The sequence below is a fragment of the Nuphar pumila genome, chromosome 15, assembly GCF_984573655.1.
Source record: "Nuphar pumila chromosome 15, dmNupPumi1.hap1.1, whole genome shotgun sequence".
Taxonomy (NCBI): domain Eukaryota; kingdom Viridiplantae; phylum Streptophyta; class Magnoliopsida; order Nymphaeales; family Nymphaeaceae; genus Nuphar; species Nuphar pumila.
The window spans coordinates 2,522,048-2,594,136 of record NC_143263.1 but is presented as its reverse complement, the minus strand read 5'-3'; the positions used below and the strand labels follow the sequence as shown (position 1 = coordinate 2,594,136).

At 37.3% G+C, this 72,089-nt stretch overlaps 2 protein-coding genes across 2 annotated transcripts; one reads left to right on the top strand and one right to left on the bottom strand.

Moving 5' to 3' along the window:
- The first annotated feature begins 17,511 nt into the window (after positions 1 to 17,511).
- On the top strand, positions 17,512 to 22,221 carry LOC149814123 (calmodulin-7). The gene is made up of 2 exons (XM_089988273.1): positions 17,512 to 17,793; positions 21,498 to 22,221. The coding sequence occupies exons 1-2, from the start codon at positions 17,718 to 17,720 to the stop codon at positions 21,869 to 21,871; spliced, it is 450 nt and encodes a 149-aa protein (XP_089844399.1). The 5' UTR covers positions 17,512 to 17,717; the 3' UTR covers positions 21,872 to 22,221.
- A 3,240-nt stretch (positions 22,222 to 25,461) lies between these two features.
- On the bottom strand, positions 25,462 to 44,540 carry LOC149814122 (ubiquitin-conjugating enzyme E2 22-like). Its single transcript, XM_089988272.1, has 7 exons — positions 44,361 to 44,540; positions 41,773 to 41,891; positions 41,396 to 41,540; positions 41,207 to 41,284; positions 40,954 to 41,066; positions 32,230 to 32,333; positions 25,462 to 25,979 (listed from the first exon to the last, which is right to left on the bottom strand). Exons 2-7 carry the CDS (start codon positions 41,773 to 41,775, stop codon positions 25,682 to 25,684), a joined length of 741 nt encoding a protein of 246 aa, XP_089844398.1. The 5' UTR covers positions 41,776 to 41,891; positions 44,361 to 44,540; the 3' UTR covers positions 25,462 to 25,681.
- Positions 44,541 to 72,089: the final 27,549 nt, after the last annotated feature.

The following is a 72,089-nucleotide window of genomic DNA, read 5'->3' as shown; positions in this document are numbered from 1 at the left end:
AAATTATTGAAAAAGTCCAATCTCCCCGAGTTTTCCCTAATACCGAGATCTGTGACATGGTGTATCCAAAGACTCCCCTAGGGGCTGCTTGGATGCATATATTTATAAAAAAGAGTGGGATAAGTTGGGAAATTGTATTGAGGAGGACAATGCAAGTTCCTAGATTATCCGGTTTATCTTGCCAAGCAGATCATCCCAACACCTTCTTGGGGGAGGCTGGATCATGTGCAATCACATTTCACAGTTTTTATGTGCTGCTACACCTGACCGCCCTCCATCTTTCTCATGCTGTAGGGCCCAACAGCAGATGGTGGGTGCCTAAGTGCAGCAACACATTTAAAATGTGCAATCACCTGATCTTTTTCCCATCTTGGGGTGTGTGAACATCTTATGAAGAAAAAATAGATGAGTTAGGACTTGTGTGCTTCATGATGTACTACTATTCCTGGCTCATCCCAGTTCGTTTGGACAAGTTGGTGCATGGCTGATTGACTCATTTACATGTTTGAGTATTGCACCTGCCTGCCTGTGAGATCCTGTCTACATCGGTTCGTACCAGATTCAAATGTTAGTCTTACAAACCGAATTTGGGAAGGGACCAGACTCGGCATGCTCAATAAGACCGTGTTTGTCCAGAATGAACGGGAACAAAGCAGTCCCCGGAAGGAGAAGTGCTTTGTTCAGAGTTTGAATCTTGTCCCCGCTGTGCAGGATTTGTCCCGCTTATCAAACATGCCATAAGGATCCCATTTGGTTTGGACTTAGGAATCCCAATGGTATATGCAGATTTTAACTAGGTTTTAATCTTTTAGACGGGGAAATATATATTTGGTCATGGCCAGGGGTGTCAACAGGTCGGGTTTGGTTCGGACTCAGGTGAAACCAGACTTGGACCAGATTTTCGGGTATAGTATCAGGTCCGGAGTTAGGTCTAATCATATACACTATAGAAAAAACCATACCCGAAACCCGATAAGAACTACATGAACCAAACTCGGACCACAATGTACCGGTAAAACAATATTTTTTATTATTTTTACATTGAAAAAATGTGGGTCTTAATCGGTATAAATTTTCACAAACTATACCCGGGTTCATGTATTAATGGGACCTTCGGGTCTGAACTTGGGTCTTCTTATTTATCACCATGCCTGGACCCTATAGGGTTTGGTTAAGGTCGGGTCCAGGTAAACCGTGCCGGTTGACACCCTTAGCCATGGCACCATGGCTGTCCAATTAAGCTAAAAATCATGAGTGGGCTGTGTCATCTCAATAATGCCGCCTCATCAGATGGTGGGTGATCAAGTGCAGCAGAGTGTGCAATCACTATTTGAGATTTTTACTTTAAACCCAATTTAGTGTATAAAAATTACTGTTTTTATTATACGACGTGTAAATTAAAATCCCAGATCAAGTAAAATTGGATCCAACAATAGTTTTTATAAGTTCTTTAATATATATATACTTTTGCGATCGACATGTTTCTCCCTTTTTTTCTGGTCAGCATTCCAGGAAATGGCTTCCAAAAACTTTTACTAAAAAACCAATTTCAAGATAAAATGGAGTTTTGTTAACTATGAGTGAGAGTCTATTAGGGATCAATTATATCACTTCCTAACCCAATCCAACCCTGTTATGAGGGAATATTTGTAATTCTCAATATCACTAATTTCTGGTGATATCGAATATTGGCAAACACAAGTCTTTTTATGGTTCCCACCTGACCATAAGGATTAAGGAGTCCCTCTCAGGTGGGATCCCCAGGAAGGATTCGAGTATGGTGCATGTTTAATATCACCAGTTTTTGTTCATATCGAATATGACGGGGTCTGTTCTACCCATTTATTGTCTTTTGAATATAACCCCCGAATCCATGCCCTTAGGTTTTCATAAACTATTGATCATCATCGAATATCCAATCCACGACCCAGAGTCTGTCAAAGGCCAGCATCTTTAAAAAGTTTGCCCCAACTTAACAGGCTAGAAAATTGTTCAGTCCATAGTGCCAAAAGTTTAGAACAGCAGTCCATTTTTTGTGAGAAATATAAATTTTTTATATTTATTGCATTTATCAGCAACTGTGACCTAAATTAATAAACTTACAATTTAGAAAAATGTAATTAAAAGAACAAAATTAGATGTATCAAAACATACAAAAACCATTTTCTTGAGATTTTTCATGATAAAAATGCCAACAATGCCGTAAAGCATCAATACTTTCATATTCATAAAATACATTGACATTTAGTCAATTTAAAAAAATGGATGACAAAATATTGCAATATTTTCATGATTTTCAAAAATATCATGATATGCCACTATGGTTTTCAACCTTTTATTTTGCTTGGACGAAAATGAATAGAGTAACGAGATGTGGGCTTGCCTTGATTCAAGTCACTAGAGTAATGAACCCATTACTGATTTTGGGATCGAATTAGGTAGCCCGATTGTTTGGAAGCAGATCAGGTCATGTCGAACATGAGCGTTTTTTCTCATGCCGACATCGTGGCCGTCTGTTTGCATTTTGGATGACTTTTGAGGTTTTTAAAATGCAAATCGGATGGCCACGATGTAGGCATGAGCGAAAACGCTCATGTTCAGCATGACCTAATCTGCTTCCGGATTGTTTGGTCACACTATCATAACCAAGGGATCTCAGGTTCGAATCCCATGATGCGCCTTTTGAAAAAAAATGCACTTTTTTTTTAAGAAAAAAAAGAGACAAACTCATTAATGGTTTTGTTGGTTATTTTCATGATGCAGAATTAAACCAAGTTGTCAAGGATGTTTTTAGGAACAACATCATAATGAAAGGTTCAGATAAGTACCAGAGACTGGTGGCAGATGCCTATGCTAAGCCTTGTGAAGCAGCCCCAAAGGAAACCAATGGCCCTACAAGGACTCCTTATGTAAAGGCCATTGAGGATGAACTCATTGATGCATTGAAAGATAGCTCTAAGAAGGAAAAACTGGAGTTTGAAAGGATAGGACTGGCTTTGGAAGCTCACATATTTGGTGCATTAGTGGAAGAGACCATTAGTGGATTGGTATATTCTTGTAGGCTTTCTTCCTTGGTATTGTGCAAGTGTAGGAAGAGGCTGTGCTTTTAAACATCTGATCACTACCAAAGCAATCAAAGAGGGTCTTACTGGATCCGGGTCATGGAAGGCTCTCTAGGTCATGACTGGCTTGAGTTGATTCCATACGCGAACTAGTCGTGCCGAACTGAATCGGGATGCAAGTGGACCCTCCAATGGACCCAGATTTCTTTGAATTTCACTGTAATGCTTGTTGGTTTTCAAAATAGTAATACAAAACAAAGCGGTATCACGGTTGCAAATTGTGTGTTCATGGTCAAAGCTGGATATATACTTCCCGGTGGACAGGGAGAACCTCAAGAGCTTTACCAACCACACAACTGATAATGTGTGGTTTGGTGATGAAGGGTTTTTCCTTGACCTAGTCATAAATGAACCGAGCAGCTTGTGACTCCGCTCGGATCGGCTCATCACGATTTGTGATCGGTTCATATATTTGGCAAGCGGAACCATGAGCAGCTCGTTTAGCTTAAGCGAGCCGAGCCCAAACACAAGGTATTCAGCTCGATAGTGCTCGTATAGATAATACATATATATTTTTATCAATAATATATATTTTATGTAATATATAAAAGGAAGAATGCATACAATATATATAAAAAAAGGATGAATGAAAAATATATACATAAAATATGGACTATTAGGTGTCATTTATAAAAGGTTATATATATTTTCAAGTATAATATATAAAAATATATATACCATGTATAAATAACATAAAATGTTTTTACTCTTACACGAGCCAGCTCGTATTCGGGCTCGTCTCATTCAGGGATGAGCCGAGCTCAAGCTCGAATCAGCTAAACAGGAACATGAGCCAAGCCATGAGCTCAATCCACTAGTAAATGAGCTCGTACATGCCCTGTTCGGTTCGTTCGGCTTGTTTACCACAAGGCCTTTGCTGGGCTTCGGCTTGCGCAAGGAGGTGACTTCTGCATGAATGAAACCTTGATTTGTTTGGCTACTTGGTTTGACATGGCACGCAGTGTGTTAAATATCCACTTTTTATATTCAAAAAACAGTAAATTAAATATGCAATACTTTATAACCTAGCTGATAAAAACATAAATATTAGTAGAAAATCAATCTTTTATTCATTTTACTTTTCTTTTGTAAAAATTTATTGGTGATGTTTTGTTGATAAAAATGCAAAAAGAATAAAAAAATAATTCCTTGCAAGAAAAGGTTGGCTCTCTATTCTTGATTTAAGCTTTGTCATCATGCTTGAATCAAATCAATGGAAATAACAGTTATAGCCAATGGCACAAATCTCACTCTCAAAAAAAAAATTCTTGAGATATGATGAAAACGGAAAATTTTGAAAAAATATCATAATATGTAAAAAAAAACTGACTCCATCAATTTCATTTTATGTTCAGAAAATTATCTTGGATATTATTAGGAGGCGTGATGCACTAAGCTTACAGGTTTTGAAGGAAAAAGGAAGAATGGATCTGGATCTAGTTAATTGGGACCGGTGTCATCTCTGAGGGTCTAAAACAAATATCTGGATCCTACCCAGTTCTGATTAATCTGCATACATCAAAATGGAATCCGAATAGATTGGAGTTCCAACCTGGATAAGAACTGGATCCGGCCCATATTGTCAGATGTGGGTATTCTAGATCTGAATTTGGGTCGGATTCAGAACTAATATAGTTGGTTGTATCCAGATCTGGGTCAGAGTCAGGTAAACAGAAATGTTTGCAATCTGGGATAGAAATGGATCCAATCTGAACCGGAATATTTTCCATATGAAAATTCAATGTGTTTTGGAATCCAGATCCAAACGGCTAGGTCTCTGATCCTGGGGGTGGTTTCTTCGTGTACATATTAAAAACAAGATCTCAGTATATCTTAACAGTTATAATCCAAAAGATTTTCAAGGATCTTGAAAGTTTGTTTGGAAGCATGATCAAGATCTTTGTCTTGAGGATAGTTCATGACAGGGATGGAAAACAAGCCGAGCTGCTGGCTTCAAATTCTTCAAATAGGCTTGACAAGCTGAATATGAATAATAGGTACTTGGCTTGGCTTGACTCTTACGAGCTCATTAAGCAGTAAAAAATATATTTTAGATATATTTTTACATTATAGTATGTATAAAACACATGATTGAACTACTTGATTTTTAGAAAATAGGTTTAGTGATAAAATCTTATTACTTCTGGCCCTGAAACAATGCATGTTTTTATAATCCTATTTCTTCCTGATCTAAAACAAAGCATTTTTTCTGTAAACAAGCCAGCTCTAACTGTTATTCCAACCTTTTGAAAAATGGATTTCAGAAAAGTGATTTCAAGTTTAGAGGCACTATCTTTAGAACTTCAATCACTCCACTCTGGGAATTTCGAAGATGCGAAAAAGTGTTTTGTTACGACTGAGTTCCCAGGATACAACTAGGCTTGAACCTCAAGAGAGTCACTGCTTCGCAAGAACAAATGACCTCTCCCACACATGAATTCTGCAAGCCAAACCGAGAAGAAAGAAATGTGAAAATTGGAGAGTCAGAAATTTCGTTTTTCAAAAGACGAAAAATGAAGAGATTTATAGACTTGTGAGAAAAGCCAAAACGTTTTGAGATAAATAAGATTAATGGTCATAATCCAGACGATTTAAAAATAAGACAAAAAGGTCCTTTAACGGTCACCCACCTTTGACTGTCAATCAAAGGCCTTTAAAACCGTCCAACAGTCACAATGCAACATAAACTCAATATAAATGCTATTAAAACCTTTCAAACTGCCAAATATCTCAAAACCGAAAATCCAAAATAGACATTTGCACATCGCACCGCTGTCCGCAATCCACCTAAAGACTCAAGGCTTACCAAAGTAAAGAATAGATAACAAGCTCTCTATTTAAACCTCTTGAACAACTTTTCTCTCTTAGATATGGGACTAAACTTTTTCAAAACACTTTTGGTAGTAAACAAAATCATCAAGATTTAATATTTTAAAACTTTCCTAACACTAACTCGGGTTCATTATGAGCTTGAACTCAACTGTAAACAAGCTAGCTCTAGCTAAGTTTGAACACTTCAAGCTTGACTCATTCCGGCCATTTACCAGCCCTAATAGTTGATGCCCTTCACTTAACATGAACAAAAAATGCAACCGGCCTATAAGTGTTATATGTCCAATTCTAATGAAGTTGGATCAGATTGAACTTGATCCAATTTCAAATAATAAATAAATGAGTAAATAAAAGGACAAATTTTATGTGTGAGAAGAGTCAAACTCTAACATCTTCAATATGGATTAATCAATTCCATAAGATACTGAGAAAAGAAAAAAAGAACCTCTAAATCTTATGCATTTTGGTACTAAACCTGACAGAACTTATCCAGCTGGGTAGCACCTCAGACATGCCTCGTAAGTTCCAGCCTGGATAAGGTTTTTTCGATTATGCCAGATCCTAATCCATGCCACCGACAACTAACCTGGGTCCGACCCATTTAATACCAAAGTGCATTAGCAATTTAGCACCAATGCATAACCAAATACCTGAGCACGATCGGGCTGCAAATGGGTTGGACTGTGGGTCCTTCGATCCGATTCTGACATACTATTCTAAGATACGGATTCCAAATATGATCAAGATATATGTTAATAGCACATTGGGACTTACATGTTCGGACTTTCTGGAATTCAAACTGAATTCGGATCGACACTTTCTGTCAGATCTACATTGGATTCGGATCAAATCTTAAGCGAATTTTATGTTTTATGTGCAAATCCTTGTTTTTTAAGCCTTTGATCGGATTCAATACTATCATTTAAAATTTGAATCTAGGATTAACTTTACTACATCTAAACTAGTTAAGATCCAATTTCCGAATTGGATTCAAATCCAGACTTGGTGCCCAATATTTAGATTTGGACTCGATCGGATCTACCATGATCCGACTTGTTTGCAACCAAATGACAATCATCAAGCCATTTTTGATGAATCAAGCTGTCATTAATTTTTACCGTATAAAATTATTATTTTTTTACTTTAAAAGTAATTAGAAATTTTCAAAAATACTACCATTTTAACCGTGTTTTATAATTTAAGCTAATTGTTTTGTGCCATATTAATTGATGGATTGGGTACAGGCTGGACCATGATAGATCTGAATCTAAATTCAAAATGCAAACAATAGATCCTAGCCTGAAACATACTTGATCAACCAGGATTGAATCCAGAACCAAAATATATGTGATAAATCTGGACCTGCTGAGAAAAGAATAAGCATAAACTTTTCACATGTGAAAAGAATAAAGAAGAAGCAAATCATATCCTGATCTGAATCTGAATTAGATCTGACCTAAAAGATCGATCTCAACCCAATCAAATCAAAAAATAATCCGAGTAAGCAAATTTGTGTCCAATCTTGTTTTAAGGACCTGGATATTAAAATTGGATATCCGACTATATCTAATCCGTTTGCACCCCTACTGGTTGGCACAAGCATACTTACGTCAGCTTCATGTTAAACTGACATATAAGCGGGACGCAAACAACGAATCGGCCCAACTAAGGGATGTAAATGTGTTGGAGTTCTGACCCATATCCGAACATAATCCAACTCACATTGTCGGATTCGGATGGTGTGTATTTGAATCTGAGTCAGATCCAGAACAGATATACTTGGGTCAATTTTGGATCTGGGTTGAACTTGAATAACAATACAGGGTTTGGTTGGGTCATACCAAAATAGACTTTAACTCTATTTGCCTGATCCAGTACCATAGGATCCCTTCTCCTACTGGTTCCTGAACATCAATGTGAGATTCGAGTATGATCTGGATCCAAAATGAACCGACTTTTTAAATTTTGTATCCAATGTCGAGATGAATTTGACAGACCCATACCTGATCTATTTGTGTTCCTTCAAACCACGTCAGAGTGTAGGGGCATGCAACAGGCCGGGCCATTGACCGAGCCTGTCAATTGACGGGCTGGGCCAAAAGCCCGGTTCAGGCTGGTCCGTTGGGAAAACCCTGCCCACGGCCTGCCCCTTAGGCCCATGGGCCTAATTGGACCTATTATGTTATATATATACCCGGTTTGGGCCAAGCTTAGGCCTAATTTATTGACCAAAGCTTGGTCCAGGGCGGGCTGGGCCCAGCCGAGCCGCGGGCCACCCGGCCCATTTCCCACCTTTATCAGAGTGATACCTGGGATAAAAACCAAAAAAATTTAGAAAAAAAAAGAGTAAACAACTTGAGAGAAAAACTCGACTTGTCCCAGGACACCTCTGTGCCCAGTCAACAGTGTCCAGACAAAACTGTTCTACACAGCTTTGTCCGCGCAATCAAACACACCCTTAGGGTTGCATGGCCTCCTAGATGAGTACGTCCTGCTATTTGTGGACAGCACATCCTACATCAAACTTACGATGCGAGAGCCCCACCAAAGAAAGATGACATTAGGGATGACAATGGAATGGATTTTATCTAATATCCATCCTCCTCCGACTCTATTTAGATGGATTTGGTAAACCAAAACCTTATCTGATTATAATCGGATGCGGATATGGTTTTGATTTTTTACTGCTGCAGATATCCAAAGTTGACGGATATCCAGATCTAATTAGATGTAAATAACCGAATTTGGTATGAGAATTTCACTATCAGAGTCTGAATCCAATTCTAAATCCATTTAGCAAATATTCGATTAATAGGATCTGGTATTGGCCACATCTAACCCGAGTTCTAATCGTTTGCATCTCTAGATGTCATCGATGCAGTCCCCAAGGGATGAAACAATGACATTTTGGATAAGGGTCACCATCAGGCCGGCCCAATTAAGGTTTGATAAGGGCCCGACACGCTCGACCCTTATTTTGGCCCGGGCCTGGGATGACTCAGTAATACTCGATCTCGGGCTGGGCCTGCCGGGCCGTATACAAATTACACGAGGGCCAGGTTCGATTCGAACCCGATTATCTAACCGTGCCCCGATGGGCCCGACTTGAATTGGGCCTTGGCTGCATTTTGCAGCCGAAACCAATTCGTTATGGGCCCGGTACCTGTCAGACACCTAGCCGGATGGCCACCCGTAATAATGGATGAACTCGTGCAAATGACACAAATAGGACACGCCATAACAGATGACACGACCCAGACACTATAGTTATTATTCCAATATTTTTAATAGAACTATATTTCATTAAAAATTTATTTTGTATATCTATAATACCATAAAATAGTTTTTCTTAATTAAAACGATTTGTGTCCTCGTACCTTATTTTTCGAGAAAATTACGAATCGCGAACTCGTGTCACGCCATTTGAACGTACATGTAACTTTTGTGACCTAACCAACCGTGTCACTAGTTCGGATACGAATATCCGGGCACAGGCCCGTGGGCGTTTAGCCTGAATCTTGGTTCGAACTTCGACCCATGAAAGGATCGAACCGTCATTAGAAACATTGGGTGAGAGCTCTATTGTAAAACCATGGCCTTCGGCAGATGGATGACGTGTCAGTCAGCGCTGATGGAGAAGCATACCGCGTGAGAACCGCGTAACGAAATAAATATTCTTCCATTTTCTGCCCTTCGCCTTCTGAAAAGGACGACAAAGTCTGGAGCAGGTGGTGGTCCACCAGAAAACCCCATTTTTTTTATAAATTTACTATGGAATTTAAAATTCAGGGAAATACAAAAGTTAAACGCTTAAATAGCAGCCCACGACGAAGGAATCTAGGATTTATAAAGATTTTAAATATTTATTATTAATCCTTTTCCACTATTCATAGAGCAGACTATGACGATACTGCCCCTTGCCTTATGATTGTGCAACTCTTATACCCTGTTTGGTTGAAATTTTCTATATGATTGATCGTCTCGGTAAGATCGCTTTACTCTGTTAGACAGTTACCATGTTTGTTTCAGATGTAAGTCAGGGTGAAGGTGGGTCCCACTCGATATTTACCTGGCTTGAACCTGGGTTCTTGGTCATTAAAAACAACAAAATCTGTTACCATCTTCATGTTCATCCCTAGATGTGGCTTTTGTTCATACATTGTATTTTAGGGGGTGTCAACGGGTCGGGTTTAGTTTGGACCCTGGTGAAACCAGACTTGGTCCATTACAAGAAAAACCATACTCAGACCCGATAAGAATTACATGAACCAAACCCAGTAAAACCATGTTTTTTTTTTTATCATTTTTACATTGAAAATTTGTGGGTCTTAATCGAAACTCAAGTCAGGTCAGAGAGTCTAGTATAAAATTTCACAAACTATACCTGAGTCCATGTATTAATCGGACCTTCAAGTCCAGACCTGGGTCTTAATCAGGTCTTCTTATTTATCACTATACCCGGACCCTATAGGGTTTAGTTCGGGTTGGGTCCGGGTAAAACAGGCTCGTTGACACCCTTACATTATGTGAAACGATGCGACCTGTCTGACAGCCACTTATCTTGGCATTTCTCGAAATGGGTGTAATGTCGATTCGGGTATAATAGGATGTGACTAATACTTAATCTACGTAATGGGAATGTTGGCTAACTGCATATAGATGAAGAAAAAACTATACAAATCTGATTTTTTTACATGTTATCGGTATCTGTCAAATCCAAATATCGATCGGTTTTCATAATGAAAAAAAAATCAAAACCATGTCTGCATCTAGTTATAATCGATTATGGTTATGGATCACCAAATTCAACTAAACATAATCGAATTTGATCATTGACATCCCTATCCATAGATCCAATTATCTTTGGCTTAAGGTTGGATTTGTGTGTGGATCACACTAAGTCTGACTTCAAACAAAAGATTGATCCTATAATCTCAATAGAGATTGTCTTGGGTGAATCTTTGCACAGAAAAAAGCTTATTCTAAGTTATATTAGAAACATGCAAGTTATCATTATGAACATCTAAAACTAAAACAAAAATTGCCAATAAAACATGTACCATTGCCAACTTTAATAGAGTCGATGGGAACCTTGAATTGGTATTACGAGTGGATGGACAACACATTAGATCCCATGAAAATATGATGAGATGCATGCTCTCCAGGGAAAATAGATGTGTCATGATAGGAGTGAGGAGGTGTAGACCGAACCTCTCCACTGATCAAATGGCAAGGTTTGAAAGTGTGACCTGCCTTCACCTGAACCATAAGACCAACCAGGTATTTTTCAAATATAGGTCTAATTGGGTCCAATATAAGAAAAATCATACCCGGATCCGATAAGAACTACATGAACCAAACCTGGTAAAACCATAATTTTTATCATTCTTACATTGAAAATTTATGGGTCTTAATCGGAGCTCGGGTTGGGTCTGGGTCTTGTATAAAATTTCACAAACTATACCCGGATCCATGTATTAATCAGATCTTCAGGTCTGGATCTCAGGTCATAATCAGGTATTCTTATTTATCACCATACCTGGACCCTATAGGGTTTGCCTCGGGTCAGGTTCAGGTAAACCAGGCTCGTTGACACCCCTACTCATATGAAGTCTCAAGACCAACTATTTGGGTGTGAATACCACCGAGGCGGTATCCCATGTGGTAAGCGGGGTCCTGTGCCAAGCTGAAGAACTAAGTTCGAATCCCTCTGTCACATGAGGATTAAGAGATATCTGGTAGGGGTCCGCCTAACCTCATGCCTTTCAACAAAAAAAAAACTATTTGGGTGTGAATGAATTCTGACAAGGAGGATATGGTCAAGCTTAGAAGCAACTGGTCATGTCTTCACGAACTTAAGATTCACTACGGCCTTACCGACCTGAGTGATGAACTCAGGTGGCCTGGGCTTGGGTCCATCAATATAGCCATTCAAGTCGTGATCAGCAGGGGCTTAAATTGCGAAGCCTATAAAGCATAGTTATTAGAATTTAACTTTGTTTCGAGAAAATAAAGCAGGAAGAGAAGGAAAAGTAGAATCTATCTCGGATCCACTAGTACTACCTGATCCGAACATGGTTGATCTGAAAACATCAAGGACAAGAGAGCAGTGGTTGTGGCTCTGATACCATATGTGAAGGTATCGAATAAAGAACAAAATGCAAACCACACAGATACACAATATTTTTAATATTGTTGGATCCTTATAGGATCTACGACGCCCATTGTTCTTCACAATGGTGAACCTTGTTTTGGCGGACGTGTACGCCATTCTACGCATCAACATCCATGATCTACAGCACAATCTGCCTACAAGGACCACTCATGATCCAGGGTGATGCTCGTCGACTAACTGTAGTTGTTTCTTGTTTCTCTTTTCTCTTTTTTCTTTTTTCATTTCTCTTTTTCTTCTTTTTGGGGCTCCTTGGCATATCTTGGGCCCGGTGGGTTATCCGGTAGGTTCAATGTTGGTTGAACATGTTTCGTAATGTTGATGGTTATAGTTCGTCTCTCTCTCTCATCAAATCAATGTGAGAAATGAGGTATATATAATATCACCCATTTATGATATTAGGAGAGGAGTTTCCTCTCTTTCCAACGTAGCAAATCTCAACAGATTTAAAAAATTGTTCCTTCTTGGAAACTATTCCCACGTTTTGCCTTCATGATCTAGTCCTTGTTTTCTACGATCTCAGCTGAGTTGGCTGATCTCTTCACGCCACATCATGTTCCTTGACAATTAGTACTTACAACAACAACAACAACAACAACTACGCCTTCATCCCAAAACAATTGGGGTCAGCGATATGAACCAAAAAAGAAATTCATTTTGGGTCTTCCACATGAATCCTTTTCCTCCAATCATTTCTATCCAACGCCATGTCCTCGGTGAGGTTCAAAGCATTCATATCCTTTCCTATCATCTCCATCCAAGTCTTCCTAGGCCTACCCCGACCTCTTTTAACTAATATATTTTCCCATTTCTCCAACCTTCTAACTGGAGCATCATTAGGCCTTCGCCGAATATGTCCAAACCACCGTAAACGATTCTCTCGCATCTTATTTTCAATGGGTGCAACACCTACCTTCTTACGTATCTCTTCGTTCCGAATCTTATCTTTTATTGTATTTCCACACATCCATCTAAGCATCCGCATCTCAGCTACACTCATTTTTTGAATATGATGTCTCTTGGCAGCCCAACATTCCGTACCATATAGTAAAGCGGGTCTAATAGTCGTCCTATAAAACTTTCCCTTCAACCGCAATGGCATTCTACGATCGCACAGCACTCCAGTAGCACTTTTCCATTTCATTCACCCAACCTTTATCCTATGATTTACATCTCCATCAATTTCTCCATACTTTTGAATGATGGATCCCAAATATTTGAAATAATCATTCACCGGTATATCTTGCTCACCAAGCTTCACTACACTCCCATCACTACTTCGTTGCTTACTAAACCGACATTCCATATATTCAGTCTTACTCTTACTCAACTTAAAACCTCTAGCTTTCAATGTTTGTCTCCATAATTCTAACTTAGCATTAACCCCAGCTCTAGACTCATCAATCAAAACAATATCATCAGCAAACAACATACACCACGGTACATTTTCTTGAATTGATCTCGTAAGCTCATCCATCACTATCGCAAATAGGAAAGGGCTTAAAGCAGATCCTTGATGTAACCCAACCGTTATCGGAAAATTGGTTGTCACCCCTCCACAAGTGCGGACATTGGTTACTACTCCTTCATACATATCTTTAATTATACTAATGTACTTGAGAGAAACACCTTTCTTCATCATTGTCCACCAGAGAACGTCCCTAGGTACTCTATCGTATGCCTTCTCTAAATCAATAAAAACCATATGCAAATCTTTGTTCCTCTCTCTATATCTTTCAATAAGTTGTCTAAGAAGATGTATAGCTTCCATAGTTGATCTTCCAGGCATAAAACCAAATTGATTCTCCGATATCATGACAACCTTCCTCAACCTAGACTCAATCACCCTCTCCCAAAGTTTCATAGTATGACTCATGAGTTTTATACCACGATAGTTTGTGCAATCTTGTATATCACCCTTATTCTTATATAAAGGCACCAAAGTACTCTTCCTCCACTCATTAGGCATCTTATTTGTTCGCCAAATCAAGTTAAAAAGATTTGTCAACCATTCTAAACCTTTCTCTCCCAAGCATTTCCAAGCCTCGATAGGTATACCATCTGGGCCAACTGCCCTTCTTGATTTCATTTTCTTCAAAGCCTCTGCAATTTCTTTCTTTTGAATCTTGCGCATGAAGTCACGATTTATCTCATGAAAAGGAATGGAGAAGTCTCCAAGATCTTGAGCATGACTATCATTAAATAGCTTATCAAAATAATCTTTCCATCTCTCCTTAATCTCCTCATCTTTGACTAAAACCCTTTGCGTTTCATCTTTGATACATCTAACCATACCCAAATCCTTCGATTTCCTATCTCTCATCTTTGCAAGCCTATAAATATCCTTCTCGCCTTCTTTGGTATCCAACTTGTCATAAACCTCCTTATATACCTTAGCCCTCGCGTTTCGAACAACTTTTTTAGCTTCCTTCTTTGCTATCATATACTTCTCCAAATTCTCATTATCACGACTCTTACTTAGATTTTTATAACACTCTCTTTTAACCTTAATAGCTAATTTGACATCCTCGTTCCACCATGATGTATCCTTACCTAGTGGTGCACCGCCTTTAGACTCACCCAATACCTCCTTAGCTACTTTTCTCATACCACCCGCTATCTTATTCCACATTGATTCTGAATCCTCCTCGAGACACCAATCAACTTCCTTAACTACCTGCTCTACAAACATTCCTTGTTTAGCTCCTTTCAGTGCCCACCACTTAATTCTAGGATCTATCCTATGTCTATCCCTTTTGCAGCATTGTCTAATTCTAAGATCTAAAATTAAGACTCTATGTTGTGTAGCTACACTTTCTCCTGGTATAACCTTACAATCGATGCAACAACCCCTATCTCTCTTTCTAAGTAGGAAAAAATCTATCTGACTCGTATTAACCCCACTTTTAAATGTTACTAGGTGAGACTCTCTCTTCCTAAACCAAGTGTTTGCTAAGATCATATCATAGGACAAACAAAAATCTAAAATCCTTTCTCCACTTTCATTTTTTTCTCCTATACCATAGCCTCCATGGATATTCTCAAATCCATCCCTACTAATGCCTACATGTCCATTAAGGTCACCGCCGATGAAAAGCTTTTCTCCATAAGATGTCTCTTGTACTACTCCATCTAAATCTTCCCAAAATTGATGCTTAATGGAATCATCTAAACCTACTTGAGGTGCATAAACACTAATAATATTAATAATATCCGTACCTAATACTAATTTAATAAGTAAAATTCTATCACCCTTCCTACGGAAGTGGGAAAGGGGGACTTGGGGTTTTATGACAATTAGTACTTCGTAATGGTAAATTTGTTTAGATTTATTTTGGATCCGAATAAAATCCACCTTGTCCACCCAATTCATTGGCATAAAACCCCAAGTCCCCCTTTCCCACTGTTGACTACACACAGCTTCAGCTTTGAGGGAAGAGATAGACACAAATTGAGTTTCGAACTCGTGACCTCCCATCAACTTGGGGACAATCATACAAGATGGCTCAAGCTGATGTGCACGGGCATGTTGAGTATCAATGCAACTATAAATTTACTTAAAAAAAAATTGGTTAAAGAAATGTGTAGCATTTAAACTATTTATCTCCTGGATTTTGTTTACAAAATATACTTGCATGCATTTTGTTTAATCCAAGCCTGCTGATGTGTTTATCATTGCTTACTCAGTAAATTAAAACCATATTTTGGATTGAATCGATTTTTAGTATAATATGAACTATTGATTCTTTTAACTAAAAACACATATAAACATTAGAAACATTTCAACTAATACATGTAAACGCTACTAAAAAAAAGCATAGAGATCATCACATATATGGATTTAGTTTAAGCAAAAAATGTATACAAGTATGTTTTTTTAAAAGGGTTCGAGACGATTTGAGAGATAAATGGTCTGGATGCTACACATTCTTATGCTTCAAAAACACATTGAAAAGCTATCAAAGCCTAATTTAAGGCCCAAACCCAAAGCAGATTGTACCATCAATCGGTAGGTCTAACTCCCATTTAAATACAAAATTACATGTTTTTTTTTATACCAATTTAGAACTTACGAACTAGTATAAATTTATTTGCAAATTCATATGGAATTCAATGCAACACCAACACTTCCAAATTGATCTAATCATGTTAACCCACTATACGTGCATATTGTTTTTGCATAAAAACACAGAACCAATTTCAAAGGAATTGTGTGTTGCATGAAACACAACCAGATCATGAACACCAGCAGTACAAAGAGATGCCATAATTGGTCTTTGAGGCAAAAACAAGATATTTCATGAACTTGTTCACCTTTTATTTTGGGGGGAGAATGAACTTGTTCACATTTTGCGTGACATCAAGCACACCTATTAAACGCCAAAAATCTTTTTTCGGATAACTGGGGAAAGCCACATCAGGCAGGGATGTCAACTCTGTGACAAATATCGCGAAATTTATAAAAATCTAGTGATAATATCGCGAGAAATTGCTTGAAAGTTTAAAACGGCAATTTCTTGCGAGATTTTCAAAGCATGACACATATCACGAGATTTACATTTTTAACAGATATTTATCGTGAAAACCCCCAAGATTTTTATTTTTAAATGTATTTTATTTATATTTTCTTATAAATTTTATTTTTTATATATTTTTAATTTATTTTTTATTGCCGAGATTTTGACAAAAAATGCAAGATTTATAACAAATTTCAAAATCTCCCAAGTTTTTGACTGCCAATATTTTGCGTTTTTAACTTTTGTCACTATAGATGTCAACGGATATCGATCTGAATCTGATTAGTTGAATTCGGTAGCCAAATCCAGATCCGATTACAAATTGGATTCTGATTCAGTGTTAATTTTGCATTGAAATCTGAATCATAGACCGTAAAACCCGAATCCGATTCTCAGTAAACATTGGGTTTTACAGTAGTCGGATCCAGATTCAGTTTTATCTTTTCAATCCTAACCCGAATCAGGTACTTCTTGCCTACCCGGCAAGAACACCCAGCTTCAGCCTCGCAACAAGCGGCAACAAACTCGTGTGCACTTCAATTTCATGTTTTTGGCTACGTTACAATGATGCTCCCATTTGACTCCGAGTCGTATCCCGTCCTCCTGTAGTAAACAATATTAACTTCATAAAAAATTCATCGTGTCAGAGTCCGTGTCCATGTGACATAGGATGACACAAAGGGAGCTCGTTGTCATTTTTAAAAGAACAGCGATGGAGGGGGGTTAAGGATCTTTGGAAGGATCATGGCAGATGGTAATTATTGCAAGTGTTCAGGACGTTTAGATAGATGCCCTCTGTTTTTGTTTTTGTTTTTTTATTTTTTATAATTTTTGTTTCCAAATTTAAGCGCGGCTGAGAATGGGCCAGGCCCAGGGTGGACGTCTTCAGGCGCGCAGCCGCGGTTGCATAAAAGGCAGATAGGTAGCCGGGCGTTTCGCTGAGGAGGAAAAAAGGCCAAAAAAAAGGGAAGAAGAAGAAGAACCGCAGCGGTCCCCTCAATTGCTCTCCGTCTCCTTCTCTGAGACTTGTTGATCTGCGATCTCTTCTCCTTCCCGTGATCTCGTAGAAGAGAAATGGCCGATCAGCTCACGGACGACCAGATCTCTGAATTCAAGGAGGCCTTCAGCCTGTTCGATAAGGATGGAGACGGTGATCGCTCTCTCTCTCTCTCTCTCTCTCTCTCTCTCTCTCTCTCTCTCAGAGCGTGATTTTATGATGTTTCGGTTTAGGATTTACTTGATCGTTGTGCAGCTGGGATTGATTACGGTGTCTATCAGGTTTGGCTGTGAAAGGGGTTTACTTTACGGTGTTTTGATCGTTTTCTGTGGAAATTTTGGGGCGATTAGGTTTTTGTTCCTGCAGATCATGATAAATTTTTCGGGTTGATGGTTGGATGATCCCCATGATCAGTGTTAGGGTTTTCTGATGGTGTTTCCCTCCGTAGAACCGAGTATTTTTGTAGCCTTTGTTGTTGTTTTTAGAGATTGGAATGAGCGGTTTCGTTTTCTAAAGGAGATTGTTTGCAAATACTCGGGAGATGATTGTTTCCTGATGGCAAGAATAGGTTATTCTTTCTTCTTTGGTGGACAATTTCAAAAGAAATTTTTCTTTTTTTCTGAAGCCTGTGATGCGCTTTGTTGAGATCTCCGAGTGGATTCTGTTTGATTGCTTCTGTGGATTGTAGACCTAGTTGGAGATAAATTTTTTAGATCATTGTGGATGTTGATAGAAAGAGGTCAACCATCAATATCCAGATTTCTAGTCATCTTTTTGTTTTTCTTTTTTTCCTTGAACTTTCTTCTTTTTTGTATTATTTGGCATTTAACAGAAGTTTCATTATATGATCTCTGAGATGGATATTATGCTTTACAATTTCAATATGCGATTTGTTACAAACTTTGTAACTTGGGAATTAATATTGCTTTCAGTAGTTGGATTTGTCTGTTTATATATATATATATATATATATATATATATATATATATATATATATATATATATATATATATATATTTATTGATTGTTTTTGTTGAAAAAGTTCATTGATCAGCGCTACACCATTGTTTTATCCGGTTGATAAAAAAGTTTTATCCTTTATGCGGATCACAAGGGAAAGTTCGAGTGGGTGGTTAGGTCAGGTTCAGTATGATTGTACAATCCCTTGTATAATTAATTGTTTTGAGGGAGTCGTTAACCAAATCTGCTCATGCTTGCATTAGAAGCGATATATACTCTTCCACGTAGGTGGCTTTTTTAGAAAAGGTTATTGTATGATAATATTAATGTGCGTTTTCCAAAAAAATGGTAACGAATGTAATGTTTACAGTATAATGGTTATTCTAATCATGGCGTGGGTACTTGAGCCTTCACGCTCGAAGTGAATGTGATTATGTGATGACGAAGGTTTTATTGAACAAAATGTTTATGGTCCATAATTTTGTGATTGTGTTTATTTTAATCTTGATTTTGTTACTTTTTTGGAGACAACTTTTTTTGGAATTCCATGAAGGATACTTTGGCCAATATTTTGCTCTTATTCCAAAAATGGGCCTCATTTTTGAATTTCCTGATAGTGGCCACGGGTTTCCTAAAAACTGCTAAATAGAGAATATGAGGTTAGCCTCCAACATCTTGGGAATCGTGATTCTTTGTTTCCTTTTAGAGTTGAAAAACACTTATTTACTCATAGAAAAGAGGACTAGGTATTTTAGTCATTTGAGGATATTATTTCGTTTGATGCAATTTCACTGAGATTTAACCTCCGTTAATTGTCAATGGTAAGAGTAGATCTTTGTTTGGCAGTTTCCAGAAAAACTGAGGCCCATATCATGGAATTCAGAAACGTGAACCTTTTATTAGATGTTTATTTGACATTCAGAAATCACTTAAACGCTGTCTAAAAGTCTATCAGTATAATTTCCACCGCTGTTTCTGTTTGTTTATTTGCTCATTCATATGCTTTTATGTAATTGCAATTCTTGTGGGCCCGTTCATTGAAAGAGATGCCCCAAGCCTCACGAGAAGGGCTGGAAATTTTGTGTTGGATTAACTCACGGAGACTGATGCTTCAGTCTTTGATGTGGTTGGTATCTGCCTCTCTGTTGCTCGCTATTTATGGATATGAATATTGGAGGTTGTAACACAGGGAGTCCTTTATCACAAAAAATTGATTTTATGGTTGAGTAAATATTTGCTTCTACATGATGTCAAATGAGATAGCTGGAAGGTTAGATTGCACTATGATAACTGTGTGGTCCTCGGGTTTGAAACCTGCAGCAGGGGTTATCCCCCAACTTGCCCATAAAAAATGCTTAGGGTGTTTGCTGGTCGATCTGCTCTCCCTTTATTTGTTCGTAGTAGCGTTTTAAGGGGTCTGTGGTTCTGCCCCTTGAGGATGATTTGCCTCACTTTGGACTGAAAAGTGTTATGGTCAAAGATTTTCTAGTGGCGGTTTCGCCTGCTTCTAAATATCCCAACTCAATTTCTCTTTTTAAGAAAATTTGGTTACCTACTTCTGCTTAATCTCAATTGTAAGCAACTTTTGAGCATTTTATTTCTTTGTATTTTAGTTACAGCTATTATGATCTTTTTTGAACTCTTGAAGCTTTCCTTAATCCATTTGAGGCCTGTCTCTTGCATTTTGGGTCTTGAAACCTTGTTTGACATATTCAAATAGGTTATATTTTTGTTGTATTTATTTTCCCCTTTAAAGTGTCACTTGATCCCTGTTCTGTAGTGTATTATTGTTGTCTGGTGTTGCTGAACCCTGGTCTATGTAAAATGGTGCTTCTGCACCCCAAATCCCCCATGTTGCACCCGCGTACGTCCAAAATTGTCTAAGTTTAAAAGGAAAACTTAAAAACTTATAATTGTATAACTGTAAATGCATTCTATGGTGTGTGTGTGTGTGTGATACTATCTATTGCTTGTACAAAACTAGTTGGAAAATCACAGGTACAAGTTGTATCCACTCAAATCTGATGTTATATATATATATATATATATATATATATATATATATATGTGTGTGTGTGTGTGTGTGTGTGTGTGTGTGTGTGTGTGTTCGACATTGTTTCTTTGCTTGGGATCACATCTTAGATAACTTTTTTTTATGTAAAAATGTGATGTTTGATACGTTGTGGATTTTTTGACATCTTGTATCGAACACCCATAGAATGGTAGTATATAGGACCAAAAACATACATTGTGGGCCATTGTTTTTTATGCCGTTGAACAACTTGCTCAAACCTTGTAGATCAGATGCACACAAAAAAGGGGTATTTTCTACTAGATTGCATGTACCATGTATCTTCTGCTAAGTTAAGCCCTGGTGATAAATCTGTAAATGCTTACTGCCAAGGGTTGTCCTTCCAAGTTCTTTTGAACAAACATAGAATTGTTTTTTTTTCTCAACCCCAAAAGCTGCTGGGGGTTTGTGTCGTTTACCTAATTTTCCATGCGCTACTGTTGTGCCTTCCAGTATTTTCCGGACACAAGCTGCCAGGGGTTTGTGTCGTTCCACTCTGACAGGACCAACCATATGCAGCTTTTCTTGAGAACCTCCTCTGGAACATGGGAAAAACTGGTTATAGGCTTGATAGAGGCATACCATTCCTGGAAATTGGGCCAATTTGAGGTTTTGACCGCCTTGATGCTTGAACAATGTGCATATTGTAATGCCTTCTGATTTAATTAGGGGCAGGTGTGGCTGTGTTTGAAGAGCAATATGGGCTATGTTGTTATTTTTCTATCTAAATTCTGTTTTTTTACGCCTATTTATGCCTTGTACTTCATGATCTTTGTACGTTTGGTAGATCAACTTAGTTTATTTTTTTGCATCCAAACGAGAACAGGTTGCATCACAACCAAGGAGCTGGGCACAGTCATGCGGTCGCTGGGTCAGAATCCGACAGAGGCGGAGCTGCAGGACATGATCAACGAGGTTGATGCGGATGGGAACGGGACCATCGACTTCCCTGAGTTCCTCAACCTGATGGCAAGGAAGATGAAGGACACCGACTCTGAGGAGGAGCTCAAGGAGGCCTTCCGGGTTTTTGACAAGGACCAGAACGGCTTCATCTCTGCTGCTGAGCTCCGTCACGTGATGACCAATCTCGGGGAGAAGCTCACCGATGAGGAGGTGGACGAGATGATCCGCGAGGCTGATGTTGACGGCGATGGCCAGATCAACTACGAGGAGTTTGTCAAAGTCATGATGGCCAAGTGAGGAAGCAGGCAAGATAAGTATATCTTCATATATGCATAGGAATCACACCATCTCTGTAGCAGCTCTTACCATATAGCCTCTCGTTTTCGTTGGTCCTTGGAGGCGTGTCGTGTCTGTGTACGTGTGCTTTTGGTAGTCTTTGGTTTCCCTGATAATTTGGGTGTGGGGCGTGGTATGGTGTCAAGTTTGTTGTGCTTGTAGGTTGGAAGAATGAACAAAAGGGTCTGTCCAAAAGGGGGACGTGGGTGCTTATTTTTTGTTTCTTTTTCTTTCTCTTTTTTTCTTCTTTGCTTCTGTTGTCCTGATGACTGCTAAAATTTTATTCAAACCCTGATCTTATTTTTTGGCAACACAGAGCGCGTTTGAAGACAGAATAAACAAAAAGATGATATCTGCATGATTTCTTTCATGTGCAATTTTGCAGCAAGAGGCCCTTGTGAAACCTGATTTAATACGAGTTCCTGTTGGTGGACTATCAATCTTTTTGCAAATTGTTTCTCGTCTTTTTTCATTGGGAAGTTGCTTATTAGAGACTGGGATGAGTAGCCTACTGTAGCCTTTGATTTTTTATTATGCATATGTATCTAATCGCAGAGATGGTAGGTAACTCTCTACTTTGTTGTTATGGTACGCAACCTCTTTACTTTGTTGCTCCCCGGTCTTTGTATGCATCTTTTGGTGGTGGTGAATACTTCAGAGGGAGCGGAAATTGTGGGCTTATGGCCACCTTTTTGTGCAATCGTCTTTGAATTGTGCCTCGTGTTCATGGAGGTTTCTTCGCGTAAATATCACAAAAAAATTGCTCTTTGTTTTCGTGTTTGATTAGGCATCTTTTTTTCGTGATAGATGGTTCCGGGTAACCTATTTTAATAATCTGCTTTAACGGCACGCATCTCTAAGCTGATGCTGACCGTCATGTCCACCTGAAGGCTCGGTCCTGTGATCGGGCCAATGGACCACCCCCCGTCTTGGAGGATGACAGCCAAGACGTGGCATCCAGTGGTTTGGGCCGAACACATTTCTAGATAAAGGTGTTTGGACCCGATCACTGGATCTCCTCTTTTGCTCTCGAGGAAATTGTGATATCGGTTCAAGCCTTGGTTTATTTCTGGTTCATTCTTCCTACTGTTTTTCTATTGGCATCTTATATGTTAACTATATGTAAAATACTTATTCAAAAAAGAAATACAATAAGATCTGTTCGTCATCTTAGCACTATATATATGTGTGTTGTTCATCTTTGCTACTGAAACGGCGTTCTTGTATCGTTGAATTGGCATTGATCTTATCGCATCTGTTAGTCACCTTTTTTTTCTTTTTCTTTTTCTCTTTTGAGGAAAGATGCCAAACTCATTTTTCAAGAGTGTCGATTTTCTTGATCGGATTTTAGATGGTGGACACCCATAACTACAAAGAACAACTAGATTAACCGAAAAATAACTGGAATAGAAATTAACTGGAAATAACAAGAAATTGAAATATTATGAAACTGTCTCAAAATCAAGGTAAGATACTAATCAATCCTCTCAGGTATTTATAGAGGGAAAAAACCCAACTATGCCAGGTTTCGGATTCCTTAAGTGAACACAAATTTAATCAAGATAACTAGATTTGAAATTTGATCGGATCCATTGTTGGCAAACTGCATCAATCTGCAATAGCCTTGAGCTGGAGTGATACAAACTATGAAGGAAATGGGATGTAAGCGTGCCTTCTTTATCCTCTTCTTCTCCTAATCCACCTAATTTGGTCCTGGGTCTGTTGCTGGGTTCACTGAAGAATATGGATTTCCCTGCCTAATTGAATCCAAAACATTTTATACCATCGGACCTGGGATTGCCCTACACAGTGATCCAAGTCCTGACCAAGAATTTTCAAGATTTGGTCTATATAATCGTGTTGGGTTTCAATGGTCACCGAAATGACCACGACCAATTCTCCCTGGCAATGTACTGCATGAATTGTGCTACAAGAAAAAGTTCTACACTTCATTATCGCCCATATCTGTATGACTGCATCATTTGTGCAGAAGTGAGACAAGGACTACAGAGCCGATACATAATGATAGTAAACCATAAAAATTCTTCAGATGAAACGGTAAAAGTTTACGACCAAACGATAGCCGATGGGAAGAAAGCCGTACCAGAACCCATGATTACTGAACCCTCCACTTCGGGATGAATGGAATATTACAGGATTCTCAAAGTGAAACGGCTATTAAATGGACTCGCCTCTCGGCTTGGCAACCTCCCAACCCCAGCTGGTTCCTCATCAACATCAGCAGCTTATTTCAACGAACTTTGCATTTTAGATTCTCGATTAGAGATCACTCAGGATGTTTCTCGCTCAAAGGCTCGCTGCAGGACAAGGAATGGGCGGGCTGGTCCAAGATCCTCACCTCATTTAAAGCTGGGTCCAAAATCATCATTGAAAATCGTCGTCCAGACCTCATCTTTAAAATCAGTGGAACACTTGAGGGGAAGGGTTCGGAATCTGAAGTTCCCTGTGAACTGACAAACATTTTGTATAGTTTTGAGAGATGAATTGTACAGAAATTGAGTTGTAACTCTAACTCTGTTTTTAAATACTTAGAAAACTTAGCCAGAGGGGGGTTGTGCAAATCATGGAAATTCCACCCCCCGGACTGGTTCCCATCGCGGGAGGATACTCATAGTCTGTAATTTCTTCTCATTATTCATATCTGGTAGGGAACTGCCTAACCCCAACTTGGCTTTCAGGAAAAAAAAGCGAGGAAAGTAGCATGAGCAGCTTCAGAGCGCACCTCATTCGCGTAAAGAATGTTCATGCAAACAGCCCCGCTGCTTGATGCTATAACTGGCTCTCTTGAGGATGGTAGCCAAAGGAACCTTTCAGATATGAGAAACTGTCTTAGGAATGCACTACCCATTGTTCTACAGATAAATGGAGTAGGGTGGTTTAGAAATTAGAATGCATATTTGATACTTTGATGGTTTACCATCTGAGTCTTCGACTAGCACTTCACAGATGAAGATGAAAGGGTAGCGGGCATCTGCGCATCCCACATTTGCATGAACGTGCAGACGTGCATGGGGCCCAGACGCACGGAGACGGGTACCAACGTTTGAAAGTTACCCGACACTTTCTGCAAAGCATAGGGCGTAGTCAGTGCCAAGCTGATATTCGTAGAACCTAAATATCCACTGCTTTTATTTATTTATCAATGAGGAAAATGGAACAAGGCATCGTGATGCCGATGAATGAAAGAATGTTGATTACAGGTTTGAATACCCTGGTGTATAGTGGTCGCAACCAAATAAAGTCCAAGGAACCTTGAACGTTAACCTCAATCTAAAGCACCTTGGATGCAATTGGTTGTCAAGATGAACGACACCCAGAACCCATAACAAAAAATGGTTTCCATCTAGATGGCTTTACAAGAATTTTTAATTCCATCCAATTTCCCAATGAAAAATGGATGGCTAAGATTCATTAAAAACATATGATGCTTTTGATAGCATTGAAGTGTCGTTCATCTGGATGATGGATATCTAAGGTGCCTGGGACAGTTTTCTGTCTCAAATTTTAGCCAGCAGGTTCTATCATGAATATTTCATTTGCAGAAATTTGTTAAAATTATATAGAATATAACATGGAAAAACTATGATCTGTCCGTGAATAGCGTGTAGGGAGGCACAAAGCCATATCAATAATGGAAGAGAATTAGTCTCTGATAATTAAATTATTTGTACTAAATTTTTTGGCCTATTTCCAACTTTGATATCTATCATAGCGAGACCAAATCTGTAGTACTCTTGTTACCTCAGATTGCTATAATCTCTTTAAACTCTTCTTTCTTGCGTCCATCTTCTTCCTGTCAAACTGAACTTTAGCAACCACTTCCTTCTTCTGAACTGCCGAAGCGCCAATTGCTGCAGAACTCGCATTGACTGTTGGGTCTTGACCACAATTTCCCTTGGCACTCATGCAAGGAGCGAGCGGGGATGGTGCTGGCACTGCACCAGTTACAACTGTGTTTGTTTGTGCAACGTTAAGGGCAGTAGTAGATTCGGAGATGGCTGCTGCTTTTGCCTTGGGTTTGGGCTTAGCATGAATGCCAGTGTATAGCCTACAAAACATAAAATTCACTATCAACAACTATCATTCGAAAGCAAGAAAGAAAGCATGCATGCATGGGTATGCACGAACTCTGGATGGGAAATTATGTTCAGAAAATCTGTGCCTGCAAATGAATTCTCTTTCATGTACATGCATATTGAAAGAAAATTGACATAGAATGAGGAAAATGAGACACCAAAGCAAGAGCTGGAATGAGGCAACCGAATCACCCAACTCAAGTTTCAACTGCATCATTGATCTTCATTCAAATTACATCTAATCTCCGGTATTAGTACAGATAAATAAACAGTAGCGAAAAGATGACAAAAACTTGCATAATTTTACAGTAATATCCTACACCATATATCAAGTCAGCCCAATGAAAACTTTCAACTCAGCCCTACATCCACCAACCAAATTTCTTCATAATATTCGTTATTATTGTAGTTCCTAAAATCAACCTCAAACCATATTTGCTATTATATCTATCTAACTTGGGTGTGTGTAGGTTTGATTGCAGCAGCCTAAGAGGTTGAGCCCAAATCTTGGTCCTACCACCACATGGGAATTTCGATGAAAGTCCTAGCCAAGCACAATCGAAGTGTGCATAATTGTTAAAATGTAAAACTGTACATATATGTATATATAATAATATTATATTATTATATATATATATATAAATACATTTTTAATTTCTTTCTTTTCTGTATTTTTTTCCTTTATTTTTATTTTGTCTTTATGTCATCTAGTTCAGTTTGAACTAGAATGACTGTTGCTAGTCAAGTCCTGTCCAGACTTGACTAGCAATAGAGCTGTTGGACTATGCCCAACAGCTCTATTGAGTCCTCTTTCAGCTGTGTATATAAAGGGGTGCAGCCCCTCTTGTATTTTACTCCAATGCTTCTTAAGCAATTGGTTTTTCATATCAATACAGAATACATTTTTATTTTTATTTTGTTTCCAGTTATACCCTTTTTAAGGGTTATGCTTTAGTGTCATTCTTGACACTTGCTCTTGTTAATCAAAGCTCGTGTTTCGAAGATCCCCATTTCATTTCATGGTATCAAAGCCGCGGAAGTACTAAATCTTGAGGAAAAGCTGCCTCGGTTTCCGTGCCCGTTTGCAAAAGTGTTCGCCACTTGAAGAGAAGTGTTTTATCACTTCATTGGAGAAGATTTCACATCTTGTTGTATTGTTTTTTTTTCTTTCTTTCTCATTTTCCTTCTTGTTTCTCTTCTATCCCTATTCTTTCTCTCCTTGTAATCGATGGATGACAATGATAAAGTCACCATCATGCCTATGAAACTAAGCGATACGAACTATGTAACATGGGCTTCAATCATGAAGCACCATATATGGGGAAAAGGCTTATGGGGGATTGTGGATGGTTCCGATTCGGAACCTAAGCTATCTCTTACTAAAAAGGAGGGAGATAAAGACGTCCCTCTATCGGAAGAAGAGAAAATCAAGGCTATTGCCTCATACGAGAAGAAATGGAAAGAATGGAGAATATCTCATGCGAAGATAATGTCATGGCTTATCAATAGAGTTGACATTAAAAAATGCTCAAGTCTTGCCAAATTTGATCATGCCGATAAGGCATGGGAATACCTTAAGAATATGTATTCCCTTAAAGATATTGCACACGTGTGCAACCTCCAAGAAAAAGTTCGAATGATGACACAAGGAGACAAAACTATTCGTGAATATTACAATGGGTTGTCCGAACTTTGGGAAGAACTTTCCCTTTTAGAACCAAAGTGGCATTGTGCCGAAGACATCGAGCTTCGTCAGAAACAACTCGATGTTGAACATTTTTACCAGTTTATCACTGGATTAAGGCCGGAATTTGAAACCACTAAATCGGCCCTACTTCACCGGGGAAAAATTCCTTCTATTGTTGAAACTATTGAAGAGTTAACAATGGAAGAAAATCGTCTCCGGAAAGGTTCTTTAAAAATTGAAGATGATTCCGTTTTAGCCGTGTCTAGACCAGGGAATCATGTTCGATCATATAAGCCTCCTCACTTTAACCGACAAAATGGTGACTATGATAAGAAGAAAGTTATTTGTCATCACTGTCATGAACCGGGACACTACAGGCCACAATGTCCCAAACTTAAGGAGCTGAGAGAAAAAAGAGCTGCAATTGCTGGATCGGAGCCTAAAGATCAGGATGCACCAGTTTCCCTGGCCCAACTAATGGAGATCCTTCAGCCTCTCATCAAAGGTGCCTCTTCCTCATCTGAAGCTTCAACCGGCGCAGCAGCCTCATCTTTTTCTGATTTAGGTAAAATTTCTTGGCTTCTTGACTCTGGTGCATCTTTTCATATGACCCCAAATAATCAAAGTCTATCCAAATGTATTAAAAATAAAACAAGTGTGTCAAAGGTCTTTACTGCTGATGGGACTTCTCTTGAAATAGAAGGAATAGGAAATTTTGAAAAAAATTATAAAACAAAAAATTTTTTTATTCCAGAAATTAGACATGTTCCCAAATTAAATTTAAATCTTTTATCTGTATCTCAAATTTCTGATTATGGGTGTAATATTTTTTTTTCTTCTCATGGTTGTTGGGTACAGGATCGCCAGTCAGGCAAGCTGATTGGGGAAGGCCATAGAGAAGGAGGACTCTATTACATGGATTTTTTGGAAATGCCGAAGAAAGCTTTTTGTTATAATATTCAAAAAATAGAGTTGGAACTGTGGCATAAGAGACTTGGTCACCCACATATAGCCAAAATCCAACATTTTCCAAATCTAGGGAAATTTTGTAACTCTGAATCATTTGATTGTAAAGATTGTATTCTCGGCAAAATGAAAAGATTACCATTTCAGAACAGAACCTTTTTCTCTTCAAGACCACTTGAATTAATACACTCGGATGTTTGGGGTCCTGCACCAGTAATTTCTAAAGGAGGATTTGTTTACTATGTTATTTTTGTCGATGATTTCTCCCGACATACGTGGATGTACTTTCTCAAACATAAGTCTGAAATATTTTCATACTTTCAAACTTTTCATAATATGGTTAAAAACAAATTTCAAAATGATATTACTATTTTTCGCACAGATTCAGGGGGAGAGTTTTTATCCACAGATTTTCAAAATTATCTTAAATTGCATGGCATCACACATCAAAGATCTTGTCCTTATACACCTCAACAAAATGGACTGGCAGAACGAAAACATCGCCATATTATAGAAACCACTAGAACTTTATTAATAGCAAATCAAGTCCCTAAAGACTTTTGGGCAGAAGCTGCCTTAACTGCCACCTATCTCATTAATAGGATGCCATCTTCTTCGTTACAAAATATCACTCCCATTGAAAAACTTATGAACATTTCTCCAGACTACTCTAGATTAAGAATATTTGGGTGCAAATGTTTCATATTTACTGACAAAAATGATAAACTTTCCCCTCGTGCGATTCCCTGTGCCTTTTTAGGATATGCTGAAAACCAGAAAGGTTATAAATGTTTTGACTTCAAAAATAATAAACTATATGTGTCTAGAAATGTTTCCTTTCTTGAAAAGGAGAGCTTCTTTGATTTTAGAAAATTAAAAGACGTCACTGAGTACTCCTTTTTGCTAGATCTAACATCAACATCTGATGAATATGACCTTGATTGTAACTTTGATGATGATCCAAGAATTATTGATCTTAATGTTGAAAATGAAGAAGTTCATAGAGATACTAGTATTCAATATTCCAGGCGACAAGAGTCTAATACTCCATGTGCACTTGAGAAATATTCTAACATTCCAACTAGACAATCATCCCGAATCTCGAGGCCTCCAGAAAAGTTTGTATCATACGAGTCTTTCTCACCCACATATAGGGCAGTTATTACATTAATTCACTCATATGAAGAACCATCCACATATTTTCAAGCAAAAAATGATATCAAATGGATAGAAGCCATGAAAGTTGAATTAGATGCACTTAAAAAGGCTTCTACATGGAATATTCAAGATCTTCCTCCAGGGAAGAAAACTATAGGATGTCGATGGGTTTATAAAATTAAAACCAAGAGTGATGGTACTCTTGAAAGATATAAAGCCCATTTAGTAGCCAAAGGTTATGCCCAAGAATATGGGATTGATTATGAAGAAACCTTTGCTCCGGTGGCTCGTATGACTACTGTCCGAACCTTAATTGCCTTAGCTTCTATCAAAAAATGGTCTATTTTTCAAATGGATGTCAAAAATGCTTTTTTAAATGGAAAGCTAGTTGAAGAAGTATATATGGAACCCCCTCCTGGTCTAAGTATTCCTAAGGGTAAAGTCCTTCGCTTAGAAAAAGCTCTTTATGGACTTAAACAAGCACCAAAAGCTTGGTATGATAGGTTTAGTCGTGTTATGATTGATATTGGTTTTCAATTCTGTTTAACTGACACTGCTTTGTTTATTAAGAATTCTGATGCAGGGATCATTGTGCTTCTTCTCTATGTGGATGATATGATCATCACCGGAAGCGATAAACAGGGAGTTGAAACAATCAAAACACTTCTTAAATCTCATTTTGAAATGACTGATTTGGGCTTGTTGAGATATTTTTTAGGCATTGAAGTTGCTTATTCTCCTAGAGGATATTTATTATCTCAGACTAAATTTGCTTTTGATATTGTTTTCAGGTCTGGTATTACTGATGATAAGAAAGTTGACACTCCAGAAGTTGTTAATGTTAAAATGAAGATTGATGATGGAGAACTTCTTGCAGACCCTACTCCTTACAGACAGCTTGTCGGGGCACTTTCCTATCTATCCATTACCAGACCAGATATAGCACATGCTGTTCATACAGCAAGTCAATTTCAACATGCTCCTACTTCTGTTCATATGGGAGCAGTCATGCGTATTATCAGATACATCAAGTCCTCTCTTTCACGAGGACTTTTCTTATCTTCCTCCTCTTCTCTTGATTTAATTGCATATACTGATGCTGATTGGGGAGGTGATCCCAATAACAGACACTCAACCACTGGCTTTTGTGTCTTTTTAGGGGAATCATTAATCTCGTGGAGGTGTAAAAAGCAGCAGAAGGTATCTCTCTCATCCACCGAAGCTGAATACAGAGCCATGGCAACCACGACCATGGAAGTAGTTTGGCTCCGACGACTGCTTGCTGACATGGGAGTTGAAGCAACAAAGGCTTCACAAATGTGTTGTGACAACAAAAGTGCGATCTACATTGCCAGTAACAGAACATTCCACGAACGCACCAAACACATCGATGTCCAAACTTAAAGTCTGAACATGATGAATATCATATGTCCAAACTTAAAGTCTGGGTTGTCGGTGCTATTGCAGATACAGCAATAAATAAATCTATAAATACAGAATGTGGTTCAAGAACATTTTTTGTGGAAATATAGGATAGAGAGGTAGGGTTGGAAGTCTTTATGGAGTTCGAATGATTGTTTTACCTGAATTTTATCATGCACTGGTCCTCTGTAATGAAATCATTTTCATCACAAGACAACAAAGATTGTTTGCCTTTCCTATACAATCAAAAACCAAGTTGTATAATGCTGCCTATTTTGGAAAGGCATTTTGGGAGAGTCACAAAATATTGTTCTCTGAAGGGATTGTCTTAGGATACTATAAAGCATGCTAGTTTTATTGCGAAAACCTTTTCTTTTACAAAGGAATTGAAAAAGTAAGGTCAAAACAGAGAACACTTTGCAAAGAAAAAGAGAAAACATTATTTTAGAAAGCCATCATTTTTATCATGATTTCAGAAGAAAATCCTAATAAAACTAAGTAAATAGAAATGAAATGAACATTCGGTATTTTTAGCTCATTTCTCTTTGCTAAAATAACTTGAAAATGTCATGACTAAATCAGTTAACTGGTGGAATCTAGAAACATAGTTTATCAATGAAGTAGGAGATTTTAGGAAAAGTCAAATTACAAAACCTGTCTCACGTATTACCAATTTAAATCAAAGTGCCTATCTTTTCTACTAGTCCATCTAATTGCTTATTCTTTTCCTATACAACAACAAAAACCTGGCCCTATGATCATTTACTTGAGCATGGCTTACTTAAGTAAAATGACAGAAATCACATTAAAAGTTGTTTTATTAATGAGAAAAGCATTATGGAATCTGATTAAATATTATTTAATCATCAGCAACAGGGTATCGCTCATACCCTAGGGAGGCCTCAGGTGGATTAAGAAATCCAGGTTGTTAATAATAATGAAAAATTGACAATAGGCTGAAGAAAATCCAACTGAATATAACTACTTACCGCGCATGACGAGCATACTCTTCATAATCCTCAAGAAGCATCTTGCCAGCCTGTTCATTCAGAGCTGATTCTGGAAACGGTTCTATCAACAAACATCTAACCACCTGTTATTTTGCATCAAAGCATTTATTTGTTAAAAGGAGGAAAACCTATTTAAACTTGAAAGAATAGAAAACAGCTAATTCCAATAATGAATAGTAGCTTTGATTGCCAATATGAAAGGCTATTATGTGCCTTAAATGTGCTTTTGGAAGTATTATTCTAAAGGAGAAATGTTTCCTGATGCACTTCCCACATTTCATGCTTGTGCCTATACACCAGGGTTACCGGAAGCGCCATAGTACATGGGGAAGCGTGCTTTCCCGAATCGTGTTTCGGAAGTGCGAAACGTGGTGCTTCAGAAACGTGCAGGAAAGTGCTAAAAAAATTTGGGAAGCATGATTCCCAATTTAGGGGAAGCTTGATTCTCCTTATTTTTTCATTTTTTTGTGTTTTTACTTTTATTTTTTTTTATTTTTTCTCTTTTTTCACTTCCCCCTTGCTTCCTAGGTTGCTTCTGAGACGATTCCAGGTTCACTTCTAAGTCGTCCTGTGCTGCTCACTTCCTAAAATTTTAGAAGTGCCATGCTTCCCGCTTCCGCTTCCAGAATTGATTCCCACTTCCGCTTCCCCGACTGGCAACTCTGCTATATACCCTGACGAATTCATTAATCATTTAAATTTAAGAAGCCAAATTTCTTAGACTTCAGGAATACAAATGTTTTAACTTGGTAACAGGATCTTGCAAGAAGCCAAATTCATACGGAAAATATCAAACACATTCTTGTCCACCCAAGTGGCACCGCCAGCAAGCTACGATGCAATCCTTGTTGGATGATTCAAAGTTGTGAACCATCAGAAAGAAGCAGCTCAAGCTTTGTTATATAAACCAAAGAAATTAAAATATCGGAAAGAGGAAAATTATGAATGAAGGCATTGACATTAGGTATAAACCAACATGAAAGGAAATTTTTGAGATTGCAAATAGCCTCTCCAGCAATCAGTTGTTAATTTTATATTCATCGTTTTGTGGCATGCGGATGAAAGCAGAAACTGTTCAAGATTTGTAACATGTACTTGTTAGAGAATATTTTGACTAATGAATAATCCCTTATTCATTTTTTCCTACACTACCCTAGACACCAAGCAAACACAGAATTTCTATCTATTAGATTCTTTGTTACCTGGACACTCCTAGAGGTCCATCGTGTCCTTGTCCAGCCGTGTCAGATGCCGACATCAACATTTCAAGACATGGCTTGGACACAACTATTTTTGAACTTCAAAGTGTCCACACTATCAGAAAAAATATGCGGGACACATGTCAAGTATGGGACACTTATTGTGTGGTGCATAGACACTTCAGAAATAAAAAAGTGTTTGATATCTTATAAACTACCTTTTTTCTCAAGTATAACTATATGGTGAACAGTAATGACCACTAGACCAAAAACAGCCTTTTGAGTTTCTTTTTCTAAAAGAAGTCTAGCAATTTTCTATCTAAACTTCAAGGACTTTATAATTTATCAATGTTCAACTTTTTATAATAATTTTTTTTTATTTTCTTGGTTTTGACCTCTCTCTCTTATATCATTTCACGTCATGACAAGGGGGCTGCTCAATCTTTTAGTTTAAAACTAGCGACTTTCCTTCTCGTTTTCTTTCTCTTCTCTCTCTTGCCACATCTTTTTCTCCTGTTTCTCTTCTTTTTACTATGAAGAGAAGGTATATAATAATTATATATAGGGAAACTAGAATATGTTAAACAACCAAATATGTTTGCTGGTATGAATCAAGATTTTCATAGGTTTTTCTGTAAATCTAAACCTGCAGATGCATTCGGCGTGGTCCATTTTCTAGGAATCAATTGTTTGATCATTGTAATCGGATCAAGAAATGTGATTTTTTATGCTTGAATATTTATGAAAATTCTAAGACATTGATTCAACCCTTAAAAGATCCTTCTTATACATCGTAATTGGATGATCCAAGTGTCTAGATTACATCCGTACGGTGAAATTTTCGAAAAAAAAAGTAAAAAAACCTATGAAAATCTTGGCTCAAACCAGTAAACATATTTGGTTGGTAAACATATTTCAATTACCCATATAGGGAAACTGTCACCAATATTTTGAAAATATCGCAATATTATCAGCTATTTCAAGGTGGCTGGTTGTTAAGATAAATATACTATACAATTTTTATGTATTATTATATATGTTAAATTGTATCTCTATTTTTCTTGTATACATATATTTATATATATAATGAGAGATACATATACATATATGTATATGTATCTATCGTTATATATATATATATATATATATATATATATATATATATATATAAATATATATTTTTCACATGTAACCCATAAGGGTATTTCGGTATTTTTCTCTTTTTGCGCATATTCACATTAGTGAATATGTTTGTACTTTTTCTTCTTTTTCTTTTCTTTTCTTTTTTTTCTTTTCTTCCTCTTCTTTTCCTTTTTCTTTTTCCTTTCTTTTCTTCTTTTTTGACTTAGTCAACCCTTGGAGGGGGTCCAACACTAGACGTTGGACCCCTCCAACGGTTAGATTTCTAACCGCTGGAGGGGCTCCAACGACTAGTGGGAGCCCCTCCAAGGGTCCCTCTTTTGTATAAATAGGGGTGAATCCCCCTCATAAATGTATTCAATGCTTGGAGCATTGTTCTCAAATTGTTCAATAAAATTCTTTATATTTTGGCATTTGTGTTCTTCATTTGTACCTTGGGTACATTTTGTTAAGTGTTCTTGTGCCTTTGTGCACATATCCCTTCGTGGAGTTGGTGCTTGGTTTGCACACTATCTCTCTTTGAGATATTTTTACAATATATATGTATATATGTATATATGTATATAGGTATATATATATATAATATATATTATATATAATATTAGTCAACCTAAGTTGATTTTATCTAGCCATTGGAGGCTAGTCCAAGGGCTAGATTGGTGGCCTCTTTATTCCATCTCTCCTCTTTCTCTATAAATGTATGGGTGTGTGTATATGTGTGGGTTGAGAGAGTGATGGGTAGTTTAGGTTTATGAGTGTGAGTGTATTTGTGTAGCGAGGATATTATGTATTTTTAATTTTCTTTATTAATGAAATTATCCATTCATTCATATTCCTAGTGTTTTAGTTTTGGTTTTTATGTTTTTGTCTAAAATACATTACGTTTCAATTCTTGAAGTTCATTTCCGAGTGCATTGGCATCTGTGTCATTTCATGACATAGTATAAGGGTAAGGCATCGCGGTCTTGGAAAAGATTCATATTAGTGAATGATATAGATTCAAGGATTTCGCATTCTGGTATGTATCTTTGGATTTTCTATTTTCATATGTATGGTAGGTGTTTTAAAAAAAAGGTTATATTAAAAACAAATGTTTTTTTGGAATATGTTAAAATTATTGTCTTTTGATATGTGAAATATATGTTTTAGATTATGAATATATATAGTGAAAATATGTGATTTCTCAAAGTCTTATATGTGTTTCATGTTTTGCAAAATATTAAATTTCATGTTGTATTTTTTTCTTGATGTCTCTTAACGTATGTGCATATATGGAATCATGGATTATCTTTGGTGATTTTAATTATGTGTACAAACATGAATTTTAAAGATATATTGTGTGAACTATTTTAACATAGATGTTTTCTAAGCTCTCAGAAGGTCCTTCTATCATTGTGTGAATGTGTTATTCCATGTATGTTTTAGTCTATGTCACATGGGTGCGGGTGCGGGTGCGGGTGCGACACGGGTGCAGCGCAATTTCAAAAATTTTGGACACGGGGACTCGGCTATATATATATTAAAAAAAAATAAAAAATAAAAAATAAATATATATATATATATATAAATAAGACTCGGTCAAAGTTGTGCCCATTAGGGGACAGGTGATGAGTTGTGAAGGCATTCTGTACACTTTCTTCATACAGGAATAATTCACTTTTGGGCACTTTCTTCATACACTAATAATTCACTTTCTTCATACAGGAAAAAACCACAAAAACTTGAGTTGTGCCCATTCTGTACTTAAAACTTGAAAGTGTACAGGTTTTTTAGTTGTGATGGGTTTTTTTTCCTTACAGCTGTAGCCTAGAAAATTTAAAAAAAAAATTCCAAAAAATGGACCAAAATGACCCTGGGTGCGTTGACCACACCCAGGGTCGGGTTGACCGAGTCCGAGCCGCACCCGTGTCGGTGCGTGTCAACGCGGGTGCGGCGACCTTGGAGCCGAGTCCGTGTGACATAGGTTTTAGTGATATTGCTCTATTTTAAAATACCGTATTAAATAAGATTATTTTCAAGTTAATGACTTGTGTTGGATTAAGAAATTCTTTGGTATAAGTCTCAAGTAGCCTTTATGATTATTATTAAATGGCATAAGCATGGATTGTCATCATGTACTCGAATGCATATTTTAATAATATTAAATGTGTTTTTCAATTATAAACGGCTAGATTTCTAGCCATTGGACCCTCTCCAACGACTAGATTGTAAAACACATGCATGGTCAGATTTGATAAAAAACATAAAGAAGAAAAAAATCCTTCAGGAGCCCTGTAAGGAGGCAATAGGTACAGTTCAGAATCGCTTTTTTATATATACACATGCATTCATCTATGTGTGTGTACAGTCGTCTCCCAGTATCCTAATTTTAGAAAATTATCATATAGCACCAAGCACATCCGGTTCATGTCCCGCTCCCACATATGTATGTATGTGATTGATTTTCTACAAGTATAGCATGATCAGGGTTACAGGAAACACTCATAGACATGGGGAAGAACACTTCCCCAAAATGCATTTAGGAAGCACGAAAAATGGTGCTTCCTAAACATTAGGGGAAGTACTCTTTTTAAATAGGAAGCGAGCTTCTCCGATAATGGGAAGTGAGTTTCTCTTTTGATGGAAACTTATTCCTAACTATGGGAGTTGTGTTTTCTTGTATTTTGTTAAGATGTATATATATATAGTCATACCCCTTAGGGGTATTTTTGTCTTTTTATCCTATGTAATTAGCACAGTCCACTAGGGACTTTTCTTCCTTTTTTATTTTTTTACCTTTTCTTTTTTACTTTTGACCATGTACAAGCTGGTCCATTTAATAGGATTGTTGGGATCCTCCCCAACGATCACAAATGTGACCGTTGGGGAGCTCCCAACAGCTCTACGGAGCTCCCCTTTGTAGTATAAATAGGAGACCTTGTCCCCTCTCATTATATGGTTGTTTTAGAGCATTTCTTCAATAAAACACATTATTTATTTTATGCTCTCTTGTGCTATTGTGCTTAAGCACCTTGTGATTTATGTATCTTGCCCATTAGTGGCCTTGTAACTTTATGTATCTTGCCCATTAGTGGCCTGGTTATTGTGTGTTTAAGGATATTTCTTGTGATCTCCCATTTCATTACAAAAAAAAGAAAATGTTTTTGAAAGGCCAAATTGTTCTTCATAGAATTTTTTGTTAAAAGGCAAGGGGAGGGTTTTTTGTGTTTTTAGGGTTTGTGAGTGGTCTCTCTCTCGTTCTTTGGCAACTTCGACATTGCTTTGGCGACTCCAACAATCTCCGGCTCCGACAACCATGGGGATCAAGTACTCTCTCTCTCTCTCTCTCTCTCTCTCTCTCTCTCTCTCTCTCTCTCTCTCTCTCTCTCTCTCTCTCTCTCTGGGTGTTGTTTTTTCTTGTGTGCGTTTGAAATTTTCTTGGCTGTTTATTTTTTGTTTTCTTGTAGTGGGTGCATTTGAAATTGATGGATTTGTGGTTAATATGTACTTGGATTTTGCTATGTTAAATTTTGTTTTGTTGCTATTTATTGGTCCTGTGATAAGTGAACTACATGGCTTTTTGCATTTCACAAGTTGAATAGCTGGATTTCCTATGATGGTGGGTACCCATTATGCATTTGAATGGGTTGAATAATTCTAATGGTTTTTTTTTCTTGTATTGGTTCACAAGATATGTTATAGCATACCATGGAGAAATTTTTCTGATACATAAATTTTGTTGCCACTGAAAATTTTCCAAAAAATGAATTTTGTGTATATACATTCTTAGAAGCATTTATTTGTGCAAATTATATAGGCTACAAAATGTACTCTTGACTCATTGCTATATGAGTTACACGATTCTGAAACATGAATGTTTCTTGATGTATTCATTATTAAATGCTTGCAACAGGATGCATTTGTTAAATGGTTTCACTTTCATAAATGATTCAGTTTTGATATTAATAGATCAGCTTTAATGTTATCTACTCATGTTTTATTTTGTCAATGATAACATAAATTTTATATTTTGGTAAATTAGAAAAAATATAATTACATTTTTGCTTCTTCTTCAATTTCTACTCGCTTTCCACTCGAATCCTATGTCGCTTTCCTTTTTGTTTCCCCTTCGAATCTTGGTTTGCTTCCAGTTCAATTCCTAGGTCACTTCTCTTCTCGCTTTCGAGACAATTCCCAATTCACTTATAAGTCGCTTTGTGCTTCCCACTTCGTAAAATTTTAGAAGTGTTTCGCTTCCCACTCCCGCTTCTTCGTCTGACAACTTTTAACATGACATATGACTGAATCTGATCAGCAAACTTACAAACAACAAAGCATTTTTTAGATGGGAAAGCATCACAAAAGAATGAATAATCATGTAGCTTTACTCCAGAATATCCCTATTAGAAGATGTCACGGCATTCATAAAGGATTATCCAAATTTTTTTTACCACCACACCAGCAATAAAGATGGAAAAGGATTTCTCTTAGTTTTCTTTTTTTAAGCTCCAGAAAATATTGTCAATTGAGACAAGTAATTGCAAGATAGTTATTCCACATTATTCAATAATTATTCTATCTAGAATTTTCAGAGATACTTGCTTCATACTCAATAGAGTAAGCACGCTTGAATCACGCATCAAGAAAACCTTCCCGGTAAGTATGAGGACATAATGAGTTGACATGAATCAAAAACATCTCAAGAAACAGAAAGGAAGAAAACATATCATGAACCAACCCTATGGTGACAAAGAACTGAACATATGGAGAAGTAATATAAGTCCATCACTAAATATTATTTTAATACACATGCTACTCATGTTTGGAGATAGAAAATTTGAAAGGGAAATCTTGCCTCTAGATAACACTAATATGGCATAGCAAGCTGTGATCAATTTTCGAGGAACATAGACCAGGACACTTGAAAGGCTACATTCAGAGCAACAAGGAAACCCCATTGTCAAAAAGTATAAGCTATCAAACCAATCACATGGAAACATGCAGACAATGTTTGATAATAAAATAAAACCTAGAATTTGCAAGGGGTTGGAAGTGTAAGTTATTTATGTGCTTATTATGTTTCTCTGATGACCAAGGTTTTAAAACCCGTGACTCGGGACTCGACTCGTTCTTTATTGACTCGTGACTCGGCGGGTCAACTCGGTGACTCGGACCGGGTTTTGTTAACTTTTGATTTTAAAAGAAAATAATATATAATTTGTCTCAAACCATGTTTTTCAGTAAACAAGAGATGATAAACTCATATACAGGGGCTCATGTTAAGCAAAATATGTCTATAGTTGGGACTTTTTAAAATGGTCCATGCTTGGTGAGACCTGACCAACTCATAAATGTTGTAATGGCCAGTTCACCAGGTTCTACCTTTTGTAGGCCCAATCCACTTCAAAATCAGAGTTTGATCCCAACTCAGAAAATATTGGACTTGTGCTTTATGAAACATGCCCACATATCAAAAGTAACCATGTACAATATAGAATTACACTTTTAAGCTGCACTAGGATGAGTGCCAGAAAAAATTGGCCACAGTATCTGATTATGCAGAATAGACTCACAAGGAAATCATCTAATAAAAGACAATATTGAACAGCAGAATGAGGGGCCGAGGCTTATAGTTTTTGAGATGAAACTATGAAGGATATCCAATGTGCTTTGTAAGAGACATTCAGCCATACTATAGGCTCAAGAATCACAGTCATAACAAGCACATGAAACTTGCTCATGTAGTGTACACTTCCAACTACACATAGCTAAAGACAAGTTCTTTTCAAAGTCATGATCATATTCAGTCATAAAAAATAAATTAACATTATAGCCATTTCAGTAATTTGAAAAATAGAAAGATATTTGAGAGAAAGTATGGGTTACATACTATGTGTGAGAAAATCCATAACAAAATCAAAGAAGAAATTCTCAAGACAACTGATCAAATTATACAAGCCAATTAATTATTCCCTATTGATGCAAGAAACATTTTTTTTATTCTGAAATACCCAAAAAATCAAATTTCAAGCATCCCAGAACTCGGCCGAGTCAGGCCCGAGTTTTGGCAAACCGAGTTTGCCTTGCTAGGTTGACTCGCTGGAGGGCCGAGCAGAGCCGAGTCAACGAGTTGACTCGGCGAGTTTTAAAACACTGCTGATGACAACATATTTGTAACTTTTTATTGGTGAATGGTGATATTTCTCCTCTCTCCTAATCTTCCCCTCTCATCCTATACATCAAAAGGATAAATATTAAATTTAAACGAACAATCCCACATTTAGACAGTAATAGTCATCAGAAAATCCTATAAGCACCTGTCACTTGCAAACCAAGTTCAGAAAACCAATTTTAGACTTTGAACTCTATATATGTTTCTACTTACAATGAGAACATGTCGCAGTCCAAGACTTGGATTCCAATCCTTCTTCAGTGTATTGACACAAATCTCCCCATTTGTTGCAACATTTGGATGAAATATTTTTGTAAGGAAATAGCCTATGGTGACAAAATTGTTAAAAGCTTAAAACAGCAGAAAGAATAAAACACAATGACAACTAATATTGATGCAAGACCAATTTATTAGCTATTGCATAAATAAAGTGAAATATAATTTTAAATCAAAGTAGACAGCTCACCTTTGGGAGGTGAATGGGGAAATTCATGAGTTAAAACCAACTTCATGCGAAAAACACCATTTTCGTATGGAGTTCCAGCTGCATAGTCAGGAAGTTTAAGCAAAGATGTAAAAATGTCCCAACTTTTATTTTACACAATCAAAATAAAAAATTTAAAAAAAGAGAGAAAAGAGAGCTTTTTTCTTATACCTGGACCCTCAATATCAGCAAAGATTGTGGAGAAGTTATCATCATTTACTGTCACTTTAATGCCTTCTGGTGGACTCTCATCAAGATTTTTCAGCTCTTTTGCAAGTTCTTTTATGACGTTAGGGGGCAGATTTTCATTGGTAGCCTGTAATAAGCCATAATTAACATCCAGACAAACCTATGAAGAGGATAAAACATCCAATGCTCACATAGGAAATTAACAACAAAATGATAACAGAAACCAGTCTCATAGAATCACATCCATATTAGAAAAAACACAAATTTTGCTAACTCCACTGTATGATTCCATAAAAATCTCAAAGTGCACTACGCAAAGTCTGATAATTACTACCCATCATGACAAGTTAGAAGATTACCATTGGCTCTCTGGAAAGAAAACTGGATGCTTGCAAAGAATGCCTGCTTCGGTGCAGATTAGGAGATCCACTTCTTCACAAGAAAATGTTCTTTCTATGATTCTCAGCAAATATTCAATCTGCATGTTCAACTTTCAAACCAATCAATACATTGACATAATAGAAGGAACACCCAAAACCAGGCTTTGAGAAAAGAAAATATCAATACAAAATGAGGATCTTGGTTCATCAAATTTTGGCATATAGCAAGAAATACACATTCCAAACAAAAAGTAAACATAGCACTAGCTTCCACTAATATAAATAAAAAAGGTGACTTCGAAAACAAATTTTTTAATCTATCAATAAAGTTAAAAGAAACAGTGCCAAAAATAATAAAACCTTCAAGAGACCTTGAAATTTTTTGTTGCATAGATCATTGTAAAATTTTAAGCATGATTTGATTTATATAGGAAACACCACTAAAAATACAAGTATATATGTGGAAACCAAAATCATAGAAAAATAAATTTTGGACTGATTTAAGAAAAACTGTTACCAGAGATATTAGAAACATATCACATGGATAAGTGAAAATGGCACAGGTGGAAAATGGAGTATCATTGTGAGTATCGCTGTGACATTAAAATTTACATCAGTGAATTCTAGGCCAAACCAGAAACAACTTGAGAAAGCATCAATGATTCTGAGGCATGTATACAGATTTATTCATCATAAAGACAATGTCTTGTACACAAACAAGAAAACATACAGAAAAGTTCTGAGTACGGGAAAAATAAAAAAATAAAACACAAAGGGAGAAGAGCAGTCCAATCTGCCTCTTCGTTCACCAAAAGATGTAACCATGTTTGCAAAGAAAGAGGCAAAATTAAAACAAATCATAACGACATTTCAAAAGATGGCAAGATTTTGTCAATGTTAGTTTCTCTAGAAAAGAAGCAGAGAACCAGACGAGCATTAAATGTACAAGCAAAAAAGCAAAAAGTAAAGGTAAAAAGAAGAACATAACCATCGTAAGGTGTTTTTATGGGGAAAAAAATGATAAAAGGTAACTTAACCATCGTAACTCATGAACATCAATAGCAAAAGGATCCATCGTAGATACTAAAAAAGAAATGGAACATAAAAATGCCCTAATTGTCAACGGAAAAATGCAATCACAAATGCTTCATAAGATTAATCTTATGTATGCAAAAAATCTTCACCAAAGCAAGACGATCTACCATAAAGTCGAGAGTGTGAAGAAAAAAGGAAAGAGAAAACCTACAGAGAGTGTAAATAAAGCTAACCTAAATTCACAAGATTAGGAAGATAAAGATTCATTGTATGGAGAAGAAATTTAAAAAATGCATGTAAAAAATGAAAAACAACAAAAATACCTAAAGTGAATATTATTTACCCAAATCATTTGTTTTACGAAGAAAGAGAAAGTAATATATTAAAAAGGAATTCATATGAACATCGTTCAACAGGAGCGGAATAAAGAATGCGTTTGAAGTTCACAAGAAATGAAAAACATTTAAAAGAGAAAAGTTACACTTAGAGATAACGAACCCTAAGAGCATTCAATCAATGACAGAAAGTGGCGATCTGCATAGAATAATCGAACCAAATATTTTAAAAAAGGCAAAATTCCAGATTTTTCATTTAGAAAGGGAACAGTTTGCATCAAATGAGCACGCAGTCACCAAGGGAAACCTGCATAAATCAAGAATATTAAACGGATAGAAAGTACCATTAGAAAATTAGGTTGAATTGAATACCTGACTAGTTATCAAGAAAATTCCACAAAATCTCTTCATTTAAATTGAAAATCAGAAAGAAAATACAACAGTTAAACATTTTTACACATAAGAAAATGCAGATTAAATCTCACCATGGATCAAACGCAGAAAACTAAGTTAAACACATGAAAATAATCTCTACATTTAAAAGCGAGATTATTCAAATGAAATAGAAAGCTGACGCTAAATTCAAAGTCATTCAAATCCGTCAATTAATACAAAAACTGACTGAAAATGCAGATTATATCTGCTAAAAGAGAAAGTCAAAAAAAACTTTTCAACAAAAATAACCACAAACAGCCACTTGAAAAACAAAAAAAGTAAAATATTTACACTGAAAAAGCAAGTTGTCACCCGCCAGAAAAAATATGTAAAATCGACAAGAAAAGAAAAAGCAGATCGAGAAAATGCAGAAAAAATCATAATCTCAAGAGAGAAGGTCCAAAAGAGGAGGAAAAAACTTCTAAATAAGCGAAAAATCGGCGATTATTAGAAAAATCATATTAAGAAAATGCGGATCCAATATAAATCTCAAGAAAAGATAGGCAAAAGAGGAAAAGAATCCCGTAAATGAACAAACACTGAACAATAAACAAACAAAAAAAGATAAAGAAAATGCAGATCAAATCTCAATCTCAAGAAGAGAAAAGCAAACTCTGCAGAAAAATCTCGTCAATAAAAAAATCCATAAAAAAAAAACTAATTAAACGAGAAATCGTTACTCTAAAAGCGTCAGATTCAATATCATTCAAATTCATACAATAAATTTAAAAAATTAAAAAAAAAAAGATCCAAAGAACTCACCCGGAGAAGATTAGAGACAAGAAAATCAAAAAACGGAAATTTTCCTTTATTTCTTATTTCGTCTCCTTCTCCTTCTCCTTCTCCTTCTCCTTCTCCTTCTTCTTCTTCTTCTTTTTCTTCGATGGAAGAGATCTCGAGAGGATTTTCAGAGAACGAAATGAGAGGAATTTTTTGGGGCCGAAAATAATGGGACGCTCTTTGGATTTATATATTCGGCCCTTTTTTGGATCTTTCGCTGGAGCGGACCTCAAACTTTAATTAATCGCATTGCAATTTGTTTATTGGGGGGGGGAGGACGCGAGACATTTTTGAATTTTGAGATATTACGAAAATTCCCATTATTCCCGAAATATTTACGGATATGTCCCCAACGCATTGTCTGCTGGCTGAGGCTTCCGAACGGGTTGGATTTTTTTAAAGGCATCGGGTTGTGCTACTGTGATGGAGTCAGCACAGTATTAACGTGTTGGATCCACGGACGCGATCAGGACGCTACATTGTTCGGATTCGGTTAATTAAACCAATCCTATCTGATAGTATTTGGATATGAACTCAATTATGACAAATTATGTGTGGACCCTGATAGAACCCACTATGAATTTAACCAAATAAAAAAGAGACTGCATTATCTCCTACTCGCAGCTCCAGGTCCTAGCATGGGACCCATGACAGATCTAACCTTCACTCAAACACCTATGTCACAAGGATAACTCCATTTTGACTCCCTGTTGTATCCCCTTGTGTACTAGACATATTAATCATCCGTGATCGCGTCCATGTGACATACCAAACAGGGGATTTCAAATCAGGATCTTGAGCCAATTAGGGGGTAGGGGAGAGAAGAAGACTGGGTGGTTCGGATCGAATCTAAAATCTCCAAAATCTCATATTCATCCTCTTTAATAAAAGCATGAATCTGAGATCGGTGCAAGCAAATAGGCCAGACTAGAACCATACCAAACCCTGTAACTAAAGAAAGAGATATGATTAGGGTCTGTACATAGAGCCAGGTATTGTTTGTGAAGTTTCATACCAGACCCAGGTTCGACCAAGTTTCATTAAGATCTGCAATTTTTTCAATGTAAAAAAGATTAAAATATATATATATTCAACGAAGGCCTAATGATGCCTCAGTTAGAAGGATGGAAAAATGGGAAAATATATTAGTTAAAAGAGGTTGGGGTAGGCCTAGGAAGACATGGATGGAGGTGATAGGAAAGGATATGAATGCTTTGAACCTCACCGAGGACATGGCATTGGATAGAAATGAATGGATGAGAAGGATTCATGTGGAAGATCCAGAATGATTTTCTTTGTTGGTTCATATCGCCGACCCCAATTGTTTTGGGATGAAGGCGTAGTTGTAGTTGTTGTTGTTGTTGTATATATATATATTATTTTATCATATATGGGTAGGGTTTGGTTCATGTAATCATGGTAGGACCTGGTATGGTTTTCTTTATAGTAGGACGGATCGGACTGGAGTCCTAACTCGGTACCAGCACCTCAAAGTTAGATCTGGATCTGAATCCACTCATATCCAAACTGTTGAGACCTCTATCTGACCCGAATAGTATGCTTCCTTTGAATTTTCCCATGCTTTTGTTAGTGGCCTATAATGGTGAGGAAGGAACACCAATTTTGAGCATGTGCTTGGCTTCTCTGCATGATCATGTTGGGAAGGTCCCACCTTTTCCAATTGCCAGAGATAAAAGGAAGTATGGTCTTTGTCTCCTTGTTTGGATTTACGTCTGTCCTAGGCATGAGTCCTCCTATGTCATAGCTGGATGGACATAGACAGCGCATCCTAAGCATATAGGCCTCCTTATTAGAACTTATATCACACGGACACATCGTTTTGGCCGTGTGTCATGACAGGCATGTCTGCTTTGGTCACAACTGGTTATGTCAAGGCTGAGAAAGTAAAAGCAACTGGTTATGTCAAGGCTGAGAAAGTAAAAGCAGCTACATGATTCAAGAAAAAAACAATCATGGCAATCACAATCACAACTTGTATTTTTCTCATGCTTCACTAACCTTGAGAAAGTGTGTTGATTCTGATTTACAATCGCATCTTGAGAAAATCCAATAGTCACAGGTGTTGGAAAACATGAGAAGGATAATGCGCATAATCAATAATACACAAAAACAGAGAATTACGTGGTTCAGCCTTAGCCTATGTCCACGGAATGAACCAGCTATTATTTCTCATATTCAGTTATGACTTTGTTACAATTTCTCAAGGTAAATATAGAGAACTCGATCTCCCAGGATAGCATCCAATCCTGGAAAGATCTAGAAAAAATTGCTTACCAAGATAGATATGGTAAGTACGTGGATAAGGATATAAAGCAACCAACTAAAAATAACAAATAGCTAAACTTAAGGAACTCGTATCCTATCCAGAATCGTCAACAATCTCTCCCTCTAGTTGGTAGGCAGATGTCAATCTGTCCGAACTTGCTTATGATATCAAGATGTCTTTCTTTTCCCAAAGCTTTAGTGAACACGTCGGCAAGCTGATCTTGACTTTTGACATGAAGGGTTTTAATGACTTGAGTCTGAATTTTTTCACGAACAAAATGACAGTCAAGTTCAATGTGCTTTATCCTTTCATGAAAAACTGGATTAGCTCCAATATGGATGGCGGCTTGATTGTCCCACCTTAATTCCATGGGTTCATCATTTTAAATTCCCATATCTGATAGCAAAGATTTGATCCAAATGAGTTTACGCGTTCCAAGAGCCATAGAGCGGTATTTGGCTTTAGCACTTGATTGAGCAACAACATTTTGTTTCTTACTACCCCAAGTTACCAGATTGCCTTAGACGAACACACAATATATAGATGTGGATCTTCTATCATTTGGGTATCGAGCCCAATCTGTATCAGTATACCCAACAACATTTAAATTATCATTTCTCTTCATTTAGATCCCATTTCATATCGTCCCTTTTAGGTAGCTGAGAATTCTGTAAGCTGCCTCAAGGTGTGGTTCTTTGGGTTCATGCATGAATTGACTAATCAAGTTAACTGCATATGTTATATCTGGTCGAGTGACAGTGAGGTAAGTAAGTTGACTAACAAGTCTTTGGAACTCACCAACATCAATCATTATTTTTCCATCATCTTTCCTTAGTTTGCAACTAGCTAGAGTCCACAAGAGTGTCAATCGGCTTGGCTCCAAGCATCCCTATATCCTTGAAGAGATCCAGAATATATTTCCATTGGCATCTGAGTGTTCCCAGATCTTTTATTTCAAAATTGTGATGAAGTCTCTTTTTCACTTGCTTGATCAAGACCTCATTATTTCCTATCATGATTCTGTCATCTACATATACAAGAATGATAGTAGTTTGAGATCTCTGAACAAAAACAAACATGGAGTGATCAACAGAACTTCTCTTAAACCCCATTTCAAGGAGCGTGGTGCTCAACTTCGCGAACCAATCTTGAGGAGACTGCTTTAGACTATAAATAACCTTGTTTAGTTTGCAAACAGCCCTTTCATGATTTTGAACTTGGTAACCCGGAGGTAACTCCATATATATTTCTTCCTCAAGATCTTCATGAAGAAAGGCATTTTTAACATCGGATTGAAATATTTTTCAATTCTTATTCGCAGCCACAGATAAAAGTATTCTTATGGAGTTCATTTTAGCTATAGGTGTGAAGGTTTTATTGTAGTCAATTCTTTCAATTTGAGTATAGCTTCTTGCGACCAGTCTTGCTTTATATCTTTCAATGGAGCCATTACTATTATACTTGATCTTGTAAATCCAACAACATCTTACAAGTTTTTTTCCTTCAGATTGATAGACGATTTCCCAAGTACCATTTTTCTTTAGTGCCTGAATTTTCTCTGCCATAGCTTTTCTCCACTTGGGGCCAAGGCTTGCTTCTTGGAATGTGTTGGGTTCACGGTGAGCATAAACACTTAGGACATAAGATATGTATGACGATGAGAGGCCTTTAAGAGAAAAAAAGTTTTGGATAGGGTAAGAAGTGAAAGGTGTGGATGGGGATGACACCAAATAGGTGTAAAAATCCTTCAGATGCTCAGGTAACCTGGAGATGCGATTGGACCTTCTAGTGGGAGCAATAGTAGGCACAAAACTGATTTCATTGGAGTTCGGTTCATCAACATTGTTTGAGTTGGACTCGATTTGGGAGTTAGGAGTCGGGTTAGGCAAGCCTTGAGATTCTGCTGTGGGAATACCATCACGGTTTTGAACGTTTGAAAGAACCAATTGGTTCCCATTCCAATCTTCCCCTGCAGATGAACCTCATCAAAGAAAGTAACAGGTTCATGAAAAAAACATTCATGTTCAAAAAAATGGACGTCTCTAAAGATATAGAATTTTTTTTGATGAGGATCAAAACATCGGTATCCCTTCTTAACTGTAGAATAACCCCAAAAAATACATTTAACTGATTTGTGTTCGAGTTTATCACAACTTTTGACTTAAAGATAAACAAAGACCTTACATCCAAAAACTCGTAAGTTGGAAATAGACATGGATTTGTTATACACAACTTCCAAAGGCACACGTCCTTCAATAGAGGAACTGGACAAGCAGTTTGAAATGTAACAGGCGGTTCCAATAGCCTTAGACCAATATTCTTTAGGGATGTTTTTTTCAAACATAATAGCTCTGGCAACATTGAATAAATGTCAATTTTTTTTGCTCTACGACTCCATTTTGTTGTGGAGTTCCTGCGCAAGAGTTTTGAAGCAAGATCCCATGATTAGTAAAGAACTCTCTCATGATAGAATTGACAAATTCACCTCCATTATCATACCACAAGACCTTAATTTTCTTATCAAACTGAGTGGCAGTTAATAAAATTTTGAAAAAACTCTTGAAACTTCATTTTTGTTTTTGAGAAAATAAATCCAACTTGATCGTGAGTAATCATCGATAAAGGTAACAAAATAGTTATACCCCAAATGTAATGTTACAGGGGCAGGTCCCCAAACATCTGAATGAATCAATTAAAAAACAATCTCAGATCTATTACTAGAATTAGAAAAGGGTAAATGAGTGGCTTTGGCATATTCGCAAGAATCACAAGCACTTGAAACAAAAGGTAAATACGATAATAACTGGTTCTGAACTCTTTATGAGGGATGGCCTAATCTTGTGTGCTATAACATGCTTAATTCTTTGGAGTTGTAAGCAACAAGAGCTTTCACATTATCATCCAAAAAATACAGGCTATTTCGCTAGTGCCCTTTACCAATCACTGTCTGTAACCTTTGATCCTGAAAAACCACATTGTCAGCAAAAAAAATCGCTAAACATTCATGGCTCTGGGTGACGTGACTAACATATAATAGGCTGGCAGGAAAACTTGGGATATAAAGAACTCTTGAAGCAGCATATTTATCAAAAAATTGAGTTTTACCGATTCTTTTTACCGGGACTTTTCTCCCATCGGTAATGCATACAAATTTTTCCATAGAGTACCGAATATCATGAAGATGTAACACCTATCCTGTCATATGATCGGATGCCCCGGTATCCACTATCCAATTTTTAGGTTATAAAGTTTGAGTGGTAAAGCAACGAGAAGTACCTGTCGAGTCTTCATGGGTTTGGTCGGTGGGATCATGAACTGCGAGATGAGCCTTATTAAGTTGTTGCAATGCATTCGCAAGATCTGTGATAGACACTAAGTTTGCTGCATAGGAATCCTTTTGGTTAGAGAAGCCAATGGGCATGGTTTTAGGAGGTTTGCCATGAAGCTCCTGACACCTATCCTTTGTATGACCAGCCTTCTTGCTAGCTGCAGTGAAATTTAGGACATTTTGAAGAGTCTTTCTGATCAACGGTAACTGCGGTGGTGGGAAACGTCTTGAATGCCATTTTCTTAGTTATGGGTTTAGTGACTTGAGAGGAGGGATTCATAACTTTTGGTCTGGTCTCCTCACGTTAAATAATAGAGCAGATGGTGAAGGTAAGTAAAGGTGTTGTTATAAGAATCTGACTTCTTAAATATTCAAAGTCAGGATTAAGACCCGCCAATAGCTTACAAATTTTATCCTCATCAATACGCTTTTTAATCATTTCTGGATCAGCAGAGACCGGGCGGTACTGGGCGAGCTCATCTCAGAGGCCCCTGAGAGTCTCCAGATACGTATAAAAGGGTTTTTCTTGCCGAATGTGGAGAGAAATTTCTTGCTGAATTTGATAAATTTAAGCAAGATTATTTTGCTCACTATACACATTGTGAATGCTTTCCCATATTTCTTGGGCGGTTTCGAGGGAAAAAAATCCCTCAGTAATGCTTAGGTTGGCTGCCTTAGACCAGCTAAGATAATTTGTTTCATTTAATAGAACGGTAGTGATCTCAAGGGTGGGATTCTGTTCTTAGACCACCATTTTAGTATTGAGGAGACATCCATACTAACACACTAGATCATAGAGATACCTTGAAAGATAGAAGCAAACCATGGAAGAAGAAGCAGTCCACCACAAGGATCAAATGAAAAGGCTATACTGGATTGAAAAGAGGGGCTTTGATACCATGTTGGAAAACACGAAGAGGATAATGCGCATAATCAGAAACAAAGAATTACGTGGTTCGGCCTTAGCCTAAGTCTACAAAATCAACCAGCTATTTTTTCTCATATTCAGTTATGACTTTGTTACAATTTCTCAAGGTTAATATAGAGAACTCGATCTCCCATGATAGCATCCAATTCTGGATAGATCTAAAAAAAACTGCTTACCAAGATAGATATGTTAAAGTACGTGGATAAGGATACAAAGCAGCATAGCTAAACTTAAGGAACTCAGTATCCTATCCAGAATAGTCAACAACAGGGCATTGCAAACATGCCCCACATGTTGATACAGACATGGATACATAGGGATACTATCATAATAGTTTTCAATAATAATTTTTAATATATTAACATATCAAAAATAGTTTTTAATTGATAATTTTTTTTTAAAATTCTTTGTCATCGTATTCCATTTAAAAAATAAATAAACTCAAACATCAAATTTGAGTCAAGTGCCGGTTCGTACTCGTGTCAACAAAAAAGGGGAAGATATTTTGGCAAGGAATGAAAACCTTGTTTCCATCCCAAGACAAGGTTCCCAAACATAGCCTTAAAGTATTCATAACAGATAATGGCATTCTTTTGTTCAAATGACATGAATGGCGAGCTTCCTTTTGGGGCAACAAAGAAAAAAGGAGCAGATTCCCAAGGATTATTGTATTGGTGCCCATTTTTTACTTGAAAGAAGTGTGTTATTTCTTGTTTTTAAACATGATTTGAACTTTACTAAAACCCTGTTTGGAAAGTAGGCGCTGGGACAGGAGTTAATGCATTTGGCAAAAACTTGGTCAACCTACCTTGTGGAATGAGGTCCTCTCACCTTTGTATTTACACTAAAGAATGGAATTCATAGCTACCACCTCTAAGAGATGGTAGCTGCCAAATCCAGTATTGGGCAGTTCCCACTTCCTATCTTAGCTACTAGTTTTCAAACAGGGGCTAATGGTAAAAACTTAGTTGATGAATTCCTTCAATTTTCATGTGATATGACGTCAAACAGTCTCTTAATATGCACAACAATCTCTCTCTCTCTCTCTCTCTCTCTCTCTCTCTCTCTCTCTCTCTCAAATATACAAGGGGCAGCAGTTCCCACAAGGGCTCCACACACCTGGTTAGGACGGCAGATCAAGTGCAATCACATTAGACACTTTAGTGTGCGGCTGTGTCCTTCATCTTCTGTTGAGCCCCACGGATGACCTGCTGTACCCTAAAGATGGTGGGTAGTTGGAGCCACACTCAATGTGATTGCACCTGATCTGCCCTCTCTAGTTAGATGGGTTCGGTTAATGACATAAGGCATTGGATACCTGGAGTATGTGTCCTTGTCGTAAGGCTGAAACAAACAGGGAGACTTGTTTGGTAGGCAGGGAGGGGTTTCCCAAGGAGTTCTACACAGCAGACAGGGTCGCAGTCAATGTGGCACCTCTTGAACCCGTACATGGGATGTCCCAACTCCAAACCATAACATTAATGTTAAAAAATTCTTTAGATCTAATGTGATGAAACAATTAAGCAAATACATAACACCATAGTGTGCATGAGGGTGTACACCAGTGAACATAGATGACTGTATAGGTTTTTAAAGACCGAGGGTGTCACATGGGGATCTTTGAATGTATCAACATGGAATTTCTATCTTTGAATTCAGATCCTACTTAAAATATTCATCTGCACGAATATATGCAGTAATGTTGGATCATGGGTACAAATTGAAGTATCACTGTGACATAGTTCAGATCCTACTTAAAATATTCATCTGCACAAATATATACTGTAATGTTGGATCTAGTAAAAAATAGAATAAAAATAAGCTATTTACATAGAAACTTTGCAATCAGATCAGATTTTGTTCTGAATCCAAGTAAGGGCCTACTTACAATATTCATCTGAATCCAGTCCAAATCCAAAAATAATCCAATTTAAAAGCTTCAACTCCATTCCGACTGCACATTCATATCCTATGTCACATGGACACGCCTAAAAAGGAGGGATACGTCATTTTCTGTGCAGATTCTCATTATGAAGAGAGTATGAAAGGGCACAACGCGGGGACAAAGTATCACTGTGACATAGTTCAGATCCTACTTTAAGGTGACATCAAGATGACCAATTTGTCAAAATTGTAATAATTCGTTGTGTTCTCTATAGACAAGATTGACAGCAACGCCACAATGAGTGTACATCCAGTTTCATAAGTATTCAAAGCTTTAAAATCTTATATTTCATTGAAAAAACAGGATCTAAGTGTCAATTTCCAGCAAAAGGAATATGTTGATTCGTGGACAGCATTACGAAATAAACAAGGCCCTATCTGACCATGGCTATAGTTTGAAGGCTTGGACACAACTGGAGCAGGCACTTCAGTAAAGTTAGGTTTGTGAAAGACTCCAAAATATTTCTCATTTTGGTTCTAATCAAGACTTGCTAAGTCGAGCATTGAAGCCCCAAGGGGTTTGCTGTAGTGGGATGGGGCCTAGGCTGCTAGGTGGTTGGTCTAAGTTCAAATCCCATGAGCATCATCCCCGCGCAAGCCGAAGCATGGTTACTCCCTAGGGGCGAGGGGCAGGCGCGTAGCTAGGATTCATGTGAGGGGGGGGGGGGGGCAAACAGTGGTGTAGCAAAAAAAAAATTTGGTGTGATAGTCTGGGGTTCGGGGGCAGCGCTCTCGATTTTTTTTTTTTTGAGATAAAATAAAAAATGGCTACAATTATTAATAAAAATCTATTTCATATGGACAAATCAAACTATTTGCTGCAGTCAAGGCTGGGCTGGGCTAGGACTGGGCTTTTAATATATATATATATATATATATTAACTGGGCTGGGAGGCAGGACTGGGCTACAGCACCCAGTCGTGCCTCCCCCCAGTCCACCTATGGCGAGGGGTAAGCCCTCAGAGTTTTACGATGTCAGGACAGTGACCATGAGTACGGCAGACAGAGCCAGCGCGACTAGGTCTGTGATCCTGAAGTGGTTTCTCAGAGTAAAAATCAAATAAAAAAAAAGTCGAGCCTTGATTTGGCTATAAATGCCTCTCTCTTGAAAATATCCTCGAAGTCAGGTACTTTATTAGGAAAATGGCCGAGGTTGACGTGATCAACTCGGCTTAGTCTTGCATAGATTAGCTCAACGACACTAAACCTTGGAATAGTAGGACTGAGTTGACCCGAGTCTTGAAGAACTCAAACCTAGATCTGGGTTTTGCCCGATCCCAACCAAAACTGGTGAGTCAGATCTACAGTGACAAACACTCGAAACAACAACTATTCAATCAGAGTTTCTCATGAGATACACCACAAAACTAAAAAGTAAGTGTGTAAAAAAATGCAAGAATAAAATAATACATAACATAAAAATGTGAAAAATAAAATAAAGTCTTTCTCAGGATATTGCCAATAAAATTGTAAATCCGGTGATAAAACCATGATATTTTGAAAATATCACTATATATTGAACATTTAAAGTGCATGTTATAGAATATCATATTTTTTCATTATATTTTCAGAATATCTTTGAATTTCGCCATGAGAAGAATTGGTAGGTATGTGCCAAATTAATCTCCCAATGTTTCCAGAAAACATAGTTGTATATGGTTGCTTTGTCTGAACTTTCTGATGTATTTCTATAGCTTATTAATAGCAAACTAATGCTTATTGAATTGAAATTTTTTCATGTTTAGATGTATTTAAAAAAAAAAAAAACAAGGGCTCATATTGCACTAAAACTTTGTGATATAAAATCAAGTTTTTCATTAAGTTAATGATGCCGAGAGCATCTTTTAAGCAAATAAGCAATGATAAACACATCTATACACCTGTGGCTTATCCAATGAGTGTTCTTTGCAGGTTAAGGCAGGCACTCACTCACTCAGGGTTTATGATATAGGACGAAAGGCCCATTAAGTAACTTATGTTCTTAGGCAGGTTTCTTGTCATTAAAAGAAACAGAAAAAAAAACAAGACTATATATGGATTCAGATTGACAAAAAACACACACAAAAAAAAAAGTGGTTAGGACGGTTAGGAGAATAAATTGATTAGAGCCTACCAATTAGGGATGCAAACAGACCAGATCCAGTATACTTTTTTGATTTTTGGCTGCTCCAACCCAGATTTGACTTTTCTTATGTATTTGCCTGATTCAGATCCGATCCGCTTGCATCCCTACTACCAATTCCTCATGAGTCAGAAGTCAGAACCCAGACCCAGAAGGGTCCTACTCAGTGTTGTCAGTATCAGTGTGTATCAACCTGAATCGGTCGATACGTGTCTTATCTCCAGAAATCGACACAATACTGACCTGAATCGACTATTTTTTAATAAATGTAAAAAATAGCTTAAAATTGATTTTTAATATTATTTTAATGACTTTAACATGTGTCACGTTCTGATTGACATGTAATATTTTTTAATTTTTTTTGCCCGACTCAGAACCATTCACTTGAGAATAGCGGCCGATTCACTGATTCGTTGGCCAAACGATACAGGTCCGATTCCGATACTGACAACATTGGTCCTACTCGGGAAACCGACACAATCGAGGTAGTTCGGTGATTAGATATAAATATGAAGGGTGATTTCGTAAATTTTTCCCATTAATCAAACTTAATCCGGGTGTGGGCCCACCATCCAACTCGATCGTTGGTGTGACTACAAACTTCTAGTTACGCGTTTCTGTCCGATCTGCCGAACCCGGGTTAGGTTTTAACCAAAGTGGGTTGGTTGCTCGGGTTCCGAGAGGGATAAGATGCTTGTTGGCAGTGGGCGCAAAAGGTTAAATAAAAAATGCGGTAGGCACAGGTAGCCGTTAGCGGGATAAGCTCCACTTCAATCGGACGGCTGAGATTCTTAATCCGTCATGGAACGTTTTGAGAGATGGACGGCTGAACGTTGGTTCATGGTCCGTCAATCATGACCGTCAGATCTTCAAGATGGACTGTTCTGATAATCTTTACTGTAAATCTGACATTTAGCTGCACCCACCGGGGTCGCCCCCAAGTGGTTGCGGGTCTGGGGAGAAGGTTCTGACTTCTTCGTCCCACGTTTGACTCTCACCGAGAGTGTGGCTGCCTTTCGCTGGTGGGGTTAGTAAGGAGATCAGGTCAGGTGATCTGCCAAATCACTTTTAGGAAAGAGATTCGTCATCCTGACCGTCTACAATATGCACAAAGACCATGAGGTCCTTGTAAGATGAATCGGACGGTGAAGATGTCAAATCACTTTAAGGAAGTGATTTGACAGATCACCTTATCTGCTCTCCTTCGCAAGGGCTTGTGTGTCATGACACCCACCAAGCGTGGTGCTGCCTTTCACTAGTGGGCTCTATAAGGGCTTTTGTGTCAATGACATCACCCCAGAGACTACCCGTTTCAACAGAGAATTTCGTTATAAAAAAAAGATGTTTCACCATTCACAGTTGTACTAATAATTATAATTTTTAAATATTTTATATCATAAAATATAATGTAAATAAATAGTTGAAGTGTTTGACCTACAAAGAAGAGGTTTAAAGGGTTAATATCTAGTGCTATTGAAGGCATGGAGCTATTGAGCACCAATTACCTTCTTTTCACACTTTATATATATATATATATATATATAAAGAAACTACCGGTTGTACTATTGTGCCTCTACCAAAACCTGAAACATCCAAGCTTTATTTGATCAATGTAAAGATCGGTCTCTTTGCAAGATGATATTTGTATGCTTTATGAAGCAAAGGTATTAGGCTTACTCAATTTAGAGCTCTAAAGCAAATTTATGCCCTCAAACTGGGGTGTGCTAATGACACCTCCTCTTTAATGGAGATAGCTAGTGTGCACTATAAGAAAATTTTGCAGCCAGAAAAGCGGCATTTTCTATTCTAAGCTCGGGTTTGGATGACACCCAAAACTTGGTTAAAAATCAGGTTTTAGGTGCTAAACCTTGTTTATGGGTTAAAACCCAGTTTGTACAGTGTTTGGGTGATACAAACTAGGTTTTGTAAAAACAGGTGCACCTATTTTTTCAGAGTCCAAACCTGATTTATCGGGCAAGAAAGGTAGAAAATGGTACTGGCTGGGGGAGCATGTTCCTTCCCACCACCCTCTAATGGCCTCTCATGTCCTGCCATTTTCGGCTGATGTTCGACTGAAAATGGTCAAGATACTTGATGGCCAGCACGACACCATCGCAATCATTTCTCGGTTGGTGATCAGCCAAAAAATGGCTGGTTTTTTTCTATATTTTTAGAAGAAAGAATGGCAGCCGGTGAGAAAATGCATGAGATGGCACCACTCGGCGAATAGGGTACCATCCCGACCATTTTCTGGCTGGTGGCAAACCTAAAAATGACAGGCATTTTTTTTTCATTTTAAGGGGTTCCGGCTAGTGTGTGATAGTTAAATGGTCAGACTACAGTCGTCGTTAAGCGAAGTACTAGTCCGGTCATTTTTCTACTAGTGGCTGGACAAAAAGTGGTTTGTGATATTTTTTTGTTGTCTGAACCGATTGGAAAATGGTTGGTATGAAAATGAAAGTAAATTTTTTTCAATTTTTTTCATTTTAAGAGATTCATTGGCCAACAAAGAGGTATTAGGCTTACTCAATTTAGAGCTCTCAAGCAAATTTATGCCCTCAAACTGGGGTGTGCTAGTGACACCTCCGCTTAGATGGAGATAGCTAGTGCGCACTATAAGAAAATTTTACAGCCAGAAAAATGGCCTTTTCTATTCTAAGCTCGAGTTTGGATGACACCCAAAACTTGGTTAAAAATCAGGTTTTAGGTGCTAAACCTTGTTTATGGGTTAAAACCAAGTCTGTACAGTGTTTGGGTGATACAAACTAGGTTTTGTAAAAACTGGTGCACCTATTTTTTCAGAGTCCAAACCTGATTTATCAGGCAAGAGAGGTAGAAAATGGTACTTGCTGGGGCGGCATGTTCCTTCCCACCACCCTCTAGTGGCCTCTCATGTCCTGCCATTTTTGGTTGATGTTCGACTGAAATTGGTCAAGGTACTTGCTGGCGAGCATGGCACCATCGCAATCATTTCTCGGTTGGTGATCAGCCAAAAAATGGCCGGTTTTTTTCTTTATTTTAAGAAGAAAGAATGGCAGCCGATGAGAAAATCATGAGATGGTACCACCCGGCGAATAGGGTACCATCCCGACCATTTTTTGGCTGGTGGCAAACCCAAAAATGACTCGCTAGTGTGTGATTGGAAAATGGTCAGACTACTACCGCCGGTAAGGGAAGTTCTAGTCCGGTCATTTTTCGACCGGTGGCTGGACGAAAACTGGTTGGTGATATTTTTTTCTTGTCTGAAACGATTGGAAAATGGTTGGTCTGAAAATGAAAGTAAATTTTTTCCAATTTTTTTTTCATTTTAAGAGATTCATCGGCTAACAAAGAGGTATTAGGCTTACTCAATTTAGAGCTCTAAAGCAAATTTATGCCCTCAAACTGACGTGTGCTAGTGACACCTCCTCTTTGATGGAGATAGCTAGTGTGCACTATAAGAAAATTTTCCATCCAGAAAATGGCCTTTTCTATTCTAAGCTCGGGTTTGGATGACACCCAAAACTTGGTTAAAAATCCGGTTTTAGGTGCTAAACCTTGTTTATGTGTTAAAACCCAATTTGTACAGTGTTTGGGTGATACAAACTAGGTTTTGTAAAAACAGGTGCACCTAATTTTTCAGAGTCCAAACCTGATTTATCGGGCAAGAAAGGTAGAAAATGGTACTTGCTAGGACGGCATGTTCCTTCCCACCACCCTCTAATGGCCTCTCCTGTCCTGCCATTTTCGGCTGATGTTCGACTGAAATTGGTCAAGGTACTTGCTGGCCAGCATGGCACCATTGCAATCATTTCTCGATTGGTGATCAGCCAAAAAATGGCCAATTTTTTCTTTATATTTAGAAGAAAGAATGGCAACCGGTGAGAAAATGCATGAGATGCTACCATCCGGCGAACAAAGTACCATCCCGACCATTTTCTGGCTAGTGGCAAACCCAAAAAATGACTGGCATTTTTTTTCATTTTAAGGGGTTCCGGCTAGTGTGTGATTGGAAAATGGTCAGACTACTACCGTCGGCAAGGGAAGTACTAGTCCGACCATTTTTGGATCGATGGCTGGATGAAAAGTAGTTGGTGATATTTTTTTGTTGTCTGAACCGATTAGAAAATGGTTGGTCTGAAAATGAAAGTAATTTTTTTTTCAATTTTTTTCCATTTTAAGAGATTCATCAGCCAACAAAGAGGTATTAGGCTTACTCAATTTAGAGCTCTCAAGCAAATTTATGCCCTCAAAATGGGGTGTGCTAGTGACACCTCCTGTTTGATGGAGATAGCTGGTGTGCACAAAAAGAAAATTTTGCAGCCTGAAAAGCGACCTTTTCTATTATAAGATTGGGTTTGGAAGACACCCAAAACTTGGTTAAAAATCAGGTTTTGCGTGCTAAACCTTGTTTATAGGTTAAAACCCAGTTTGTACAGTGTTTGGGTGATGCAAACTAGGTTTTATAAAAACAGGTGCACCTATTTTTTCAGAGCCCAAACCTGATTTATCGGGCAAGAAAGGTAGAGAATGCTACTTGCTGGGGCGGCATGTTCCTTCCCACCACCCTCTAATGGCCTCTCATGTCCTACCATTTCCGGCTGATGTTCGACTGAAAATGGTCAAGGTACTTGCTGGACAGCATGGCACCATCGCAATCATTTCTCGGTTGGTGATCAGCCAAAAAATGGCCGGGTTTTTTCTTTATTTTTAGAAGAAAGAATGGCAACCTGTGAGAAAATGCATGAGATGGTACCACTGTGAAGGTTTGAAAGCTTGGAGGATTACTTGTATTCACAGTTTTATGGTACAGTATGCTCTTCTCTAATCTCTCTTTTATATTTTATCATTCTCTTCTCCCTATCCTTTCCTTCTCAAATTGTAAAATTGATGACAGTGATAATGTCACCATTAAGCCCATAAAACTCAATGATTTTAATTATGTCACATGGGCTTTAATCAGGAAGCATCTCATTTGGGGAAAGAGATTATGGGGGTTAGTGGATGAAACCGATGTGAAACCTACACTAATCCTCAACAACGAAGAAGGAGAGAAAGAATACCTCTCTTAGAGGTAGAAAAGGTTAAAGTCATCTCCACTTACGAAAAAAGTGAAAAGAATAGAAAATAAGACATGCCAAAATCATGTCTTGGCTCATATCAAGTGTTGACATAAAGAAGTGTTCAAGCCTTACAAAGTTTGAACATGCCAATGATGCTTAGGATTATCTTAAGAGAATGTACTCTCTTAAGGATATTGCCCACATATGTAATCTTCAAGAAAATGTTCACAATATGGTTCAAGGGGATAATATTATTAGAGAATATTACAATAGCTTATCCGAGTTATGGAAAGAATTGGCCCTCCTTGAACCAAAGTGGCATTGTCCACAAGACAAAGAGCTTCTTCAAAATCAAGTGAATGCGGAGCATTTTTTTATAATTCATTAATGGATTGAGATACAAATTTGAATCAACCAAATCCGCTCTTCTCCACCGGAGAAAAGTCTCTTTCATTGAAGACACAATAGAAGAATTGAGTATGGAAGAGAATAGACTCAAGAAAAGAATTTCTAAAAGTGATGATGATTCGGTTCTAGCCTTATCTAGACCAGGAAATCATGTTCGCTTATACAAATCTCCACACGTTGAGAGAACTATATATGAAAAACAAAGAAGCGACTTTGAAAGAAGAAAAATCATTTGTTATTATTGCTGTGAATTGGGACATGTCAAGACTTACTGTCCAAAATTAAAGAGGCCTTATGAAAAGAAAGTAGCTACAGTTGAATCTTCGCAAGAATCAAGTGAGACATCTATTGGAAACATGTCTCTAACTCAATTGGTGAAGGCACTTCAACCACTTCTTAAAGGAGCTTCTTCATCCACCGGAGTCGTTGTCTCTTCCGTCGGTATTTTCGATCCCGATAAATCTCTTTGGCTTCTTGACTCTGGTGCTTCCTTTCATATGACACTCAACATAAAATTGCTATCACTTCAAGAGACGAGATTCGTACCATGAATATAAAATGAAGGAAAACAATGGTGAAAGTTGTAAAATGTGGGTGGAAGGCTGGAGAAGATCTAATCTCCTCCTCTCTTTCTTTCATTCTCCTTTTTTCTTTCTTTCTTTTTTTTTTTTTTAAGTAGGACAAAGAGGGGGTGACGCCCTCCCCTTCTCGAGCCCTTTCTAGATGGGTCGGAGAAGGAGAGTTTCCTCATTTGAGGACTCTCTCTTTCCCTTTCAAAAATTTTCCAACTCTTTTAAAATTTAACTTTTTCAAAGTTTTCAAATTTTTAAAAGTCTCTTCTCTAACTTTTCTTAGTTTTCTTAGGTATGTTTAAGGACTATATTTAAAAGTCCTAAACAACCATAAAAACAAAAATTCAGAATTAAGTATGATTGATTAATTATTTAATATTAAATAATTAATAATTATTTTAACGTTTCAAAAAACAGCCAAATTAACTAAGGAGGCTTTTTAACCTTAATTAACTCTAATTTAAAGCTCCTAAATGAATTTAAAGCTATAAAATTATTAGGCATGGATTTTGATCTGGATCCGAATTTAATATCTAAATCTATTTTAAAAAATCTAATTAAATTTTGGACTGAACCAAATTCAGATTAATATGAGTCTTGGATAGAGTCCAGATCCATATTAATTTAGATCGAATCCAATGGATCCAGTTTGATCCAACTCTGGATCCAAACCGACAAACTGTTTTTTTTCTTCAAAAAATATAATTTCTGGACCAACCGAAAATCAGATTAAAAAACATAACATACTGTTGCGCTCGGCATTTTGAGATGCATCGAATGACATATTACACGAATATCAAATTCTGAATTTTGCCAAAAAATAACCTGCATTTTGCTCTAATTTTGCTTGAATTTAAATGTCAAAAATAAAACTCTTTCTTACACTTCGATTGGCTCGTCTCGACCTTGTTGATGAGACTTGAGCCAGGCTCAGACTCAAAAACATTGGTCTAATAAAGAGGTCAAAACGATGTTTCTTCTATACTTAGCCAAATTTTTAAAAAATCATAAAATGACTAAGTGCGAAAATACGCGATATTACACTAGGTCGATTGGGTCTGTGTTCTGATGAGCAAGGTTTGTGTTTTGGTGAACAGGCTCAGACTCAAAATCATAAATAGACTTAAGCATAAAAACTTTCACTACAAGAATTTTGTGGATTAGCGATGGATGCTATCCGTCGCTAATCCATCACTAAAATTGTTAGCGACGGATTGGTGATAGATTAGCAACGAATAACGTCTGTCATAATTTCTTGGTCGCTAATTAGCAACAAAAAAGATCTATCGCTACTTTCGTCGCTAAATTATGAGGGATTAGCGAATGCCACAATTCATCGCTAAATAACATTTGATTTTGTGTTTGCGACAGATATAAACCCGTTGCTAACCCATCACTAAAATCTACCGACGAATAATATCTGTCGCTAAATTGTGTCGCTATTTTGTGCCTGAATTTTCACTGAATTTTAACAACGGATATATATCTGTCGCTAATTCATCACACAAAAAAAAAATATGCAACAGCCTCATGGCTTGCGCCTCATACAACTTGAGGCGCACGCCTCGAGGTGAGCCTCAAGCCAAGGCGTACACGCCTTGAATTTTTTAGTGAAATGAGTGTCAAAGCCCTCATTTGACCAAAAAACAAGGTTTTTTACACGGATTTAACTAAGTTGCTAGTAAAAAGGGCATTTACTACACTGTTTAAGCCCGCTAACCGTAAGTACGTCCGGCAAAGCCAATACGGCCAGGTCTCTGATCCTAGGGGTGGTTTCTATGTGTAAATATAAAAAAAAGGATTTATACAAGGCAAGGGTGACAAACCTAAACAAATCAGGTCTGATCCATAAGACCCGCACTGGGGGGGAGCCCCCAGACCCCGCTTACTGCAAGGGCAAAAACTCTGAATCGGGTTCCACAACTCATCAGTTGGACCTATGTTAAAATGAGTGGGTCCAAACCTGAATCCAACTAAGTAATATAGGTATCATATCAAGATTCAAGTTTAACTGAATTTTTATATTAAAAACTATACCCAGATCTGATAAAAATTACATAAACTAGACCCAATCTATACCTGGCAAAATAATATTTTTTATTATTTTACATTGAAAATTTATGAATCTTAACCGAAACTTCGGTCAGACCTGGTTTGGTATAAAATTTTATAAACCATACCCAACTCATATAATAATCGAACCTCATGGGTCCAACATGAATAATTAATCAGACCTGGTTTGTTTCAGATTTTCTTGTTGGTTGTTGCTTCATCAATAAAGAATTTTTTATTTATTTATAATTTTAAATAATTTTTATAGTTTTTTAAAGTTAAAAAAAAACTTTGAGGCTTACGCTTTACGCCTTGAGGCTTAGATTTTGGTGGAGCGCCTCACTATGCCTCGATGCTTTTCACAACACTGATACGAACACAAAGATGATTGTCGTGATAATGCTGGTTTGCAGGTGTAGCTCTAAGAGGTTGTGTGATCCATGAATCACCTGAAGGCGTATGCGTCTAGAAGAAGTTAGCAGTAGTAGCAAGATATTCTGAAAAGGGCATATCGAAAAGTGTATACTTTAATTAATTCCAAAGAATAAAGATTGGAACAAATAATACATCCACAAAAATATGGCAGCATACAGATAGTATCACTGTAGCAGTCAAAGGAATTCATAATGCATTCTCACAACAATTTATGTGAAGAAAGAATTTACAAATAGTACCCACGAACTAAGTAACAAATTATGCGAAGAAGGAATTTACACCCAAGAAACATGTTGTTCAATCATCCTCAGCATTTCAAAAGGCAATAAAACGTGATAGAAACATTGTAAGAACTATATGAAAATACATATACATGTGTGTATAGAGAGACATACAAAGAGATCATAACTCACAGTAGAAAAAAATCTTATGATGGTTTAATTTTAGGAAACCAAAATATAAACAAGTGAACCAAACAAATAGCAGATGTGAAAAAGAGAAGGAACATACCTAATCTTCTTCAAATGCTCTAAATCATCCCTCAATTTCATGTCCAACGAATTTGAAACAACCTGGGAATATATCCCATTCTTGTAATCCTTCTTCTTGTTGAGAAACCAATCTGGGATCTTGAACTGTCGAAGGTTCACAATAATTACCATAAGTTGCTCTAGCTCAGCAGACGACAACTCGCCAGCCCTATAAGACCAAGGAAACAAATAAAAAGCAATTCAAACGGATTGTTGCCTTAGCTAGGTTCTTAAGGCAATAATGAGGAATAAGAATCAGGAACCATCATAACAAGTACAAGCATCACATTACATATCAAAACACTTACAATTCAAAAAGGTCAACTAGCTTTCATAGTTAAGAAGAAATACCACCGACAAATTCATTGTTGCTCAATTGCCTGAAAACAATAGTCTCCTTAAATGTTTGACAATACAAATATAGTTAAATCCATGCAGATTTGAGCATTCAAATAGAAGATGCTCTTACAAATAGCTGAGCTTTGTCATGTTTCCAAGCTCTGGAGGAATGGCCCATGTAAGTTTATTACTGTGAAGATACCTACCAATCAATTGTTGGTATTAGTCACATTGCAAAGCAAACACTGTACATCAAAATGAAATGAAATTGTGCATCAACTAAATAAACTCACAATTTTCCAGTATAAGAAAGGTTGTTCAAGATTGGTGTTATTAGCCCAACTAGTTCATTCTCACTTAAATCTCTGGATCACAGTAAGACATAAAAACCTGCCATGATCCATATGTTTCCAACCTGCCAAAGGGCAAGAACAAGACAACTTGATCGTAAGACAAGCCTCAAGCATGTATGCATACAACCAAACAGTCTATTTCAATCACTTAGCTGTTATTGGTTATGTCTGTTTTATTGCCTCTATAGTTTCTAGATCTTCTCCCACTAGATCTGTTGTGCCTCCTCACTTTAATCCACCCAAACATAAACATTTCAGTAATCAAATCCATAATCCGGTAATTAAAGCAAAACACAAATAAAATAGAAAGGGATTACAATAAGCAAATCACAATTATCAATGGAATCAAACCCTAAACCCCATAATAACGAAATCGGAAGCAAGATTTCACATAAGATAACACAAAATGAGGTTTATGAATCCCGAATCCTCTCTCTCGCTGAAACAATCATGAAGAAAAATCTAATCAGATCTAAGATTTAACGTCTAACAAAAATTTGTTTTGGAAAAGAAGCGTCAGACGCTGAGAAATCCGTGAATGCAGGGAAATGCAAGGGCATAGTTCACCTGATTTGGCCGAGCTCGACGACGGCAAATCTGAGGGAAGAAATCAACCTTAAGAAGCAAATCTCATAAGAAGGACCACACAAATGAGGAACGGGAGAGGAAGAGTGGTGATGCAGAAGTCTGGCATTCGGCGTCCGGTGTCGGGTTGGGGATGGTAAAGAAGATAAATTGATTTCTGGTGCCCGACCGATTGGTACATGGGGAAGGAAGGAGGAGCAGATGCGGGGAGGAAGAAGGAGAAGAGGAAAACTCGGGCGGCAACTGCGTACGATGATCTTCCATGGACGATGATCGATGACGAAGGTGCAAGCCGCCCTCTTCCTCGTCCGAAAGCCGACTTGGGGATTATCAGAGAGAGGGGGGGGGGAGAATTTCGTGCCCTAGATAAGCCATTTTATATCAAAAATTAGTGATGAAAGCATTTCATCTCAAAATCCATCGCTAATTAGCGACAAAAAAGTTTTGTCTCAAAATCTGTCATGAAGTTGCAACAGAGTTTGAGACGAAATGTTTTCGTCGCTAATTATCGACAGATTTTGAAACAAATTTTTTCCGTCGCTGATTCTGCGACTATTTCCAATTTTAGGGACGACTAGTTTTCTCTAGCTAATCCGTCACAAATTTGTGACAGATTATTTTCGTCGCTAATTAACATTTTTCTTGTAGTGTCTTTAGTTTTTTTTTTTACTTGGTTTAGATCTGGAACCAGCCAACCCAGTCGGTTGGGGCTCAGACCCCAGCCTGACAGAGCCCAGCCCAACCAATTGGTTGTGCCTGGTCTGGCCCATTGCCATACTTTTTTTATGTTATTTTTTTAAAGACCCCTTGTTATATATATATAAATATATATAAACACATTTTTTTTAACAGAGGTCTAGTCCCAGTCTGAACAGTCAGCTAGAACAGGACAACAGACTATCGTGTCCCAGTCGACTGTCTAGGCTAGGATTAGACAACTGTCCGTCCCGTCCTAGACAAAAACACCTAAAAATAAAAAATTTCCTTTTTCTACTAACTGAATAGATATAAAAAAAATTCTTCTCATGTTTGGATTGACATTTCAAACATTGCAAATCCTTGTTAACCTGTTTGGATCCGTCCCCTAGTTCAACGAACAAAACTGTCTAGAATGGACAGAGGTTCAGATCTCGCCAAATCTGCCCATTATCACGATGGATAGATTTGTCAGCTCATTTCATAGGACAAATATGTCCAAAAATATATCTATAATATGTATATACATATATATATATGTATATATATACATATATATATATATATGTATATATATAAATATCTAAGATTATATGCTTGTAAATCAATGTAAGAATCAAAAATATATATTATAAGCATGCATACATTAATATTCATGGATCATAACGGTGAAACTAAAATAAAATCCATAATTTTCCTTCAAAAATCTTGCCTAAAGCTTATTTAGACTCTTTTTCTCATTCGAGACAAAAGAGTACACCTGTAACTTTTCTTAAAGCTTTTGAAGGACAAAAAAAAATGATGGATGGTTGGAGAGAAAGATGCTCTCCTCTTTTTCTCCTTCTTTTCCTTCTCCCCTCCACTCTTTCTCTCTCTTCCCCTCTCTCTTTTCCTTCTTTTTTTTTTTTGATCTTTTTATAGATGGGATAGGCGTGGCTTCCCCCCCTCTTTTTCAGCCCTTCTACCGTGGGCTAGGGAGTGGGCTTCCCCTTTTGGAAGTCATTTTGCACCCCACTTTCTATTTTTTTTTTAAATTCTATCTTTTGTTGACTTTTCAATTCTTTCCTAAATTCATGTAATCTTTTTTTTCTAGATTTCTCTACCTTTCTTAAACTAGTAAGGACTCTTTGAAGGTGTTGTAATTAGTTGGCAAATTCTGAATTTTGGAATTAATTATATTTTAATAATTAATTATTTATCATTAATTAAATATCCAGAAACTTTCAGAGGGTACCTTATCCCTCTCAGAGTCTTTTTAACTTTAAATATCTTTAATTAAAACCTATTTATTGAATTTAAAGTTATATTTTAATTGGATATAGATTTTAGATCTAGATCAGGATTTGAGATCTAAATTCATATCCAAAATTCATTTGAATCCTAAGCTGGATCAATTTCTTATTAATATGGGCCTTGGGCTGAGTCTAGATCCATATTAATTTTGTAAAACCCACCTAAAAAAAATCTTTTTCGGACCCGATCCGAATCTGATAAACCATTAAGGTTATAACACCCAACGTAGGGAGCGAGGTTTTTTTTTAAACCCTTTTCCTCCTCCGCGCCGCTCTCCCTTTCCCCCTCTGCGAGGAAAAGGAAACCCTAAGAACGCAAGGGTGAGGGGAAACCCTCACCCCTGCGCTCCTCCTCTCTCGCTTCCACCCTCCCTGCGTGCGACTAAGCCGACGCCGCATCTTCTCTCTTTGCGTGAGACGTCGATCGACGACAGCACTGCCTCCCTCTTGTCCTGCTCTCCAGCGACCTCCCAGGTACGTTCCCTTTTTTTCTCCTTCTTTTTCCTCTGTTCTTCTCCTTCTTCTACATCTCCTTCCTCTGTTAGCTTGTCGGGGGGGTAGACCTGCCGCACCCTCCCTCTCCCACTGTTGACTTTCTAGGAGGCCGACAGGAGGCCTGTAGCCCCTTGTCGCACCCTCCCTTCCTCTCTCTCAAGTCAATTTCAGCATGCTTCTAATACAGTTCACATGGCGGCCGTAATGCGAATTGTGTGATATATCAAGAACTTCATCTTCAAAGGGCTTTTATTATCCTCTTCTTCATCTCTTGAATTAACTGCTTATACTGATGCTGATTGTGGGGGGGGGGAATCCTAATGATCGAATCTCAACTACTGGTTTTTGCATTTTTTAGGAGATTCCCTCATTTCGTGGAGATGTAAGAAGCAACAAAAAGTTTCTCTGTCATCCACTAAAGTTGAATATCGGGTCATGGCAATGACAACTATGGAAATTGTGTGGCTTAGAAGTCTCCTTTGTGACATGAGCATCATCATTTCTTCTTCCACCAAGATGTGTTGTGACAACAAGAGCGTGATCTATATCGCAAGCAATGATACATTCCACGAGCGTACCAAGCATATTGAAATGGATTGCCACTATGTTCGAGACAAATTTCTCAGAGGAACCATCACACTACCATATGTTACATCAAAATATCAGTTGGCTGACTTCTTCACCAAAGCGCTTTTGATTCCACGTTTTATGTTTCTTCTTGGCAAACTTTTGGTCTTTTCCCCATAAAGTTTGAGGAGGCGTGTTAAAATATGTATATATATACATATATTTCACCCAAATACCTAATAGGGGTATTTTGGTAAATTGTAATGTAATTTTGTTTTTAGGATTTTCATTCTCTTTTTTTCTTTCCTTTTTATTTTTTCCTTTTTTTTTTCTTTTTTGTCTTATTGTTTTTGGACCATTAAGGGGCCTCACCCATCTAGTCGTTGGAGCCCTAACGATCACAAATGTGACCGTTGGGGCTCCCAACGACTAGAAGGGAGCCCCTTCTTGGTCCCTCTTAATATGTTGGCTCCTCTATAAATAGAGGAGCTCTCTCACTTGTAAAATAGGCTTTTTCAGCCCCCTCTGTCTCTCTATTGAATAACAACCTTTTGCCTTTTAGGCACTTCACCCCTTAGTGGGTTATTTTGTGCATTCTTCGTGTTTGTGCTCTTGGCTCTTGGTTTGACTCCTTCTAAAGAGACCTTTGAATTATTGGCGCTTCTGTTATTTTCATTACAATAGTCATATTCAGCTGCATCAGTTAGGGTATTTAAAACCCAACAAGTGGTATCAAGAGCGAGGTTGAAGGAGACCATACTTACATCAAAATCATGGCAGGAAATTTGTACAACTCCGTCGCCAATCTCTCCCAACTCCAAGTGTCTGTGTTTGATGGTGAAGACTATGATTTTTGGAGTCTTAAAATGAAGACTCTATTCGCCTCACAATTGCTTTGAGAGATTTCTCATGGTGGTTACGAAGAACCAATTGATGATGCAATTCTTGCATCATGGACCGCTACAAAACAAAAAGAATTTAAGGATAACAAGAAGAAGGATGCAAAAGCACTTCTATATCCAACTTGGGGTAAGCAATGCTGTCTTTTCCCGAATCATGAATACAACTTCGTCCAAAGAAGCCTAGGATATTTTAAAGAATGAATTCCAAATCTCGGAGAAGATTATCTCCATCAAGCTTCAAGCATTGTGGAGAGATTTTGATGCATTATCTATGAAAGGCAATGATTTCATTCAAAAGTTTTTTACCAGAGTTGTTGGGATTATCAATCAAATAAAGAGCTATGGCGATAAAATTAAGGACAAAAAACTAGTTGAATTTTTTTAAGAAGTTTGCCGCTGAAGTACGATTATGTCATAGTAGCCATAGAAGAGTCAAAAGATCTATCAACTCTAGCATTACAAGAATTGATGGGATCCCTCGAGGCACATGAGAAGCGGATTGCAAGGACCGAATCTCAAGTGATTGAGCATGCACTCCAAACAAAGCTTAATATAGATGAAGAAAAAGAAGGCTTCAAAAGAAGACTTCATTTTTCAAAAGAAAGAAATCAAAAGTTCCTCAAAGGTCGCAGCAAAGAAAAAAATTATTCTAGTCAACCAAGACAGTTCAAGCAATCAGAAAAATACTGTCATGTCTGCAAAAAATCTAGACATGAGTCTAGAGAATGCCGATTAAAATGTACAAGATGCCGAATACCAAATCACTCTCAGAAGGACTGTTGGTTTCAAGAAAAGCATGGAGCTAATTTCTTAAAAAATGAAGATGAGAAAGATCACATTGTCTTCTCTTGCATGAACGTTGAGCAAGAACCAAGTGATATATGGTACATAGATAGTGGTTGTAGCAACCACATGACTGAAAATAAAAAGTGTTTCGTCAAACTTGATGAAACTATCACCTCTAAAGTAAGAATGGAAGATGGTAAATCTCAAAATGTTGAAGGCAAAGGAGTCATAGCAGTCAAAACTAAATTAGGTCAGACCAAACTCATACATGATGTTTATTATGTACCTGGTTTAGCACAAAACTTGTTAAGTGTTTGTCAACTGATGAAAAAGGGGTACTTAGTAAATTTCAATAATGACCAATGTTCTATTATTGACAAAAATAGTCAACAAACAATAGCCAAAGTGAAGATGGCTACAAATAAGGCATTTCCCTTGACTATGAGTTCATGTGAAGGACAAGTACTAAAGGTTGAAAGTTTAGATGTATCAAATCTTTGGCATTTAAAATTTGTCAAAGTTTAAAATTATTGAAGCAAAAAAATATGGTGATTGAGCTTCCTTATATCGATGGAGAAAATAAAATATGTGAAGGTTGTATATATGGAAAATTCCATAGACTTCCTTTCCCAAATTCATCTTAGAAGGTGAAGTGTTCTCTTGAATTGGTTCACGTAGACATTTGTGGACCGATGCAGACACAATCTTAGAATAGAAGAAAGTATTTTTCTCCAACAAAAGTCAAAAGCATTCTCCGTTTTCAAAGAATTTAAAGCCTATGCAGAAAAGGAGAGCAGGTTCAAATTGAAAAGATTAAGGACTGATCGCGGAGGAGAATTTACATCCAATGAATTTTGGAGCTATTGCAAAATTCAAGGCATCAAAAGGCAACTAAGTGCAACAAAAATGCTACAACAAAATGGTGTCGTAGAGCAACGAAACTGCACTATTGTTGAAATGGCAATGGGCATGTTAAAGGGAAAGAAACTTTCAAACAATTTTTGGGCTGAAGCCGTGAACACACAATGTATATTTTGAATAGAGTTCCCACCAAGTTTATTCACAACAAAACTCCGTATAAGGCATGGTACAAGCACAAACTAAAAGTAAGTCATTTTAAAGTTTTTGGTTGTGTTGCTTATTGCAAAATTCTTTCTTAAAATAGAGAAAAAATTGATGAGAAGGAAGAAAAGTTCATATTTGTTGGTTATAGTGATACTTCAAAAGCCTATTGCCTTGTTAACCCAAATACAAAGGAGTTGGTTATCTCAAGAGATATAATTTTTTTATGAAAAAAGTGAATGGAATTGGGGAACACGCTCAGTAGAAGTACCTTAAAGAGAGACAAATTTGACTATGCCAGACACTTCTACAAACAAAGAACATATGGATTCAATGGACTCAAGTGATTCAGAATCAGATACTTATAGAAAGGTTAGATCTCTTACAGATATATATGCTTCTTGTCGTATGACAATGTTTTCATTTGAGCCTCAAAATTATGAAGAAGCCATTAAAGATGATATTTAGAAAACTACCATGAATGAAGAGATTTCTACAACTGAGAAAAATCATACATGAAAATTGGTAGATAGGCCAAAAGGAAAATATATAGTTGGTCTAAAATGGATTTTTAAAACCAAATTCAATGAAGATGGTTCAATTCAAAAGCACAAAGCCCAACTTGTAGCAAAAGGTTATTCCCAAAAATTTGGAGTAGACTTTAATGAAACTTTTGCTCCAGTTATGAGAATGGAGACAATTCGCGTTGTGCTAGTCATCTCTGCCAAGTTGAAAGTTCCGGTATATCAGTTGGATGCAAAATATGCCTTTCTTAATGGAAAACTCAAAGAAGAGGTATACGTTGAGCAACCTCTTGGCTTTGATAAGGAAGGATATGAAGAAAAAGTTTATAGGTTAAAGAAAGCTTTATATGGCTTAAAGCAAGCACCACGAGCTTGGAATATGAAAATAGACCAATATTTTCAAAAGAAAGAATTTCAAAGAAGCCCAAGCGAACCATCTCTACATGTAAAGAGAGATGGAGC

Excerpts from the sequence above, each read along its gene's own strand:
- LOC149814123 (XM_089988273.1), top strand. The coding sequence starts at position 17,718 with ATGGCCGATCAGCTCACGGACGACCAGATCTCTGAATTCAAGGAGGCC. Across the intron at positions 17,794-21,497 it reads GTTCGATAAGGATGGAGACG|GTTGCATCACAACCAAGGAG; the intron begins GTGATCGCTCTC and ends AAACGAGAACAG.
- LOC149814122 (XM_089988272.1), bottom strand. Across the intron at positions 41,285-41,395 it reads TGCTGATATTGAGGGTCCAG|CTGGAACTCCATACGAAAAT; the intron begins GTATAAGAAAAA and ends CTGACTATGCAG. Across the intron at positions 25,980-32,229 it reads GAGTATGCTCGTCATGCGCG|GCTATACACTGGCATTCATG; the intron begins GTAAGTAGTTAT and ends TATGTTTTGTAG.